Source organism: Peromyscus maniculatus, chromosome 14, assembly GCF_049852395.1.
Source record: "Peromyscus maniculatus bairdii isolate BWxNUB_F1_BW_parent chromosome 14, HU_Pman_BW_mat_3.1, whole genome shotgun sequence".
NCBI classification, from domain to species: domain Eukaryota; kingdom Metazoa; phylum Chordata; class Mammalia; order Rodentia; family Cricetidae; genus Peromyscus; species Peromyscus maniculatus.
The window spans coordinates 68,633,126-68,705,214 of NC_134865.1; the positions used below are offsets into that span (position 1 = coordinate 68,633,126).

Consider the following 72,089-nt stretch of genomic DNA (forward strand, 5'->3'; position numbering starts at 1 on the left):
AAGAGGTTTCATTAATCTCTAGCCCAGTTTCAAGACAGAGTTGTGTTATGAAAAACTTTGAAATATAACTAAGTGAACTGATATTATTGTAATCATAGTAAGAAGTCTGGTATTTTATATTCATTCCTTCTAAACAATATAATATATTTTAAGAGCATATCACTCAATGTTATTCTTATCTGTTTTATTTTATTTTATTTTATTTTTTTATTTTATTTTATTTTATTTTATTTTATTTTATTTTATTTTATTTTATTTTATTTTATTGGTACTGGGAGGTGCCCATATGTGTTGTGGATGAAGATAAGAATAAGGAAGTTGACGGCTTTCTTCCTTATCTTTTTTCTGGAATTTAGTCTTGTGGGTTATGCCTAAAACCACAGCCCCATCAGTCCTCATCTGGCTACTAAGAAAATCTAGTTTGCAGATTTCTGTTTTCTGATGTAAGAAGTCAATGAGTTTTCTTTATTCACTTACTGGTGCCCTTGTATATATCTTGGGAAGAAGTCCAAAATATAGTTGAAAATAGGTTTTGGTAAAATTCTTTTCCAAATTTTGTGACTGTTAATGTTAAATGTCAACTTCACTGGGTCATGGATACCCAAAGGTATAGTTAATATTATTTCTGGATGTGTATATATGATTTTTTTTTCCAGAGGTTAGCATTTGAATGCTGGACTCATTAAGGAAATTGCCCTTTCCCAATGCCTCTAAGCACCATCCAATCCACTGAGAAACAGTGACCTGGATAAAACAGAGAGGCAGTAAAAAGTAGAATGCTTTCTCTTGAGCTCAGACCTCAGTCTCTCCTGCCCTTAGACTGAGACTCACATAGTGTGCAACCCTTCAAACTAAGTTTGAATTAGACCATGACTTTCCTGGGTCTCCAGATTGCAGACTTACAACTTCCTACCTGCCAAAGTCCCATAATCATGAGACCAATTATCAAGAATCAATTCATATGTATAAACACACACACACTCACGCACGCACGCACACATACACACACACACACACACACACACACACACATACACACAGACACACATACGCACGCATGCACGCTCGCATGCACGCGTGCGCATATGTGTGTATGTATGTATTTCTGTTCCTCTGGATATCCCTGACATACACCCTTGATATGTTATAATAAAAACACTGAAAGTAGAAACAGACACTTATCCCTCCTACTGAATATTTTGATGAATGTTTCTCAAACATTCTTGGTTTTGTTAAAAGAATAGGTGATATATCTACCTAGTAATAACCAGCTTGAGTGAAATTTGAAATGACTAATGAGGAATTCCTCAGAAAACCTTAAAGAAATACACAGTATATCCCAAGTTAATGGTGTTTCTTTTATATTGCATGGGCTATGTTATGCAATATAACTTGAGCAATGGCCAGGTTTGTTGAAAGTAGTCAAACAGTGCATGGTAGACAGGCTTGGGGCAAACACCTTTTTAACTTTACATTACCCATACATTGTTTGATTGTTCAATTCTCATTAGTCTCATTTTCAATAAGAATATTCTTAAGATGAAGCTTCATGTTAGCTTGATAGCAGTAAACACATCTCAAAGCATTCAAAATTAGAATAAGGTTAAATATGCAAGTCACAAACTGCATAAAATTACAACTTACTTTTTAAAAGCAGTAGCTTCCGTTTCCAAATATCTTAGTCAACAGAGGTCAATGACCAAAATTTAGAATCTCAGAGAAAAGCAGATCCATAATCACAGTGATGATTTTAATGAGGAAAATTACCAGCTAGAGAATGACACAAGGCAAAGTTAACAAGACCAGACTTGCCTTGACATTTTGCAACCTTTGCTAAATAAAATTATCATGCCATGTCCAATTCATCCCTCGGTGCTCAGAGTTTTTAAATACTTGAGACAAGATCATGCTGTTTTCTTCCTGACAAATCAACTTTTGCGTGGACTAGTTCCAATTTGAATTCATAAACAATCACCTTATTTTAAATGAAATGGTAACTTCATATCCTCATCCCTATCTCAGCTCTAAATTTTGCCCTAATTAGAAAATCATTCTATATATTCTGTTCTTCAAATACAAAAGTCTTCTCATCTCAAAATTTTCTCAAGTAATCTTACCACTGGATGTGAACCCTCTAGTTGTATCTCTGTGAGTACAGAAAATAGTATTCAAAGGTACAGTTGGGATAAACTCTGTTTCTGGGCATAAATTAAGAGTGAGAATTCAAATGTGATGCTTGTGGATAGGAGTACAATTTTCTGGAGAATGGGTTCCTGAGTTGGTGCATGTCTGGCTTTCAGAGTGTATGAGCACTTCTCTAGACTAGTGCAGGGTCCAGATGTACAGTGGGCACTTTTTGAGGATGCTGGGAAATGTTTTTGTCCATTTAGAAAGCTAAAAATATGAAAATAAATCAATTAATTTTAAAAAGATTTAAGTATGGTACATCATTGGAAACAAGTGTTATTTCTGAGTGCACTCAGGAATAATAATTTTGTCAATTTTTTTGTCTGGAATTCTAACTTTTCTGCAAAAAATTCTCATCCCCCCCCACTGTGTGCGTGCGCGTGTGTGTGCATGTGCATGCGTGCGTGCGCGCGCGTGTGTGATGGTGTGTGTGTGTGTGTGTGTGTGTGTGTGTGATGGTGTGTGTGTGATGGTGTGTGTGTGATGGTGTGTGTGTGTGTGTGTGTGTGTCTGTGTGTGTGTCTGTGTGTGTGTCTGTGTGTGTGTCTGTGTCTGTGTGTGCATGTGTGTGTTTCCTGTACTGGCTTCCTAGTAGATCTATACTTTTTGTCCATAGCATATTTAGAGTCCTAGAAGACACTCAAAAGACAAGTTAGGAGCAAGCAGACATTCCTTTGGAATTGCAACTATTTAATATTACATTATATGTAAATGTTAATTCTATCTTCACTCTTGTTTACTTCCTTTCCTCTTTCTGTCTTTCTCTTCCTTTTAATCTATTCATGTTTTTAATCTTTCTAGTGCTATAGTAGCACAGGATGTAGTATTTTGGGAAAGGAGAAGTAGACGACACTTGGGCTGATTGCTGTCACACCTTCAGGTACAGCATTTATGTTCTATCCTGTTCTGACTACCATTGCTTTCTTATTCCTCTAAGAGAGAAGAGGAAAATATATAAAACAGTATTTTGGATTTGAATATACTTTCTCTATGAACTACATGGTGTAAAGAGAAACAGAGAAAAAAGGCAAGCAAATAAAACACTAAAACTAGCTTAAGCCATCAGATAAGTTTGTAAATATCATCACTGTCATGTTTAGGACAAATCACCAACCTTGCAGAGGTTTACAGTACTAAATAAACCCCATCCATTTTAATTATTTCAATCATCATAAATGCTTATTGTTTTCACCCATTAGTACAAAATGTTAGCCTGACATATATATTTAGAGAACCAAAAACTAATACCATATTCTTTAATTCTTAATTTTAGTTCCATGAATTAAATTTATATCTCTGCTTTGAAAAGAAAAAGACTATTATATATTTCAAACCCAAAAATTTCCTGTCCTTAGCTCTAAGCAAAACTTCAGAGCTATCCATTTAGTGATAATAGGAATATGTGTGATGGGGTATATTTTGATCACTAAAATGTCTAATTGTCTTCTATAACATCTCCTTGATTTATTCTATTTCTCCAATTTGTGGCAAAGACTGCACCTGCTTCTGTAAAAAGTGAATCACTCTTCAAGAGTTAATACAGAAGCATACACTCAAATCATTCATTTGTTAGCTCTTCTAAAAAGAAAAAAACAAGTTATATTCTGGTAACAAGTGCAATGAATGAATTGATCAATATTTAATAAAGACAAGCAGTGACATTTTGCTTCCAGTGGTGAAGACTACATCAAAAAAATAGAACATTATAACAATGCTAGTCCAAAGGTCCATTTCAACGTTGTTACTTTAGCTATATATTTGAACTTTTTGTACGGAATCATATGATTTTGCATCTCAAAACAAGATGACAATACATAGTAAGCATCTTGTAGTCACACTCCGCTGCTGTCAAAGCTGTGTTCCATGTCACCACCAGAAAATATTTGAGCTAAAATAATTAATTTATTTCCTTGATCTTATTTAAAATTATCAGCAGGTTACTGCCAAACACTTCTATACGAAAGGAAATGGCCCATCTGATAGCAAAGGTGACTTAACATTAATTTGCATTCAATATAAGCAGAGTGCTGATTATTCTCCTAAAATTCCTCAAATACTTAATACATGTCAAATAAAAGACAGATATAAAAGCCTGGAATGTGTTCAGTACTGCATTCATTAATAATTGTCAGTACATACTGGATACTAGAAATATTTTTAAATTCTGATAATCCAAAAATAGGGACAGCTCAGTCTCTGCTTTCCAAAGTATTATGGAGCATGTAGTTAGACTCTCTATATAATTGCAGGGCAGGTATAATTCCACACACACAGCCAGGCGGTGGTGGCACATGCCTTTAATCCTAGCACTCGGGAGGCAGAGGCTGGCGGATCTCTGTGAGTTCAAGGCCTGCCTGGGACACAGAGTGAGTTCCAGGGAAGGTGCAAAGCTACACAGAGAAACCCTGTCTCAAAAAAAAAAACAAAAGAAAAAAATTCCAGACACACACACAAATACCTACACTGTGCACATCAGTCTATTGATATTCATGTGGTAATACCACACGTATACATAAGTCACAAAATTTTACTACTTGGACAGCAATATTTACTATTGCTTAAGGGCAAAGTCTAAAATGATTATATTTTCATGATTTTTAAGAAAAATAATTCTCATTTTGTGATGATAGCTATTGGTATTTTGTGGTAGTACTCTAGTTAATATATTTTGTGTGTTTATCTACTGCATCTAATACAAGTTTCTCCATGTATTTCAATCAATTATCATTAACAATAGCTGCTGTCTAGTGTTTGTTTTGTGGAAGTCAGTGCTAGCTTGTTTCCATAGTCATTTTACTTTTTTTTTTTTTTTTTTTTTTTTTTTTGGTTTTTCGAGACAGGGTTTCTCTGTGTAGCTTTGCGCCTTTCCTGGAGCTCACTTGGTAGCCCAGGCTGGCCTCGAACTCACAAAGATCCACCTGCCTCTGCCTCCTGAGTGCTGGGATTAAAGGTGTGCGCCACCACCGCCCGGCCTGTCATTTTACTTTTAATTCACTAACAATCTATAAAATAATGACCATGATTCTGATTCATAAGTCTATATTAGTTTTTTTTTATCTTGCTAATAAACAATATCACTGACTGGGCAAATTGCAAAAAGCATTTCAGCTCACAGTTTCTAAGGGACTAAGTTGAGTTACCCTGGCTGGTGATAGAGTTCTTGCCTACAAATTCTTCAGTATATATAGAATATTGCATAGTAAGAGACACACAAGGAACATGTTATGCATGAGTTTCATCACATTTGCATGATCATGTGTGCATGTATACAGATATGTTCCAGTCTTAATCCATCATTTTAACAGGTCATCAGAATTCAGTCATGAGAACTCTGTCCTAATGGCCTTTCTAATCCAGATCATCTGTCAAATGCTCTACTTCTATGTGAGACAGTAGTATTAAACTTCTACCTTCTTCTTATCTCACAATGAGGGTTAAGTTTCAACACAGTAAGACATAAGACACACGGGTTAAAGAGACTAAGTGTCACTTCTAGGTTACCAGCTAGGGATGGGGAAACCAGAATTCAAGGTCATCCAAGTTTAACTTCACATAGAATTTCCTCATAAAAGTTAGGTAGCCTCCAAGAGTACTGCTATGGCTCATGCACAATTCTCAATCTGTAACTACATAAACAACTTCTTCCGTGAACTTAATTTCATTTTTTTCTATTAACCTGTAGATACCTATTAAGAGACTTGGTACAACAATAATGGATTCTGAGATGTGGTGATGTATTGTGTCCCCTAATATACTGTGTCTCCCGATAAAATTTACCTGAGCATCAGAGGAAAAAGCCAGCCACTATATTAATGTAGAAGTCAGGCAATGGTAGCACATGCCTTTAGTCCTATCACCTGGGAGGCAGGGATCTGTCTGGATCTCTGTGAGTTCAAGGCCACCCTGGAGAACAGAGTCAAACATGGTGACATACACCTTTAATCCCAGCACCATCATAGAGGTTTGGAGGTCTGTACAGATAGACAGGAAGTGACAGAGCTGGGCAGAAAGAGGAAATAATGTAGCTGGGCTGAGAGAACAAATGAGAGACCAGAACAGAAAGGCATATAGGTGTGGATAGACAGAAAATAGCTCACATTGGAAGTTGTGGAGTTGGTGAGGTGAGGTTAGCTCTGGCTTTTCCTATTCCTCTGATCTTTCTCAGGATTTAACCTCAGTTTCTGGCTCTGAGTTTTTTTATTAATAAGACTGTTTAGCGATCCGTCTACACTGAGGCTTTTGTTGTTATCCGCAATGGTTGATCTTAATTATCACCCTTAATGATAATGAATATTACCCAAGAGACACACCATTGTGTGCATGTGTGAGGGTTTTTCGAGGGAAGACTGTGACACTAAGATGCACGCATCAAATGGGTGGCAACTTGGTGCAGGTGGTGTGATTCATATATAAGGAGGTCTGAGGTTAAAGTAGAAGTTATCTGTTTTGCTTACTCCTGATCAAACACACCTATTGCGACTGCTTCCTTTCTCCACTGAATTCAGACTTCACCCTTCCAATATGGGCAGAGTTGCAGCCACCCTCATGGGAGCTTTCTGCCCTTCAGCACTAGCGTGGATTCCTGAAGTATCCAGATTCATGTACAGAGTACTATCAGGTTCCCTGCTTCATTAGCATGCAGACATACATTATTGTACTTTCTAGCTCTTACTATGTAAGGAAATTTAATATATCCACTTGTATAATATAGAAGTGGATGCTATTGGTTCTGTAAGTCTAGAGAAACTTTCCCACTACATAGCCTTTGTAAAGCCTGTCTGTACAACTTTGCTCACTGTGAGTTGATGTTTGCCGTTCTAGTAGAGAATGTCCAACATGGCACACATGTTTTTTTATAATCAAAAAGGGAATGTTATGGTCATGAGGAGCATCTGCTGCTCTTCCAGCAGACACAAGTTCGGTTTCTCCCACCCAGACCAGGCAGCTCATAGCTACCTCTAATTCTCAGGAATCCACCACCTACTTGTGGCCTCAATGTTCACCTACACACACATGGCATAGACATGCACACATGTGTGCATGCACTGTACACACACACACACACACACACACACACACACACACTGACATACACACAAATAAAAATAATTTTTAAGTGAGATATTAGAATTACTTCAGAGGCAGTCCTCATCTCTAATTTGTACCATAATTCTGGTGGAAAAATATATACAAATGAAGTCTAATTCCCTAATAAAGTGGACCCCAGGGTGTTCCCAAATTGTAATATAGGAAAAGTTGCACATAACAATACATTATTAAATCAACAGTCTAAATTTTACTTGCACTCACAGGCTTAATTTTGTTCATTATAGAGAGGCATGTAAATACAATAAGACAAAAACAAATGACCTGAATATAGGGCAAAAATATTAGAATATTTATGATACAATGTTATTTATATAGCATAATTATAAAACATTATAACAATAATATATAATTATCCACAAATACAAGTGAAAAAGAACTGAGAGAATAAATGCTAATATTAACAATGGTTATGCTGGCAAGCGGCTAGTTTTATTCCATATTCCTTCACACACAGCCCTGTAAGTATCTGCATTTTCTATGTTATTTGTCTTGGTAATAAGAGAAGACAGCCAAGACATAGTTTCAAATTTCTAAATAAGTCAAGCTCAGGAGTAGGGCACTGGGGACATGAAGTCTGAATTTTAGCCAGAAAGAATATAGATTGATGTATCTAGGCCTCCAGGTAAAAAGCATGATGCATTACGGGAAGGTGAGTAGAGGCGGCTGGAACTTGACATGAGTTTCAGGCACATGTGATAACTGAGATTATAGGGTAGGAACACCAGTGGCCCCTGCTCTGAAATTTAGGAGAACTAACACAGGAGCTTTCAAACAGTCCTATGCTTTCTCTGTGTTCTCCTTCCCAGGAGGAGTGAGGTAGATACCTTCTACAGGGGACTGGTCTCAAATGACTACACCTCTATCTCTTTAATCACAAGCACCGCCCTCTGCTAATGGCAGTCAGGTATGGTCTTAATTAGGGCTTTCTATTGCTGTGAAGAGACACCATGACCACAACACTTATAAAGAAAACATTTAAGTGGGGTGCCTTGCTTATAGTTTCAGAGGTTCAGTCCATTACCATCATGGCAGGAAGCATGGTGGAGTGCAGGTAGACATGGTGCTGAAGCTCCTCAGAGTCCTACAACATGCAGGCAACAGGAAGTCACTCCTGCTGCCTTTAGAGGTAAGGATAGAAGGAATGAGTTGTAGAATTTGCCTCTGCTCCTGAAGAAAGCCGCTGAGGCCAAGCAAATGTCAGGGGTGTCTCTGAATGAAGGCCTAGTAGAGAGGACATTGTGTAAAGCTGTGAAAGGTGAAACCTGGATTACCTTGGAGACTCCAAGATGTTAGAGATGCCAGCGTCATGGGATATCTGCTGAGGAGAGCTGCTAACAGGGAGTGGAATCAGCTCAAGAGAAAGAATTGTGTTGCAGTCAACAAAGCTGAATGGAATTGGGGACCTGAAGAACATCTGACATTGGACATGAAGATGCAGAATTTGGAGTTTGTTCAGCTGGTTTGGTCCAGTATTTCCTCTCTCTGCTCCCTTACCTGAATTTTGGATGGTAATGTATATCCTGTGCCATTCTATGTTGGAAGTATGTGGTCTTTTTTACTTTAATTTTATAGGTGATTGTAGTTAAGAGATTCCATGAGTCTCAGAAGAGACTTTGGACTTTGGTCTTTGTAGTAAGTTTTGGTCTGTTCTAGAATATAGGGACTTTTGAAGTTGGACTGAATGTGCATTTGCATGGTGATATTCCTATAAGTGCGTGGGGCCAGGGACCAGAATGTGGTGATTTGAAAAAGAAAAAAAAAATGGCCCCCAAAGGGAGTGGCACTATTAGGAGGTGTGGCCTTGTTGGAATAGGTATGGCCTTGTTGGGGGAAGTGTGTCACTATAGGGGTGGGCTTTGAGGTCTCCTTTACTCAAACTTCACTTAGTGTGACAGTCAGTCAATTTCCTGCTGCCTTCTGGTCAAGATGTAGCCAGCACCAAGTCTAACTGCATGCCGCCATGCTCCCTGTCATGATGATAATGGACTGAACCTCTGAAACTGTAAGTCATCAAATCAATTACATATTTTCTTTGTAAAAGTTGCCTTGGGCCGGGCGGTGGTGGTGCATGCCTTTAATCCCAGCACTTGGGAGGAAGAGGCAGGCAGATCTTTGTGAGTTTGAGGCCAACCTGCGCTACAGAGTGAGTTCCAAGAAAGGCACAAAGCTACACAGAGAAACCCTGTCTCGAAAAAACAAACAAACAAACAAACAAACAAACAAAAAAGAGTTGCATTGATCATGGTGTGTAGTGGGATTTGCTCCACCCATGACTTTGGACTATATGGCCCAAAGAAGGTGATGCTTCTTGCTGTTGTATGTAACCTCTGAAAAGGAAACGGAGAAGGCCTCACAAGGACCCTGCTTCCTGCTTCCAGCTTGCTGGTGTGATGGGACTGCCAGGTGGATTTGCTCCAGGTCAGAACAGAGGACAATTCCCTGACAATTCAGCTGTTTACTGGGTTCTGTATTCTTGTGCATATTTCCTTAATTTATATCTTAATAAATTCCTATTACCCATTAAATAGACTCATGTGGTTGATCTTAACAATGGTGTCTCTTCATCACAATAAAAATCTCTAACTAAAATGTGTGTAATGCAATACTCTCTGTTTCACCCACACTCCCACCTCCCTGAAGCCAGGTATGGTATTTGCCAGGTTCAAATGAAACTTAGGACGAAAGGCTAACTGAGGAGCCTGTTGGCATACCAACCTGTATTCTGGCCTCTCCAACTACCTGTCACACAGTAATTCTGGCTGGCATTTTCTGCTCCATATCCTGAACCTCTCCAGCCCAGGGGCTCCACTTTCCTCCTTCTCCCAGATTCTGACTCCCATTAAAAAAAAAAAAAAAAAAAAAAAAAAAAAAAAAAAAAAAAAAAAAAAAAAAAAAACCTTCCCATTTTCTGCCCTGAATTCTCTTGGTTCTCTCTCTTGGTTCTCTTGATCCTTGGCTTCTCTCTTCTTCTTGCCTCTCTCCTCTCCTCTTCCCCCCTCTTTTCCCTTTCTCTCTCACCACTACAAATGTCATGGTTCAACATGGTTCAATCTGGAATTTTCCAGATGCCACTGACTGTACTCTCCCGCATATCTACAATAAAATTCTTCTCCCACACCAAAAAAAAAAAATTATGATCTTCTGCAATGTTTGAGAATTTCTCAAATGTAAAATGTGATATATTCCTTTTATACTTATGAAAGGAGAAAATGTTATGAAAGTGGTGTATACATTTAAAGCAATTAATAACAGAAGTACCAACATGAATCTCTTCCCAATTTGGGAATGGGCCAAAACCCCTCAGAACAATTTGCCTATATGCACACTAAACATAGCCCCTTTTCCAATATTGGTCCCACACAACTGCTGTAAGAATTAAATGGTCTATTTCATTTTACAGTGTTTGGAAACAACACAAAGACACACAAATGCAAGTTATCTGTATGTTTCATTGTTTCACTAACTCCACGGTTCCTCATCTTAAAAAAGAATCTCATTTTTTTAAATTCAAATCTTACTTTAAATCACCTAGACCAACAGCCTGGTGACAAACACAGGCTAGAGGCAGCCTCCCTCCCCTTCCACATCAAGCGTTCTCGCCTTCTATCCCCAATGTCCACAGCATTCCACAGTACCTGCTTTCATGCCTATTTCCCAGAATTCAATTTCTTATGCATCTAACTCTTATTCTTGCTTTTAACTTTTCATTATACTGTTGTTAATGTTACGTGTGCCTGTATGTGTATGTGCAGACATGCACATATGGGGACCGGAGAGAAGCTTTCTATTGCTGACTCTCTTCTCCCACTGTCAAGAGGCAGTAAGGTGGTTCAGCAGGCAAAGGCCTGGTACCAAGTCTGTCAGCCTAGTTCTATCCCTGGATTCCACATGGTGGAAGGACACTGACTCCCTCATGTTATTCTCTTATGTTTTGGTTGTGAGCCTAGTCATTAAGGGCTAAGCTGCCCCACCAGCCATCTCAGGTTGTGTTCTTAGGCCACACACATACACATCACAAACAAGCACAGAGAAACACATGTACATACACATCACATACAGGCATAGGCGTAGATACACAAGCACATGCACACACAGACACAGTCTCTCTCTCTCTCTCTCTCTCTCTCTCTCTCTCTCTCTCTTATGTTTGTATACTTTCACAAACTTTGTTTTTTAAAAATAAATTAATGACACACACAGGCCCACCCAGGGACAGGTTGCTCTGGGTAGGTGAGAAGAAACCATGGGTCTGGCCCTCCCCCGACCCCCACCCCCAGTGGTCAAGCACCACTATAGTGAGAAAATATATAGTGGGGTATGGGAGGAAGAGAGAGAGAGGCAGAGAGAGGTTCATGTCCTATAGAGAGAGATGGATCTGAAGAGGTAAAGGGCATGAAGAACAGGCTGATATGGGAAGCCTACTTGCCACCAGGGGATATGGTGTCATACAGTCCTGGGCTGCTGCCATGGGCCATGTCTGGGTCACTAGCCCTACTGGAGCCACAGTCCATGTCAATGTCCACGGCCCCTATTACCAATGAGGGCCATAGGATGCCTGGGTTGGGTTGCCAATATGGCCATGTAGGTGTTCAGGGGCCACGCCATGGCAGAGACCATCCTGATCTGCATGGCTCTGGTTGTTACCTGGGGCCATGGAGCCATCTGGCTTGAGCTGTGGGCAGGGTCCATGTCTGGGTCCATGGTCCTACTGCAGCCAGGGTCTGTGTTGGTGTCCATGGCTCCCGTTACCATTGGGGCTCATGTGAAAAGTTGGGGTTTGGGCCCCACTTGAGGTCCTCTTGGGGCCCAAGGGCCACCTTGCAGCTGGAGTGATATAAATTTCAGTGGCCTGTGCTTCTAGAGGGGCCATGGTGGCATCTAGGCCCAGGCTGCTTCCAAGGACCATGGTTGGGTCTGTGGTCCTACAGCAGCTGGGATCTATGATGATGTCTATGGCCCATGTCACCATCAAGAGCCATACAGATGCCCAGGGTCTGGGTCACTACTTGCAGCTGTGGTGGGGACCTAGGGACATGCCTTGGCTGGGCCATGACTATCTGGGTAGCCTGCACTGCCACTAGTAACCATTGTGTCTCCTGGACCCAAGCTGCTGCCAGGGGCCAGGTCTGGGTCCATGGCTCTCCTGCAGCCAGGGTCTGTGTTGATGCCAGGGGCTTCTATTACTACTGAAGGCTGTGTAGATGCCTGGTGTATGGGCCAACACCCGAGGCCATGTTGGTGCCCCAGGGTCCTGCTGCCATCAGGACCATACAGATTGGGGTTGACTGAACTGCCACTCAGGACCATGGAGACATCCAGGCCAAGGCTGCAGCCAGGGGCCTATTGGGGTCCATGGCCCTACTGTAGCTAGCGACTGTGTTGATGTCTGTGGCTCCTGTTACCATTAAAGGCAGTATGTGAGCTATGAAATGAATCTCTCTCTCTCTCTCTCTCTCTCTCTCTCTCTCTCTCTCTCTCTCTCTCTCTCTCTCTCTCCCTCTCTCTCTCTCTCTCTCTCTCTCTCCAAACCTGAACTCTTACTTTCCACATGAACATGTTTTCTTTTACTTTCCAAACCTCCATCCCTATTCTTTCTCTTTTCCTTGTTTATTTCTGCTTTCTCAATCCTCATCCCTACTTTTTTCTTTCTCCCTCTTAACATACATAAAATTCCTCGTCTGTTATTTCCATTAGCATCTACTGCAAATTAACTATTCTATAAAATGCCAATAAAATAATAAAATATTAATACAATAGCACAGTAGGAAAAAGAGAAGACAATCTAGATTTGGGAATGTTATTTTTTACTAGCTGTCAATTAGCAAAACTTGATCCATTTCTTCTAGGTTTTAGGCATGCTTTTCATGATACTACTACCTCAGGACTTGTTTTAGTCTATTGCATGTGTGTTGGCAGAATATATCTTTAATCAATAAACTCACTTTGATTTCTGAAAATAGAATATCATATTCTTAAAATATATGGTGATGCATTTGATTCACCCACTCCCTTTAACATTCTTCTTTTGTATATTGAAGTCAGCAAGCATCCACTATGTACTAATGCACTGTAGTTATCAGTTCATTTCTTCCATGTGGCAATCCCAACAGTTAGATGTGAATTTACCTATGGTTAACAATGACACATGCACAAAAAATGAAATCTGAGGAGCTTCAAAGTTGCGTGGATCATGGCTCAGAACGAAATGTTGGAATCAGTATGCAAATTCAGCATTTTCTACCAAGCTCACGTCCTTTCTTCCACACCAGCTCTCTCTTGACAGACTCTCTAGACAAAAAGCAATCTGGCTTCCTTGACTGAACTTTTCTCAGAGACTCTTGCTTTGGCATAATTATGGCCTGAGTTTTTCAAACACCTGGACAGAAAAGTGTTGCCAAGTAATGCAAAAAGAAAAAAAAGAAAAGAAAAGAAAAAAATGTTCCCCGTAATTTTCATAATACAGCAATGTTGATGCAGTCAGCAGCTGCTGCTTTACATGGGGTATGCAGAGGAAAGCCAAAGGCAAGGAAGCTGAGCCAAGAATCGGCAGCTCTCTGAGAGTTTAAGTCCTTCACAAGTCCATGATCAAAGAGGGCCCTTAGCTCCAGCTCCTCTTAATGCATTGTAGGCTGTCATGTGTGTCTAGTTGAGAAGCGTTTCCACTGGAGAAACGCTCTTTGCTTTCAAAAACTGTGGCCCATTTTCTTTTATTCCAATTCTTCCTTTTTATTGCATTTTTGGTGCTTCTGGTTTCCTCATATTTCCCATCTATTTTTTTTTCCATTCCATTCCCACTGCCACTGCTAACTTCAGGTCAATTGTACTTCAAGTTTTTCTTTTCTTTTTTTCTTTTCTTTTTTTGTCTTTAACTAAAGCAACCTCTAACTCATTTTTCCACTTCCAGTATATCTGCTTTTTTTGTCCCTGTTCCATCTGTAAGTAATCACCACCAACTCAGTGGCTTAAAACAACAGAAATTTATTGTCTTCACAGTTGTAGGGGTCTGAAATCAGCAGTGGGTTTCACTGAGGAAAATATAAGATGTTGATGGGGCTGTGTTCCTCTTGAGGTTCCTGGGGGTGGGGGGCAAATCACCCTTTCCCACTCTTTCAAACTTCTGAAGGCCACTCAAAATTCCTCATTAGAAAAGCCAATGACAGAGAGGATTCACCCACATGTGGCCATCTCTCTGGTTATTGTATGTCTTCTACTACTTCTGTGAAGACTTGGGATACTGTTGTAAGTACCTGGGCAATCTGGGAAACTCATCATCTATGTTTTAATCAAGTCTATAAAATTTCTTTTGCCAAATGAGGTAATATGCTCAGGCCCTGACATTTAGAACATGGACACATTTGTTTACTGCTTTGCTTCTAATCAATGACCCCTGCTGACCTTTAGATCTATATGTCTTGCTCAGCCATATACAGTGTTCCTTTAGTCAATTTGCAAGGAAATAGAAACAAACTACATGTCCTTCTGATGGTGACTAGATAACGAATATGCTACCTACATACAGTGGAATGCTAATCAGCAGTAAAAAATAAATAAAATAAAAATCATGAAATTTTCTGCTAAATGGATAGAATTAGAAAATATACTGAGTGAAGTAGCATAGACCCAGAAAAACACTGCATGTTCTCTTTTATGTGTGAATCTTAGCTACAAATCTTTAGAGGTGAGTATGTAACCTAGAGTACAAGAAACCGGGAAAGTAAAAAGCTAACACCCTATTGCTGAGGACACTACACACTTTGGACAGAAGACTTGGAGGAATTAAGTTGGGAGTAACCTGGAAGACTCCTCCCTGAGGACTAGCTCTCAGTACCTTCAAAAAGCTATGTAAGCTTCCAAGAGAGATAATGAATCACTAGGGCTATCCAACCATGGCCCCTGTGAATTACAGCAAAAACCTTAATAGCAAGATATCCCAAAAAGATGCAATAGTGGCACTTATAATCTTATAGCCATTTAATTGGACTTAAGGCCCATTCAATAGGAGAGAATTCCATGCCAGGTACTCTAATCCTATCTCACCCCTGATGGTTGGTGAAGCCATGACCCTGGATGACAAACTGGTACTGTCATTCACCTTTTCTAACTGCTCTGAATACCTATCCTTATACACACAGATAAGTGTAGCTCTCAAGCCCCATCGAAGAAGCTTCTTTATGCAGTAGATGGAGATCATTGTAGAAATCCATAGCTGCTCAAACACAGAGAACAACTGACTACTGGGTGCCTAGCACCAGTTGATACATTTACAACCCAAGGCTCAGAGACCATTGACAAAGACAAGGTAGAAAGATTGTAAAGGTCAGGAGTCCAGGATGTCTCCTGTGAAAGTGTCTTCTGTTTATGGCAGAGAAGCTACTCCCAGGTATCTCAATAACATGGCTGTCTAAAAATCAGATTTTCAAAATGACAATACCAATAGACAAGCTGGCGTGGCCACAAGAATTCTCACAAGTCTCCACTCCTAGATGAAGAGCTATTGGCAAATCATAGTTACTGAGAGAGGGAGAACCAGTCTTCTCCAGTGATGAGCCCCCTGGTAGGTTATATAATCCCAAGAGGTCAGCTCTAAACATATAGGAGCAACACTCAATGAATTCAGCATTTGGCATTTGTAAATGGGTATATATACATATATCTAACAGTAATAAAGAATAAGAGGACATAAAATTGGGAAAGAAAGAATTGGAGGCACAGGAAAAGATGGAGGAAGGAAAAGTTGAAGGAAAGAAGGGGATATGTTGTAAATATAGTATTCATGGACCAAACTTGCAAAAATTTTAAAAACTATTTATCATTCTTTCATCTACAAAACAAAGAATAAATTATTCTACATCAGTGGTTCTCAACCTTCCTAACACTACAACACTTTAATGCAGTTTTTTTATGTTGTGGTGACCCCACCCCCAACCATAAAATTATTTTCAGTGCTACTTCATAACTGTAATTTTGCTACTGTTATGAATCATTATGCAAATATCTGTGTTTTCTGATGACCTTAGGCAACCCCTGTGAAAGGGTCATTCAATCCCTGAAGGGGTCATGACCCACAGGTTGAGAACCACTGCTCTACATGAAACTAAAATTCAATAATTAAGACCAATGTTACTGAACTTTAACAAACTGTTTGAAAAAAGCAAATCCAATTACAGAGTTGGTAAAAAAAAATATTCTCTAAAACTAAGCCTTCCTCAATTAGGTTCTTTAATATTTACATTGTGACTATGATTGCAACTTTCCCCCTCCTTTTATATCTAGACATAACTCTATTTGGTTATTAACAAGACAAGGACAGTTTCCACTGTATTTTGGACAACTCACTAAAATCTTCATCATGTCCCAATTAATTATCTTCTATAATACATAATGACATTTTAACATCATGAATATTGCCTTCCAGTTTTTTTTCCCAGTGCTTAGGACTCTTTTATCCTTAGCTTAAAATTAAGCCTTAGAAGAAAAAGATGCTGTCACACATGTGTGTTCTAGAGAAACAAGTACTTTTGCTCTTTAGAATTAGAAAAGAGAAAAATCAGGAAAATAAAGGCCACTTTGTAGTGGGTAGCCATTCCAGCTTGGATCTGGAAGTTCCAACCCCCATTGAGACTCTGGCAACTGTCACACCTATGAGGCGGGGCCAGGGGAGGCACCTGGAGACCAGAGAGCCAGTACTCTCTCTGTGCACTCTCTCTGTGCCGGGACCTTGAGCCATGGAGGTGAACCAAGCAGAGCTCCAGAGAACACCGCTGGACTGCAATACATCTTCCCAAGACCCTTCGACCTACCTATCACTTAATTTGTGAGTTACACCATTAAATAAATATCCTTTTAACTATGTGGAGTGGCCATAATAATTTCACCAATACCACTTTTGCAACTATATTGCAACCTTGCTTTCTTAGGTTTATAAAAGTACCAAGATTACTCAGCACTCTGCTTTCTAACATGTTGTAGCACATACTGACATATACATCATGATATGAATAAATAAAAATCTGTTTTGCATAGTTGATAGATTCAGGCACTTACTATCAAAACATCATTTCCTAAAGAACAACTTCAAATTATTAACCAATATGCCTTTGTCCTCCATATGTCTGTCAAGCCTCCAAGATTGCTCTTTTGATTTTGGCTAGGTTCACTTTCATGTAAGTAACAATTAGGCTGTTTGCTGATCAAGTTTGTTCTTGTCTGAGATGACAGTGGGAAGTCACCCCACTCCCTGTTTTGTTCATTGTCCAGGTTATCTGTGTCTTGTTTTCATACCACAAAAAAGGGAAAGCTGGCATGTCCAATCACATGCCAGAAAGTTATTAGAAACTTTGGATATAACTGTTCGGCGATAACAGTCTATAGGACTGAACATTGTGCACACAGGGAAAGTTTTTGGCCCAAAGTAGGCAACAACTACAAGATGGGCTGATCAAAGAAGGGTTGAACCATTGAGAATCCCTCTGGAATAAACAACACCAACCATCCAAAAATCAAATGAAAACCACAGAAAAGTGTAATTACTCATGAAACTTAGGTCAGATACTAACTTTATATACAAGTTGAGTAAGATCAGTATAATAAAAACATTAGTAATGGGTTCTGGTTTTGAGCCATGTTTAAACTCTTAACATCTAATAGCATCTTGAAAATATTTGATACAAAACTGTAAATAAGGATGAAAAGAACAATACCCATAAATAGAGAGAGCACAGGTGCTTGCCACCACACCCAATAACCTGAGTTTGATCCCCAGAATATACATGGTAGAAGGAGAAAACCAACTCCTGGGTTCTCCTCTGAGTGTGGGCACAGACACAAACCAAACAAATAAATGTAAAAACAGCATATTTTGCTTTAAAAATTTTTAACACTAAAAGCATTTGGCTGCAGAATAACAAAGTAAAAACTAAAAAGGACAGGTGGGAAGGGAGGAGGAAGTATGTGTGGAGGAATTGCGAATAGGGATGATGTCATCAAAATACATTGTATGCTATTATCAAATAATTATTAATACATATTAAATTACATGCATTAATTATTACCTATAATTAATTGACTAATTAATTTGTATCTTTTAAATGCCTGCTGTTCAAGTCCTCTAGAAGTTGCCACCTTGTATCCAGAGTAGTTGCTATTTTCCTCAGTGTGGTGATTACTTCTGACTGGCCACTAGATTGAATTAAGAAATGACTAAGACAACACTGGGTCTCACCTTTGATATACCTAAAAGGCATTTCCAGAGAGGATTAACTGAGTGGGGAGGACCCACCTGGGAAGGGGGAGGACCATCCCACAACAGGATTCCCAAACTGAATAAAAGGAGGGAAGGAACAAAGCCAGCTGGGTACCAGCATTCATTTCTCTCCTCTAGTCTCAAGCTCTCACACCACAGGTAGAGGCCTAGCCATCATCCTTCCTAAACCGAGCTAAAATAAATCCTTCTTGCCTAAGTCACCTCTTGCTTGGTATTTGTTCGTATTAAAGGGAAAAGTAGCCCATGTATCGAGCTTACATACACTTCACTGCCCCATACCTGCACACACTCTTAAAAACAAAGCATCATCAAAACTCTGACAGAATACTATCTCCCCAGGGAGAATGTCTCTAGAAGAACACTTTCCCATCTTGTAAGGCTCAATCCCCTAACTTTCCTCACAGCTCTGGATGAGGTACCGTGCTGTCTATCTCATGCCTCTCCCCACTGTCTCATTTCATCCTGTACAATGAGAGGTCTTGGAAAACAGAAATGGAATACAGTCAATCAGTGCTGCAAACCAAAGCATAGAGTAACCCAGGAATGTTGCAGAAGAGAGCTGACTGATGAGTTGAATGAAGAGTAAGTCTAAAAACAGCCTCCCCACCCTGAAGTATCTGCCATGGTTGTGCTATTGGTGTGGGGAAGATTTACACAACTTCTTTCTTTGAAAATCATGTACCTTTTCTGTTTTTCTTCAGGTATCAAGACTTCTTCAGATTCATCTGCTTCTGCCTCTCTTCCTTGCACATATCTGAAGAGTTCTCTGGAGATGCCATAAATTAGGCTTCAGATCCCACTAGTTCTCTGTGTGGGTACCAAGCATACCATCAAGTGAGTGGCATAGTCCTAACAAAATGTGGCTACACCAAATTATGACTGACAAATCTTTGTCTAAAAAGAGCTGTTTGACAAACAAATTGTCACACTGACCCAGAGTAAAAGGATAAGCTATATTTTATGTGATAAGCTTTATTTTACAGGACTCATAAATAGAAAATTCAGGAGAATATTCTTTGGTTCTAAACATGTAAAATCTGTTTTTTATGAAAGTGTACATTTGTGTGGAAATATGTCTTTTAAAGCTTCAAGATGAACTACGCTTGAAGAGCTAAGTCCACCTAACATGAAGATTAGCATATTTACAGCCTCTAAAACTCCATCACTATCAGAGTCACTTTGTTGAGTATAGAAGCTTTCTAACTAACTTTGTCTTATCTCTGCTTGTTTTCTTTTATGTATGTGTATGATGTGTTGTGTATTTGTGTGTTTGTGCACGAACACCATGGTACCACGTTCAAGTCAAAGGACAACTTAGGTATCTGTCCTCACTTTTGACCATGGTAGGAACAGAGTCTCTTGTTTTTATCATTGTGTAATGCCAGGAGACCTGACCCATAAGTTTCTGGAAATGCTCCTATCTCTACCCTCCCATTTCAAAAAAGGAACAGTCAGGTTAGAGATGAACACAAATAAACCTGGCTTTAGCTTTCTAGAGGTTTGAACTCAGAATCGTATTCTTGCAACGCAAGTGATTCAACCATGGAATCATCTTGAACTATTTCTATAGACTTCCATTAAGCATTTAAATGATTCATTTTAATTGCTTGTATGTTTTTGTTGCTTGCAAGCTCATTTTCATTTTATACAGTAATTTATATATTCAATGAAATATACATTAGAATAATCTCTCCTGGTAGATTTATTGCAGTTTTTCTTTGCATCGTAAAAATTTAAATTGGATGTTTAAATTCTTTCTTAAATTTGGTATAATTTTCTCAAAAGCTTAAGGGCCTTGGGATGTATTAAGCTTTAGGAGACACAAAATATTAACTACTGAAGGGCCTACACAAATCCCACAAAAGTTTAGTATTAGGGTCAGCCTTGGCTATAGTCTTAGTTAGGGTTTCTATTGGTGTGAAGAGACACTATGACCATGGCAACTTTTATAAAGGAAAACATTTAATTGGGGTGGCTTACTTACAGTTCAGAGGTTTAATCCATTATTGTCAATGGAAGGAAGCAAGGCAGCTGGGAATATGGCGGCCTGAGGCAGACATGGTACTAGGGCTGAAATTCCTATAGCTTGATCCAAGGGCAACAGGAAGTGGTCTGAGACACTGGGTGTGGCTTGAGCAGAAATGAGACCTCCACAGTGACACCCTTCCTCCAACAAGGGCATACCTACTCCAACAAAGACACACCTCCTAATAGTCCTAATAGTGCAACTCCCTAAGAGCTTAAAAAGGCCAATTACATTCCAAGTATCACAGGTGTGTAGAGACGAAGGCAAGAAAGATTTAAAGGTTGAAGTGCTGCTAAGATTCAGAGGGAAACCCAACTGGCTGGAGAGTCTCTTGGCCTATGTTCTCATAAAACAACCCTCTCTTCTCTGTCCCTTTGCCCTGGGAGGAAGATGTGTGGTGTCCTCAAAGAGTCTCGTTGTCGTTTGGTTTCTGCCAGGGCTCCCAAGTCTGATACTGGAGACAGATAGGAAACTGGAACAGGCGTTTTCAGTGTAAGGAGAATGAAGACCCAATACCCAATACAGGGGTGGTGATCCCTTCGTAAATAACATATTCAAGTATCACCCTCTCCCTCCCTCTCTTTCTCCCACTCCCTCACATTCAGTCACTGCTATGTACCTTTCACTATTAGGAACAACAGACTACAGTTTCATCTTGCTCATTAGGAAGGTTAGACCACTTGAGAAAAAATGTTATACAGGATGAGTTAGAGCACAAGGATACATGTATTTATGTTAATTTTAAATTTAATAAAAAAATGCAGTGTACTGAATTTCATCCTTCATCTTAGATAGAGATGTCAAAAGGATCATTACCAAGTGACATTTATGCACTTGAATATTTTTGCTACTTGTCATCCCATTTCCTTTCACCTGTACAAATGGCATTTATCTCTGTTGACATCCTGATAATAATGTTATCGCTGCTTTTCAGCAATTCCTACTAACTCATGACAGGTTTCTTTATTTGCATGCCTTTCATTTGACATTTATTTTTTTATTTCCTTAATTTGTTTAAATATGAATCCCCAAATTCTGCTTTGATATTATGTTGCCAATTAGATGCCATCATTCATCACCTTTAATATTCTCAGTAGACAGTAGCTAATGATACTCATTTGCCACTCTAAGTGAATGAGTGTGTGGACACCAGGTGATGTCCTGGGCGATGTTTTCAGATATGAAGCTTAAAGGTATCAGAATCAGTGGCTAACCCTCCACCTCAGACATACTATGTCTTTGGGCATTATGACATTTAGGAAAAGCATGACATCTATCTTATATTGTAACAAAAACATTCTGTGCTATCTAAAGGTCCATAGTATATCAAATTGACTATGCTGAAGAAAACCCAGCCACCTGGTTTTGTATTGTTTCTGGATGTGTCTATAAGAGGGTCTCTGAATGGGCTTAGTATTCAATCAGTAGACTGAATAAATCAGACTGCTTTTCCCAAGTGGATATCTTCCATCCCTTTGAAAGCTGAAATAACATAGGAGTAGAAAAGGTTGAATTTTCCCTCTGTCTGGCTGCAGACCTAAGAATATGGACATTAGAGCCTTTGGTTCTCTGGCCTCCAAACCCAGACAGAAATGCACACCAATGGTTTTCTGCTTCTCAGGCTTTTAGACTACAGTATTTAATTCATTTTGTCTCTGGTTTGCTGGTGGCATACCATGGGAATTCTTAGTCTCTACAACTCCATGAAGCAATACCATGCAATAAATCTCATCTGCATATTTAAATACATTAATTATTCTATTATACTTCTGTTACAGTTTCCATGGAGAATATTTACATGGTGCAAATTCGGATTAACTTTTAAAAAATTACTTCATGCAGAGTGCACGGGATGGCAGTAGAACAATGTGTCAGAAGGAAAGAGGGAAAGGGAGACAAAGTAACACACAGAACAGAACTGAACCTGAAAGTGAAAGACCCAATAGAAAAGGATGTCAGGTTGGGACCTGAATGGAAACTGATTGCTGTGGAATAAATCTTTTGTACATTGTAAAGATTTGTCACTCAGACTGGTTGAATAAACAAGCTGGTCAGCCAATAACTGAGCAGAATAAGGTTAGGCAGGAGAGAAAGACTAGGAGAATGCTGGAAGGAAGAAGGACAGAGTCTGGGGTCCCAATTAGATGCAGAGGAAGAAAAGATTTGTCACTTGGATTCATTTAATAAAAAGTTAATTGCCCAGTAGCCAGGCAGGATTTATAGGCAGGGTAACTAAAGTAGAAAAATGATAGAAGAAGGGCACAGTCTGAGAGGACCCCAGCTTGCCACCAAGGAGGCAGGACTTGTAGAAAATGAGCTAATAAGCCATGAGTCACATGGCAAAGCATAGATAAGAAGTATGGGTTAATTTAAATGTATGAGTTGGCTAGTAACAAGCCTGAGCTATCAGCTGAGCATTTGTAATTTATATTAAGTCTCCAAATCAGTTATTTGGGAAGCAGATGCCAGGTATCTAGGAGCAGGTGATCACACAGGAAATGCTTACAAATGGTGCCTAATGCCCAGGACCACATACATCCACATAAAGCCTGAGAAAGCTTAAAAGGATTCTAGCACTTTGCTTCTTCCTATTCTCATGTGGTCTTCATTTACTATGGCCTCCTATTCCTTATTCTCCCTCTCTGTTCTTGATCCAGGTGGGATCTCTCATTCCCCCAAGCTCTCTTTCCCTCGACCCTCGCCCTTCATTACCCCCACTCATGTCCAGGCTGTTCATGTAGATCCCATACATTTCTCCGTCATTGGGCGATCCCTGTGTCTTTCTTGGGGTCCTGTTTTCCAGGTAGCCTCCCTGGTGATGTGAGTAGCAGTTCAGTCATCCTTGTTCCACATCTAGTATCCTCCAGAGAGGCCCACAGAAATCCACAAAGATACCCCCACAATAGACTGCTGGCAATGGTCAAGAGACAGCCCGAACTGACCTACTCTGGTGATGGGATGGCTAAACACCCTAATTGTCATGCTAGAAACCCCATCCAACAACTGAGGGATCTGGATGCAGAGATCCACAGCTAGGCCCCGGGTGGAGCTCCTAGAGTCTAATTAGCAAGAAAGAGGAGGGTTTATATGAGTGAGAATTGTTGAAACCAAGGTTGGATAAAGCACAGGGACAAATAGCCAAACGAATGGAAACACATGAACTATGATCCAATGGCTGAGGGGCCCCCAACTGGATCAGGCCCTCTGAATAGGTGAGACAGTTGATTGGCTTGATCTGTTTGGGAGGCATCTAGGCAGTGGGACCAACCTGGTCCTGTGCTCATTGTATGAGTTGGCTGTTTGAAACCTGGGACTTATGCAGGGACACTTGGCTCAGTCTGGGAGGAGGGGACTGGACCTGCCTGGACTGAGTCTACCAGGTTGATCTCAGTCCTGGGGGAAGCTTTGCCCTGGAGGAGGTGGGAATGGGGGGTAGGCTAGGGGGAAGAGGAGGGGGGCGGGAGGGGGAGAACAAGGGAATCCGTGGCTGATATGTAGAATTGAATTGTATTGTAAAATAAAATTTAAAAAAAAAAAAAAGGATTCTAAATGCACAAAAACAGTCAAGTCTGGCTTCTTGGTAACCATCTTTTCTCATTTAGGCCATTTGCTAGTGGCAGGCAGAGGTGTGGCTCCTTTAAGAGATGGCTTCCTGGCTCAGTGCAAGGGGGAAAAAAACTGTGTAACTCTTTTAATGAGCCTAACACTTGTATGGATTTAAGAAGCAGCAGGTGGTGCACTACTGGGTGGCAGTGTGGACCCAAAAACTACCCAGAGTTGAGGTGGTAAGTGTGTCTCCCACAGGGATCTCTGCCATGAAGCTAGGCTCTCAGGGAACCAAGCGGGGTGGAGAGAGCTGCCAAAGCAGAGGTCCTGCAGCTCAGCAGTTTAAAGGCTCATGTGGTCACGAAAAGATTACAAATACGCAGGAAAGACAGATTCAGAAAGAAAAAAAAAAGCTCTAAATGGGTTACAGTGTATTTAAAAATGTACAAAGGCTGGGGAGAGAAAAGAAAAAGGAATAGACAGTCATAAAAAAAGAAAAATATAGCTTTAAAATAATAAAATAAAGCCCTTAAAAGGGGAGTGAAATAATATAAAAGAAAAAAAGCCACATAAGGATGGTAAATAACCGGATTACAATCCACAACCCCAGAGAAGCTAGGTAAAGAGGACACTAAGAGGGACACACATCAATTGCCCCAGGAAGCAGAAAGGGTAAAGATCTCCTGGGCAAACTGAGAGGGGAGGGCATCGGAGGAGATGGGAGGTGGGAACATGGGGAAGAGATAGGGAGGAAGAGCAATGGTACACTTGACTGAGTATACCATTAAGGGGATGGGGAGAAATCTGCAGCTAGGGAAAACCCCAGGAACTCACAAGATTGTCCCCAGCTAAGACTCATAGCAGTGGTGGAGAAGGTGCTTGAACTAGCCTTCCCCTGCACTCAGATTGGTGTCTACCCTAATTGTCATCATAGAACCTACATCCAATGGCAGATTGAAGCAGATACAAAGACACAGCCAAGCACATGGCCAAGATCCTGGAGTTCAGTTGAAGAGAGGGAGGAAGGATTATAAGAGCAAGGAGGGGTGGAGTCAGAAGCATGATGGGAACAACCACAGAAATAGCTGACCCAAGCTAATGGGAGCTCATGAACTCTGGACTGACAGCTGGGGAGCCTGCATGGGACCAGACTAGGCCCTCTGAATGTGGGTGAAAGTTCCTTGGGTTGATGTGTTTTTGGGTCCCCTGGCAATGGGACCAGAACTTACCCTGAGTACATACACTGGCTTTTTAGATCCCATTCCCTATGGTGCAATGCCTTACTCAGCCTTGATGCAGGAGGAAGCAGCTAGGTCTAACCCCAACATGGTATAGTAGCCTGTGTTGACTATCCAAAGGAGGCCTTACTCTCTATGAGGAGGGGATTAGGGTAGGATGGGGGTAGGTAGGGAGAGTGGGAAAAGAGGAGGGAGGGGGAATGGGTTGGTGTGTAAAAAGAAAGAAAATCTTTGTTTTTAATAAAAAAAATAAAAAATATTTTATTTTTTAAACTTAAAAAAAATGGGAAGTGCTGGGTGGTGGTGGCACATGCCTTTAATTCCAGCACTCAGGAGACAGAGCCAGGCAGCTCTCTGTGAGTTCAAGGCCAGACTGGTCTACAGAGTGAGATCTAGGACAAACACCAAAACTACACGGAGAAAGAAACCCTGTCTCGAAAAACCAGAAAAAAGGGGGAAGGGGGAATAATATAAAAGATAAACGCCACACAAAGATGATAAATTCACAGAGTCTGGATCTTATTTGTTATTGTGTTGTCTTTGAATTTTTTGGCTACTAAGAGACACTGGATTATGAAAACTTCTAGAGTCAAACAACCTATATATTTTAAAAATGTCTTGACTTCAAATTTTAAGTAAAAAGATGTGTTACTTTTGGGGAGAGATTATGCTTTTAATTACACAGTAAATGAGAGGCTGTGGATTCATTCTGAGTTAAAGAAAATCAGGTGTGTTAGAGGAAAACTCCCCCCAAAATCTTGGCTACAAACATAAGAAATAAACCAAAAAAAATCTATAAGATATGTGATGTCTAGCACGAATCTTAAAAGGTCTTATTAATAAAAACAAACCCAGAGCCAGGTTTTGGGGTGAATGCTGAAAGATCAGAGAAGTAGAACAAGCCACATCTAACCTCACCTTGCCAACTTCTCATCTGATCTTGTTTCCTCAAACTGGAAGCCTCTGAGTCCTCACCCAAATGGATCTCAGCTGAACTGTTGCTCAAAAGCCTAAAAACTTAAAAAAGCTCTAGCTCCTGGTTTTCATGCCTTATATACTTTCCTGCTTCCTACCGTTGCTTCCTGGGATTAAAGGCATGTGTCACCATGCCTGGCTGTTTCCAGTGTGGCTTTGAACTCACAGAGATACAGATGGATCCCTGCCTCCAGAAGGCTAGGATTAAAGGTGTGCATGCCACCATTTTCTGGCCTCTATGTCTGTCTAGTGGCTGTTCTGTTCTCTGATCCCAGATAAGTTAATTAGGGTACAAAATATATTGGGGGATACAATATTACCACAGTGATGTATATTTTGCCTGCTCACACACATCACAAAAATTATTTTTGACTGACGTATACACAATGCATAGCCCATACTTATATTAATACAAATATGTACATTACTTTTAAAAGTTTATGTGTTTTCAGAGTAAGAGGATGCGACACCAATAAAAACAACTTCAAGGCTGCTGACTGAGATGATCCAGCCTCACAGAATACTCCATCCAAGACTTAACAATTATCCTGATTTTCTCAAGTTTCCCCCAAAGATGTCAGCACCCTCAAATAACAGGAAATAGTCTAGAGAACTATACCCACATTCCCAAAAAATGGGTTATGGATGTTTATTATCATTGAAGGGGTGTTGGTTAAAAGTTGCTATTGGTCATAGGAAAAAAAAGCTAAACAAAAGAGCTAAATTCCAAGATTTCTAAAGAAAAAAAGGGGGTTAAAATATAGAAATGATAGGATAGAAGGGTAGGCCCACAGAAATCCACAAAGATGCCCCCACAATAGACTGCTGGCAATGGTCAAGAGACAGCCCGAACTGACCTACTCTGGTGATGGGATGGCCAAACACCCTAATAGTCATCCTAGAAACCCCATCTAACGACGACTGAGGGATCTGAATGCAGAGATCCACAGCTAGGCCCCAGGTGGAGCGCTGGGAGTCTAATTAGCAAGAAAGAGGAGGGTTTATATGAGTGAGAATTGTTGAAACCAAGGTTGGATAAAGCACAGGGACAAATAGCCAAATGAATGGAAACACATGAACTATGAACCAATGGCTGAGGGGCCCCCAACTGGATCAGGCCCTCTGAATAGGTGAGACAGTTGATTGGCTTGATCTGTTTGGGAGGCATCTAGGCCGTGGTACTGGGTCCTGTGCTCATTGCATGAGTTGTCTGTTAGAAACCTGGGGATTATGCAGGGACACTTGGCTCAGTCTGGGAGGAGGGGACTGGACCTGCCTGGACTGAGTCTATCAGGTTGATCTCAGTCCTCAGGGGAGGCTTTGCCCTGGAGGAGGTGGGAATGGGGGGGGCTGGGGGGGAGGGGAGGGGGCAGGAGGGGGGAGAACAAGGGAATCCGTGGCTGATATGTAGAACTGAATGGTATTGTAAAATAAAATAAAAGGAAAAAAAAAAAGAAGGGTAGATTATTGAATGTACTTTTAAATGAAAAAAGCAGCTGAAAGTCTTAAATATTTTATGTAGGTGTGGGTTTTTGTACATTGATACAAATTTGAGGTTATTTTTGCTACACTTTATATATGTTTCTACTCTTGTTTAAGATATTTATGTATATTGATACAACTTTAAGGTTATTTTGTTAGAGCCTACTGTACCTACATTTCTACTCTGTTTGGAGTATTGTGCTTATACATATCATTTAAAATATAATACATAGTTAAGAAAACAGGTTAGTAGTAATCTAAAGTAGCCAAACTTAAAGTGATGTTAGGTATATTTTCAAGGTCATACACAGATATATTTAGATAGATAGATAGGTTTTTCTTCAAAACCTACAGAATATGGCATTTAATATGTTTAATAACCTAAGGCTTTTCATGACAGTGAGACATGTCTGCTCCAGGCAGCACCAATCTACTTCAGAGAATATGATGGGCATCTAAGAAACTCCATAAGGAGTTTGTTTCCTCTATGGCAAAAGCTAGCCATGTGGGGAAAGAAACTGCCCTTGCCTCAATTGCTGGCAGATACTGTCCAAACTGGACTAGCAAGATACAAAAGAAAAGTGATTGCCAAACTTTGCCAAAACAAGGTAAGGCAGTCCTTCAAAATATCCTTCTTCTCAAGAATATCTGTCAGATAAACTAGGCCTATAAGCCAAAGTTGGATGCCCTAATGTTACAGAAGAACTTTGGGTGACTGTCCAGGTAGCCTGATGTCCCTGTCATTAGGTAATATTTCATCCTTCTAGGTCTGTGATGGAGTTGAAGACTACATAGTTAAAGTTTCCTTAGTTATGATAAAAGATAAATTAGGTATAAATCTTTAGACTCACAAAGATAGATAATTAAAAATATTTCTGTAATTTTGTCAAATATAAATGGACCACTGTGGTCACTGTAATTCTTACTTAATAACTGTTTTGGTTGTGTATAGTCTTACTTTATTAAAGTTAAAACCTTCCTTTTTAATAAGACAAAAAGGGGAAAATGCTGTTGTCACTCAGATTGATTTAATAAAAAGCTGATTTTTATTAGTAGCCAGGTAGGAATTATAGATGGGACAACCAAACTAAGAGAATGATGGGAGAAGATGGGCAGAGTCAGAGAGGACTCTAGCCAGCCACAAAGGAAGAAGAACCTGTAGAAAATAAGGTAATAAGCAATGAACCATGTGTCAATGTATAGATAAGAAGTATGGGTTAATTTAAATGTAAGAGTTAGCTAGTAACAAGCCTGAGCTCTTGGCCAAGCATTTATAATTTATATTAAGTCTTCAATCAGTTATTTGGGAAGCAGCTGCCAGTTATTTGGGAGCAGGCAGTTTAGACAGGAAAACTGCCTACAGCCGACATCAGGCCCTTGCCCATAAAGATGGCTAGTGAGCTATTGTAAATTATACATGAGAAAGTTCATTGAGTAGTATGTCTGGCATAGAGTATAAGCTGAATCCTCATATTGATAGTCATTATTAAATTACCCTAAATAGCAGTACACTGAAAGAGAAGGCATTGTAAAGACTGAGTAAAAAGTTATAATGTGTGTTATGATCTCAGTTTATTAATTATGTAAAAGTAGATGAATTTATTTACAAAGATGTGTTTTAAGTTGTATAGTTGATCTGATTCACTGATTGATTTCCATATTCACTAAATATTGTACCAGATTTCCTTTCTCTGGATTTAATACTTATAATAATTAGAACTGAAGAGTAGCTGCCCATAAAAACTAAAGTATTTCTTATTTTACTAAACCACCGTAAAGGGCATTGAAAGGTGTCTAGACACTGATCCTCCCACCGTTTCAAGTTTTTCAAAATTAGTAGAAGCTATCACCAACTCTGAAGGCATTTTCCCAATTGACTTTACTCTTTCAAGTCAGCTTTCCAAACAGTGTTGGTGTCTGTCCTGTTCCAGATGCTCTCAAGTTCATGTGGATGCTTAAGTTACTTTCCCCTAAAATAACTAGTCAAAACATCAGTCAAAGCTATGCATCATCTCTGATGAACTGAAATCAGCCAAGTTCTATGACTCACTACTAAAAGCTAATTCCATTTCTCTAGTGTTGAATTATTATTCATTCTGAAGTGCCACTAGACAAAAGTTGTCTGCAAAAATAATTTCTATTCACTCATAGTCATCTTTGTCTAAATAAGTCATCCATGTTTAAATTTGAGGAGTAAACAGTTTTTTCCCAAGTAGCATCTGAATTCTTTACTGAATTTTGGAGTGAATAAATTTACCTGCAAAGGATTACACTAACTACCATTATTCACACCCAAAGTTTCCCATAATTTTGGTTTTCAATAGTAGATTCCATTCCATTCAAAAATTCAGATTTATTCTAATGTTTCATGCATACATTATGCAACTGGGTGCCATACTTATTTGACTCTTTCAGCCTCTAGGAAGATAAATGGTGACATTTATCAAAAACTAATTGCATGAGGTCTTGTTGCTAAGCAATGGAAAAATCATACTTTGGCAAATGCACTATATGTTTAAAGAAAAATACTACTTAGAATAGCTAGGAGTAGAATGGAATCTTCTGGTATAAATTTGGCTGAAAGTTTCTTTCCTTTGCAAGATTTTAACATAATCATGAAACCCTCACCTCAGCCACCCCAGAGTAAATGGTACCACAACAGATAAGGGAACCCTCAGTTGCTTCATCTAGATAGGAAATTCGTTGCTCAGAAATCTATCAGATATTTTTCTCAAGTAAATATTGGAAAATAGGTAAATCCCATCTAGAACAAACTCCTTAATTAATTTTTTGGGTGTCGATAGATATGTTCTTTTAATATATCTAGTTCTTTATGTTATACTCATCTGAGTGAAAAAAAATAATGTAACTAATGGCTTTTCCTATAAATTTTCCACCTCTCTAAAAAAATGCATGAATGGCCCTCAACTTGCTAACTAATATATCAAGGATCCACTTACCTTACATATTTCTAATTAATTTCTTTGTAGGAATATATCTTAATGTGCTGTAAAATAGATGTGCATTAATTTATCCATGCAATACCTCAGTGATGGCATGTGTATTGTTTACAAATATTTATTATGCTATGATCATCTTAATTGTACTTAGTACTTTCATATTAATACTTTTCATTCTATGAATATATTGCTAGGCTTTTTTTAATCTATCTACATATATATTTAGACTGGAAAATATTGCTCAATTTTTATCACAATGATAAAAACAACTGTTTTCCCTCATTTATTAATATCATGATTAGTAGATGTCATATTCCTGAATGTCTTCTTAAATAAGGCAGCAATATGATGTTTTAGTGATGACAGAAACACAGTTCTCCTCAGGAGCAAGGGACAAGTACACTCAGTGCAGCATAAGGAGTGCAAGATGTCTTCCTCCAAAACTCTGTCAGGTAAGCTGTCTGCTCATTATAAAAGACTGTGGTTCCCTGAACTCAGGATCCTTTTCCTAAAACCCAGCTCTGTAGCTGGAGTTTTGACTCGGGCCCGTGCCCCTCAGACCCAAGTAAACACACAGAGACTTATATTGCTTATAAACTGTATGGCTGTGGCGGGATTCTTGTTATCTAGTTCCTTTATCTTAAATTAACCCATTTCTATTAATCTATAAGTTGCCACTTGGTTTGTGGCTTATCGGTACTTTAAATCATACTTCTTATGGCATTGGCGGCTGGCAGTGTCTCCTGACTCAGCCTTCCACTCCCCAGAATTCTCCTCTCTCCTTATCCCACCTACACTATACTTCCTGCCTGGCTACTGGCCAATGAGCATTTTACTTGTCAATCAATCAGAACAACACATTCGCAGCATCACCTGCAGCACAGCTCACTGCATGTGCAGACATCGTCTAGTCTTCTTCACACACTACAGTAAGCAGAGATGTCAGGAGAATTAACACAAATGTGCAATATTACTGTTGTTCCTATTGAGTCTTAAGCTATCCTTACATGACCATGAATCTGAGTCTTAGACACCTCTGCATTTTTCATATTGATGGTGTTCTTTCCAACTACAAACAAACACACACAAAGTTACATAGAGTGTCTATGCTCTCTTCTGCAGAGTTTACCGTTATGTCATTGCAGCTCTCTTTCCATCACTCTCAAATACAGAAGTTCCCCAATTTCAGATATTGATTCACAAGGAATAATTAATATTTGATAATCACAAAGATTAAAACTAGTATTTACTTTTAAATGGAATCTGTGATTTATTTCGCTTATAATTTATTTACCTTAAGGTAATTTATGTCTAGAAACATCAATTAGTGTTTTTAAAAGACAGTGTCAGCATAAATAGTAGTTACGAAAAGAAATGAAATTGCATCATAGAACTAAAATGCACTATCTAAAGTGATTTGAATTATCCTTTATGAAAAGCATTGCTAGTATCTTTAGAGAACTCACCTATGTCCATCTGTCTATATTCTTCCAGGTAAAGTATTCCTGACACCAAACTCCTAGTGAATGATGGCATCTCTTTCCTAATTGAGATGGCTCGTTTTATGTAAACTTTACACTCATGCATCATTTTCGGAACAGGGACTAGGAACAGCCTGTAGCCAAAGCCTGTGGTATATTTTCTTGATTAATGGCTGTGTGGGAGGGTCCAGCTCACTGTGAGAAGTGCCAGACCTGGCCAGGCAGGTGGTCCTGGGTTCTATAAGAAAGCAGACAGAGAAAAGCTATGAGGAGCAAGCAAGTGAGCACTATACTTCCATGACTTCTGCTTCTGTTTCTGCTTGCCTCCAGGTTCCCGCCTTGCCTTTCTTAGATGATGGGCTGTGATGTAGAAGTAAAACTGAGATAAACTCCTTCCTCCCCAAGTTGCTTATGGTCTTAATGCTTTATCACAGAAGAAGAGCCCTAAGTAAGATACTAAACATCTTTCTACAGAACTCCTGATATCATAATAACTTCACACCTACAGTTGAACTTTTCTCCAGTCCCTAAACCCTTAAAATTGCTCATATTTCTACAGAATGACAATTTTATTTTCAAGGTACCATATTCAACATGGTATTAAATTTATCATTCCCTTTTCAGTTTTGGAGAAAGAGTCTCACATGTATTCATGTCTGTACTAGAACTTGTTCTATAGACCAATATGGAATGGAAGCTACAGAGCTCCCCATTCCTTGGCTTCCTAAGTGTTACCACTCAAGATGTGTGCCACAACCACAACTAGCCCCTATCTCATTTTTCTAAACAAGTACCAAAAATTAATGAATCAATATTTTTCTTTCTGTATTTATCCAGCTTTCCCTCAAAGCCGCTATGTCTGCAGACCTGCACTGCCCAATAGCACAAAAAGATGTGAGTCTGAGTACTTCAAATATGGAAAACAGACTGAAGTAACTTCATTATTGTGCTTCATATTTATTGATGTATATGAACATATAAATGCAAGACATTTTATTTAGTTTATATCAATTCCTTATTAAATATGTATATGTTGTAGGTTCAATAAAATATAAGAGCCAAATTTACCTCTTATTTTTTGGTTTTAATTATGTGACTATGAGAATTTTTTCATTTTTCCCATTTGTATAAGGGTGTGGTATGCAAGCATTTCTGTGTGATTGCATGTGTGTGGGTACACATATGTAAGCAGATGTGCACAAGCATGTGGAGGCTGATGTATAGACTCATCCTCTACTGCTTTTCTGTCTTGTTGAGGCAGGAGAGGTAAATAAAACCCACAGCCTGCCAATATAGGTAATCTCACTGCAACCCAGCTTGCTCTAATGGTCCCTGTCTCCATTCCCTAAGGCTAGAATTACAGGGAGGCCACCACATCCAACCAACATTTACTTGGGTTCTGGGGATCCAAACTCCTATCCATATCCTTATACAGCAATCACTTTAACCACTCCATGCCATAAAAACAAATATTTAATTAACTTGAATATTTCCATAAGCAGAATTAGTTTCAACCAAAGCAAGAGAAAAGAGAATTGGACTGATTCATTTAGAATGCTTAATATATACCAAATGGCACATTATAGATATTATAACTCAGATTACATAAACTTCAAAATATTTTTAATAAATATGTAATAATTTCTTCTGATTTTTTCCAAAGGAAAGCCTGAAGAGAACAAGAAGGGAAAGCATATTACATAGGGTAGAAAGGCAAATAAGTATCAAGCAAGCATACAAGTGCAGGTATTTAGAATTGGATCCATAGCATTTCCACTTGGCCTAGCTGTAATTACTCTAAGAACTGTATAATAATAAAAATAAAGGAGGATGCAGGCTCTAAAGGAGAGGTCATTGCTAACTATATCTCATAAAGCTTTGGGCTATGCCATGTGGTTTGGCTGGTCAGTGTACAGCAGCTGTTTTGGCATCTGTGCTCATGATACATGCCATAACACCCCACTCACATGATACTCTAATGCAGCATAGTCTGACCCAGCTGTACCAATCCAGAGCTGCCTACCACCTGGGATGGGAAGTTACTCAATACTACATCACAGCTGAGTGCCCAACGTTCTGGCTAAGACAGCCCTGGCTGACTTCTCCATATAGTGAGGCATCCCGGCTTTCAGACTTTGTCCATCTTCTACCTTGATGGAAACAAATCACAAGGGTAGTGGTGTTCTCTTGAAATTGGACCCACTGTCTTTGCACCTGTAGAGGAGACAGTCATTTGAAAACACTCACAATACAGACCCAAGAGAATGCTATGTGTTTGTAACTTGGGTCAAGATATTAAAATTTCTTCCCAAAATTTATTTTCAGCCTGAAAAATAAGATTCATCTGACAAATAAGATTTTTGTGGCATTTCACAGAACTATCTCTGGAGACTCCTCCTTATAGGGTTTTTTTTTTTTTTGTAGAAGTAAAATTCTTCTATCTTAGATGTATTATTTTTTCCATGTAATGGTGTAAATTAAAATTTAAGAAGCCCTAATGATCACTTTTAGCTAATGTTTAATAGGATTACTATAAAATTACTATGATTAGAAATGTGGCATTTGCTGACTCACATGCTCACAAAGAACACAAATAAATAAATCTGTAAGAATCAGCAATTGCATTTCACATAGCTGTGTATGAATGCTCATTACTTTCAGGACAAAAATCCAACACACTATGTGCATTGTTTTTAATCTCAGTTTTAAAGATGTAAAATTATCAGCTTTAGTCAGTTTTCCCAAAATGCCAAATCGTGATCACATCACAAGTCTCACTGGGCATTATATATTGAAGTTAATTAGAGTACATTTTCTCCTTCTAAATAATCTGTAAGCATTGATAACTATTGACATACTTCTTCATATTTATTGCTTGTTTATCAGTTAATTATTTGGCTTTTAGAATCTCTGCTTTTCCTAATTAAAAGTAATACCACAAAACCCTGGTTTTTTGTTTTTGTTTTGTTTTGTTTTGTTTTTTTTTACTTTTTCATTTCTAATCAGTACACTGAATACGCATTTATGGTATCAGAAAATACCACAAAACCTTCCAAAGGAGAGTAGCAATGAACAGTCCTACCCACCTATGACATCTGTGAACCAGGTCAATGACCAACATGAGAAAATAGTCATAAAGGGACAACAAATAGCGCTCACATGTTGGTCGTCACCGTCACCAACAACTATCTAATTAGATTTAAGATCCACTCAACAGGAGGGAAATTACATCTAATACTAGTTACAACCCATCTTCCAAGAGCTAGTGGTCATCACCTTAGGAAACAATCTACTCATTGACACAATTCTAGCAGCATAATTCCCAACTACATTCTAAATCTTACCCTTATACCCATATATAGGTGTAGCTAGCACTTCTCATCAAAGAAGCATCTTTTTACGGCAAATAGAGACCACAACAGAAATCCACAATTGTACACAATGCAGAGATCACCCAATCATGGGGAGCTAAGAACCAATGGATACATTTACACCACAGTTCCTGTATCTATGGCCTCCAGAAACATCACAGAAGAGGGGCACATAAACTGTGTGCCAAAGTACCAGGAAGTGTGCTGTGAAACAGTTTCTCCTAGAAATGGCTGCATAAACCAGACTGGAACAATAGCAATATCGTTAGACATGCTAATATAAAGGGAAGGGGGAGTTTCACAGGGTCTCACCCCTAGACAGAGAACTATAGGACACCAATGATTTCTAGGAGAGGGAAACTTAATCTCTCCCAGGGATGAGCCCATTATTAGTTCTCCTTTGCCACTCTAGAGGTGGTAGGGCCTTGGCGAATGGAGCTGATAAATAAGGAGGTCTAAAGAAGCAGTTCTCAACACGTGGGTCTCAGTCCTTTTGGGGTAAAATGACACTTTCACAGAGGTCACCGAAGACTACCAGAAAATGCCAGGTGGCAGTGGTGCTCGCCTTTGATCCCAACACTCAAGAGGCAGAGCCAAGTGGATCTCTGTGAGTTCAAGGCCAGCCTGGTCTACAGAGCAAGATCCAGGACAGGTACCAGAACCACACAGAGAAACCTTGCCTCTAAAATCCAAAATAAAAAGACCATCAGAAAACACAGATATTTACATTAAATAATATGGTGATGTATTGTGTACCCTAATAAAATTTGCCAGAAGATCAGGGAACAGAACAAAGCACTAGATTAAATATAGAGGCTAGGCAGTGGTGGCACACACCTTTAATCCCAATACTTGAGAGCCACATGCCTTTTAATCCCAGCACTTGAGATCTCACACCTTTAATCCCAGTATTTAGAAAACACCTATGACATTAATCCCTGCACTAGGAAGAAAGTGATGGCTGGGCAGAGAAAGTTATATAAGGCATAAGGAAACAGAAACCTAAGGCCATTTTCAGGCTGAGGAGTCTTAGAGGTAAGCCGTGCCGAGGCTTGTTCCTTTTTCTCTCTAATCTTTCAGCATTTACCCCAATATCTGGCTCTGGGTTAATTATTATAAGACCATTTCAGAATTCATATTACAATATAACAGTAGCAAAATCACAATTATGAAGCAACAATTGAAGATAATTTTATGGTTGGGGTTCAGTACTACATGAGTAACTGTATTAAAGGGTCACAGCATTAGGAAGGATGAGAGTCACTGGTCTAAAGTCTCATGAAATAACCACTTTTATTCAGGTCATCAGACAATTTATACTCTGAGGGTTAAGAAAAATCTCATGAGTAAAGTTCTCATGGGTTCAAACTGTATACAATCACGAGGACAAGCTGCATTTGACAAAAATATGTTTTTTTTCATAGAAGCATATAAAGGATAGCTTAAACATTTAACTGAATAATATCAGCAAGCAAAAATGAATAACCTTAATTAAACTCACTCACATCTGCTATACATTGGAGGAGTACAAAAACACATTCCAAAAATAATTCCATGTTTTAAAGAAACCAAGGTCACAAGACTCCTGTATTGTTTTCTTGGCATGTTCTCACAGGCGCTCAGAATTCACCTCACATGCCTCCATTCCTGGACCGTGATCTAACAGTTATCCAATACCAAATGGGTAGCCCTGAAACTTTCTGAAAAGCAAAAAATGGACTCAGCAAGTTGTATTTATATATTTGTGCATATATGTACATACATATGTCTTTGTGCATGTGTGGATGTGTGTGTGTGTGTGTGTGTGTGTGTGTGTTTGTGTGTGTAACATTGTTAATCTAAGAAAAAGAGGCTTTCAATTTGAGAAGGTGTGGAGTATGCATGGGGATGAAGGAAGGTACCTAGGGGTTGGAAAGAGGAAAAGGGGTGGGTGTCTAAACTTAATTTAAATTTAACTAAAATGTATTTTTTAATCTTCATCTTAAATATCAGAAGAAGAATGAATGCACCATTTCTAGATTCAGAGAAGTTTAATCTAGTCATAGAGAAGGAAAAGAAACTCATACCTCTACTATGCAATGTACAGTTGCTGAGTTTCTTTTTGAAGTTCAGTGGCGTTACTAATAACACCAAATGAAAATACCAAGCACTGGACTCTACACAGAATACTAGAGTAAACCAGGCAAGAGCTTTCTTGTTATCTCTGATTGTACCAGAATTACAAAAGGCTTTGGAAACATCAGAGGAGCAAACAGAGCTCTGGTCCATCACACCCACCCACTCTGCATTACTGCCTTCAGAGTCTCTGAGTGAGTAATGCCACTTGCCTTCTCACCCTTCCCTAAATCACGAAATGTCCTTGAATCCATTTTATCTCTTACCTCTGGAGCCAAGCCCATCTACAGTTCCTGCCAGGTTCACCTCCAAACTATATTCCCTGAATCTAGCTAGCTGCCATCCAGCTCTGCTTATAACATCCAACATCGAATTACCATGACCTCTTGCCAGGACTATTAAAATGATCTCCAAATTGTTACAGCTTTCCAATTTACTCATAAACTACTAAAACTGAAGTCAAATTTGTACTTAATAGTCATATGCTAATTTCAAGTATATCATTTAAAAATTATCAGTAAATACAACCATACTAATCAAGATTCTAATAATAGCATCCTATCTTCTATAATCACTTTGAGTCTAACCTCAGCTTTATACAAACAAGGAAGAGAATTTTGAGTGTGCCCGATGTGTCCTTTTTGACAATCCTCAAGTCAATTGACTAATTCTTCTTTTCAGTATTAGAGATCAAACCTAGGGTCTCACATGTGCTTTATCTATGACTCACAGCCTCAGACGAAATTTGCTATTTTTTTATGTTTTGATTTGTTCTTTGAACATTCATATACTTTATTTTGGTCAGATTTTCACCTCTCTCAACTCCTAGATCCTTCCCATCTCCCTAACTTCCCTAACCCACCTAACTTCATGATCTTTCTCTTAAAATAGCAAAACAAAAAAAAAACAAAATCAAAATACCCAGATACACACACACATACAGAGAGAGAGAGAGAGAGAGAGAGAGAGAGAGAGAGAGAGAGAGAGAGAGAGAGAGAGAGAATCTGACTTGCATTGTTCAACTACTCCTGAGTATAGGGCCTGCCTTAGAGTTTTAAAGAATCTCTTTGTGCACATTCAAAGATGTTGTCTATATTTTCTATTATCTTATTATCTTATAATGTCCTTCAAAGTTTTTTTTTCATCCAGGTTATTCTACTTTCATGAAACATGCTAGAAAGTTTTCTTTTCTCTAAGAACTAATTTTTGTATGACCATGTGATGGCTAATCTTGGCTGTTGACTATATGTGGAATCAACTAAAACCAAAGCCGCCCTGCAAGGGACACTCTTCATCAGCTTAGTTGAAGCAGGAAGACCCACCATAAATACAGAGTGCCACATTCTGGTGACAGCCCAGATAAAAAGACATGACATCAGAAAACATTGTTCTTTTGCTTACTTTGTCTCACTCTTGCTGGAAAGTTTATCTGTACCAGTATTGCAACATTCCTTCAACAATACTAGAAGAAAAAAATCTTTGGAATCCAATGTAGACTGAAGACCAGTAGCTCTCGAAGGATCTCCCAAGCCCCTCACATAAGATTGAGACTACTGAAATATTACCTCTGTGTACTAAATGATTGCTGGATTTCTGGCCTCTTCCATGTGAGACAGCCATTGTTAATGACTCAGATTGAGTCCTCTTTCTTCTAAGCCAATCTAACAATGTCCTGTTCACTGTGTGATGGTTTGATTAAGAATGGCTCCCATAGGCTCATATATTATAAAGCTTAGTCATCAGGGAGTGGCACTGTTTGTGAAGGATTATGGCCTCATTGGAGTAGGTATGGCCTTGATGGAGGAATTGTGTTACTGGGGGTGGACTTTGAGGTTTCAAAAGTTCACACCAGGGTGAGTGTGTTTCTCTCTCACTCTCTTTGCCTATGGATCATGATGTAGAACTTTCAACTCCTTCTCCAGCATCATGTCTGCCTGTATGCTGCCATGCTCCATTCCATGATGACAATGGATTAGCCTCTGAAACTGTAAGGAAGCCCACAATTAAATGCTTTCTTTGATGATTTTCTTTGATGATAACACCTTTGTTATGGTGTCTCTTCACAACTAAGAACAGTGACTAAGATTCAATACATACATACACACACACACACACACACACACACACACACACACACACACACACATATATATATATATATATATATATATATATATATATATATATATATATATATATATATATACTTTCAATTCTTTCAGTTCTATTCCTTTAGAGAACCGCATCTAATACAAATGGACATTATTTCCTTCTTAAATGCTTGATAGTATTCAACAATGAAATCTGGGTCTAAAAAATTGTTTACTAAGGGTTTTTTTCTCATGTTGTTGTTTTGCTTCGTTTTTGTTTTGTTTTGTTTTTCGAGACAGGGTTTCTCTGTGTAGCTTTGTGCCTTTCCTGGAACTCACTCTGTAGACCAGACTAGCCTGGAACTCACAGAGATCCACCTAACTCTGTGCTGGGATTAAAGGTGTGTGCCACCACCACCACCGGCTGTTTACTACAGTTTTAAAAGGCATTTTTTTTCAGCAGACTGCCCCAGGCTCCAAGGAGGAAGCATGGTCCCACATAGCACTATGATGGACTGAGCAGGACAAGGAGATACACATGTAGGCCTAGGGCTGACTGAGGAGAAAACACAGGACCACCTGAAGCCTTGCAGAACTGGTCAGATGTGTGCTATAATGGTGAGCAAATGTATGATATGGGAAAGAGAGACAGACAGACAGAATGGTTCATTTCCTGTGGGCAGAGGTGTATCTGAAGAGGTGAAAGAGGTAAGGAATGGGTTGACGGAAGAGGTAGCTTGATAGCCAACCAGGGCCTTAGTAATGTCTGAGCCTGGGCTGCTGCTGGGCCAGTGTCGGGGTTCATAGCCCTGATGCAGCCACCACAGTCTGTGTTGATGTCCTTGGCTTCTGATACCACCACAGACTGAGAGAACTGGGCTGTACAGAGTTGGCCCCGCCCCTCATTGGCTGCAACACTAGGTAGAACTGGTCCTGCCCCTCACAGGGTGAAGCACTCAGAAGACAGGGTCCTACACTTCATCTGGGCAGCCCAATAGAGCTGACCTTGTTTGCAGGGACGTGGGTGAGCTGGACCTGAGGGCGTGAGAATGATAGGGCAGGTCGTGCCCCTCTCATCTGACACCTGGTGGTGTCACGTGGAAAGATGCACTCTTCCCCTTGCCATTCGACACTTGCAGCAGGTGGGGGACCCAACCCCTCAAACCCTGCACCTTGCATGAGCAACCCAATAGAGTTGACCCTATAGATAGGGAGGAATGCGGTGAGCCAGCCCGGAAGGCATGAGAGGGGCGTAGCTGCTCCTGCCTCCCTCATCTGTGGTGTGGTGGTGGGGGTGAGGAAAAGATCCCTTCCCCCTTCTCCCTACTGCCTCCAGCTGGCGAGGGAGCTGACCCTCTCCTTTACCAGCTGTAACACTCAGGAAAGTGGGCCCTGCACCCCGTGTGGGAAGCACAGGGGCACTGACCCTGTTGATGGAGACACAGGTGAACCAGCCTGATAAAGTGAGCGTGGGAGATCTGGCTCTGCCCCTCATCTGCCATACAGCAGCATGGGTGGGGGAGAGATGCCACCCCCTCTACCCTGGGGATGATGGGAGAACTGACCCTGAGGTCATAAGAGCAGGTGAACTGCCCCTGCCCCTCACCAGCTGCAGTGCTAGGAAGAGGTCCTGCACGTTGCCTGGGCAGCACAATAGAGCCTACTCTGCTGGAGGAGATGTGTATGATCAGACCTGAAGTTGTGAGCCTGGGAGAGCTGTCTTCACTACTAGTCTGTCACGCGCGGCTGTGTGGGCGGTAAAGAGATACCCCGTTACCCCTCACCCCCTGAGACAGACTAGCAGCCGACCCTCCCTTTTTACAAGCTGCAGCATTCAGTAAAGCCAGCCCTGCTCTTTACCTGGGCAAGATAGTAAAGCTGACCCTGTGAGTAGAGGCACTGGTGAGCCGGCCTTGAGGGTGTGATAGTATGATGGCTGACCACACTCCCCTTGTCTGCCATTTGGTGGCGAGGGCAAGGAAAAGATGCCCTCTTTGCTTGCTCCTGCCACCTGTGGTGAGTGAGGGAGCTCGCTCTCCCCCTAGCCAGCTGCAGCATTCAGGAAAGTGGACCCTGCACGTTTCCTGCGCAGTACAGTACATCTGACTGCCTGGATGTGTTGGGGGAGGGGGAGGAGGTTATGCCACTGAACTGACCTAAGAATGTGAGCATGGGAGATCTGGCCCCGCCCCTCATCTGCGATGCCCTCCCACTCTGCCCATTGCCACGTGGCCCGTGGGAGAGCTGGCCCTGAGGTCATAAGAACCGCAGAGCTGTCTCTGCCCCTCACCAGCTGCAACACTCAGGAGCGTGGCCCACACACCTTGCCTGGGCAACAATGTAGAGCTGGCTGGACCTAAAGGTTTAGGTGTGGGAGAGCAGCTCCTGAAGGTGTAAACGCGGGAGAACTGGCCCCACCCATTGCTCATTGCTGCAAGGGGTGAACTAGCAGGAGCCATGCTGGCGAGCTCACCCTGGTGGTGAAGAAGAGAGAGAGCTGGTGGGCTGACCAACCCTACAAATACCCAGGCCCAAAAGCAGGGCTATGAGTTGGCCAACCCCAACATCCACCCCAACTATGATATGCTGGTGCATATGAAGGGGCCAGTTCTGCAGAGCCACAACTGCGGGATCCCCACAACACAGGACAACAAACAAAATATCCATGAGGAATCCCAGTGAAGGCCCAGCATCAACAATGTAGGAGAAATTAGAGACTTTGAACTAGACCAATGACGCTGCAATGAACACTTGCAAGTAAAGATATATGGACAGAAGGGTTTACTGTGTGATTCACTGTGTCACACTACAGCTTCCATGATGAGATTTTTTTTTCCTTTTTTTTTGTTCTCTTAAATTTTATTTTATTTTATTTGGGGGAGGAGGTTGTAAGGGCAAAGGGCAAATACAAAGGGATGAGAAAAGAATAGGATCAAGATACATGATGTGAAAGATACAAAGAATAAATAAAAGAAAGTTAAAATTTATATATATATTAATAAATTAATTTTTAAATTAAAAAACAAATAAGGCATATTGTCTAAGCTGAGCTTTTAAATTTCTTATCCTAGTATTCTTGATAATCATTTTTATTATATCTCAATATAAATGTAATCATTTGTAATATCATGTTTTTCATATTCAAAAATCTCCCTGTTTCTGATTGTAATTATTTGTTATTGAATTTTGAAATGTTTATCCTTTATCATATTAAATAGTCTCTATATCTAATGTTTATCTCTTTTGATTTAGGGACTCCAATTGTATATAGTTTAGTCTACTGAAAGGTCATTAATTTGCCTGTTCTTCAAGCAGCTAATTTTTTTGTAGATCTGCCTATAAAGTCACTTTCTGTTAAATGTGTAAAATATATTTTCATTGTAAAGATCGTAATTATGCTTTAAAATTTACATTTGTTTCTCTTAATAGTTCCCATTTCTTTATAAATTTCCCATTTTTCCATCCATTATAGACATTTTTTCTTTTATGTCCTGATCATTTTGATACAAGCTGCTTTAAAATTTCCATCTGCTATTTCTGAATGCTGATCCTTCAGATTTCTGGTAGCAATGATTGCTTTTTGTTTGTTTATTTTTGCATTAACAATATTGGTTAGAATTCTCTGTTTCTTTAGAGATCTATAATTTGAATTTTATAGTAGACATTAAAGGTGATATATTTATCAAAATTTAATTTTATGTTTCTTTGAAGAGCATCTATTTTTATTATAGCCAAAAGTGAAATTACTGGTTACTCAATGAATTTGCTTTGTGCCTTCCTAGGACACATGTGTTCTATTTTTGCTCTTAGTTGAAGGGATTCCTTGTGATTCTAAGACTTCCTTCATTAAGGATTCCTGTGTGATAAGGTGCTTTAAAGGAAGTTCAGAAGTCCTCTCCTTAGTCTGTGTTCATACTCTTAACAAAGCATCTTACAGAAGCCTAGTTTGTAAGTCCAGTTTAGCAGTGAGACAAAACTGAGGGATGGTTCCCAATGAAGTCTCCCTTTCTACAGTTGTTATCTGAGATTGCCTTTTCCTCAATTCCGAGCTCTCCTGGAACCCTCAAGTTTCCACTCTCTTTTACATCCAAACAATAAAATTCTAGCTTTCCACTTGAGATCTTGCCAACCTGCACTCTGTGCACTGAAAAGAGCTCCCTTGGGGATTTCATTTCTATGAGTATGTGCTTTCCTTTTCAAGCAGTCAAATACCACTTTTTCCAGTGGCTTCTGATATGCTTTCCTACCTCTTGTTTTCCAGTATCTTGTCTAGACTTGGGATCTCTATCAAAGAGAATGCTCTGTCATTACTGGGACCAGAATTCACCTCTAATGATTATTACTCAACATGGAACATATCCTGCAACTTCACTTCCAAGTTATATATAACTCAAGTTTTTTTTTTCCCTTTGTAACAATAACACTAGACATCAGGGTTAAAGCTACCATCTTACATAAGCTGTACCTACCTAGTTCTTCTGTCCTTCTCAATCACTTTCCCTACTCACTCACCTTCATGTTTTAACTTGGAAAGAGTTAATTTTATGTGGCAATTTGTGACTATTTTAGAATGCTACAGCACCCAGATATTTATTAGTCCAAACTCTATTAAGAATATTTTTCTAAGTGTACTTTTGGGATGCAATTAACCTTTAAATTCATGTCATGGCCACTGAGTAAAGAACATTTCCCTATATATTAAGCTTGACCATCACACATTCCTTTGAAGACTTAAGATTGACTTTCTTCCACAAAGAAGAAATTATGCAATAGACAGCACTTGGAATTGAACTGTGGTATCTTTAATTTCTAGTCTCTAGACTGTCTAGGCTCAGACTTGAGCCTCAACATCAAATTTTCATTGGCTGACCTAGCAGCCTGATGCCATCGAGATTTGAACTGTGATATCTTCCCAGGATCTCCAGCCTTGGAATTTTGAATTTAGACATGTCAATGCCCATTATTATATAAAATGTTAATTTAAACACACTTTCTGTTATGTCTTTACCACTTAGCATATACATGCAAATACTTGTTCAATAAATGACATAGGGTATAAAATAATGGAAAGAAAATGGTTGGCAATATGAACTATGAAAGAAATACCAGAACACCACAATGAGTGATTTTATCCCTGAAACAGATGCCCAGATATTAATAAAACATCATTTTTTTCAACAATTCTCTTCTAGAAACCCTGTTCTGTTTTTGCTCTTGGGTGTCTGAATAAAGCAACTGAAATTCTCAAATTAATTGAAATTGATATCTGCATCACATAATTTCCTTCTAGTTGGACCTGGAATAAGTCAAAATTATAGTATCATCTTTGATAAAAAATTAATATTGAATCATTATGACATCAGAGATTGCATTGGATCTCTGAGAGTGGATATCTGTGTCCTTCCTCCTTCCTCCTTTCACCCCCAAGGCCTCTTTGAAGCAAACAGATGTGGAGATCTCATTGAACTATTCCCCACCCCACAGTGCTCCCACACAAGTGGGATGGACATACATGGGTTCCCATATAAGTGGAACAAATCAGACGTCAAAACTCAAAGATGAAAAAGCATTTTTTTAAATTTTTTGAATTTGAAAGTTATCAAACCTGTGAAACATCTTTTTTGAGTTTCATAAGTAAATTGAAGAGCAATGGTTCATATCCTCATCAACAAGGTTAACTTTAGGCTACAAGGAAATTTTTAATTATGCTGATGTGAAAATCACTTATCTCTGATGTTCAGGCAGTGGTTCTAGGTCCCCTATTTGGGGCAGTACAGATGATACCTCTTCATCTTCATGATTATCTTCCTCAGCTAAGTAAAGGCAACAAACCTGTCTACTCTCCATCATTTGTCTTCATCAACTATGAATGACTTCATTAAGAACGGTCAACAGATCTTGATCATAATACTGAATAGATTTTGTTTCAGTCACTAAGAGACACATCCCTGTTAGATATTTTTAAAGTGACAGTGATAATTGGCTTTTAATAGTGTGATGGTTCATACTGACTGTACTTGACAAGATGGAGAACCACCTAGTGGGCAAACTTCTGAACATCTTCAAGGAAGTTTCTAGATTGTGTTGAATGTGAACACTACCATTCTGTTGGATGAATTCCTGAACTGAATAAGAAAGAAAAAAATGGGCTGAGCATATTCATCTCCCCCTCTTCCTGACTACAAAAACAATATGATCAGCTATCTCATGGTCACCACGCCTTTGAGGACTGACTCTGCCTTCACACTCTAAGCCAAATTAAACTTTTTCTTCCTTAAGTTGATTTTGTTGGATATATTTTCCTAGCTACTAGGAATATAGCTAATATAATAGATGATCCCTGTGGTCTGTTCTCAAATCAAAGCTCATATGTACTTCAAGTGATCATTAAAATAAGCTATAGCCTTATTCACTGTGAAAGGTAAATTTTCTTTATATTACACTCATGTATTCTTGGCACCAGAGCTATCTTGTTGAAAATATTCGATGCCTTAGAGTCTACCTTGTTCTTCATTGTATAATCCTTCAGAAAGAGCATAGCCCAAGACAGACAGAAATCACTCTGGAGAAAAAGCTTTCAGGTTGATTCTGATGAGCTACTGACATACTGATGTCTAAGAATGCAGATTTAATGTTGAGGATAAAAGTAAAGACTTCAAAGTTTTGAAATTGACTAACTGCATATGTAGAGAAAACATAATGTTCCCTTAAAGGTTTTTTAATGTATATTTATTTTACTAGTTTTAATGGGGACATGGGGACAAATCAATGTTTCCATCAGAGAGAAAGTGCCTTTTAAGCGGAAAACATTTTTCAGAAACTCCTTCCAACAGCAGTACCGATGACATCACCAGAAGAAGAATTGTTTAACCAAAGGGGATCATTATCTGTCATTGGGATTTCTCTTCACTGAACAAGCAATTAGTCTGTCAGAGGTGGACTGAGTTCTTAAAAATGAATGCATGAAAGATGCTTCCCACTCTGCCCAGTGTTTCTGACAAATAGAAAGATTGGTTTTCATGTGGAAGTGAGGATTGACTGTCTGTATTCATGAGGAAAAATAACTAGCCTTTAGAAAACCTTGCACACCTATCTATTTGGTTTCCTCCTGTCTTCACTTTTACATTTAAATTTGAAATGTGCTTTTTGCTACCTTCTTCCTCAGTACCTAGCTTTGAGGCACAACTGAGACAGCTTGACTAATTTCTATTTTGCTCAGATTCATGACCAACTAGTAACACCATGAATTAAAAAAAAATTCAAAATAAATGTTATACAAGGAGAAGTGAGATAGTCTTCAATATAAGTTCTGGCCATTTGAGCTCAACCGCATTAACCTGATTACATTTGCAACTGAACTTGTAAAAGAATGACTGAACAAAGGATAAAGTAGAGAAACAATTCTGACTTCTCAGTGAGAAACAAATATTGTCTCTGTTAAAACTGAATTTAACTCTGGATAGAACTAATTAGATTTCTTTCAGATGATCAGTTTATTGGGTAAACAGACAAAAGGTTTCATTTTAAGATAAATGTTCTTAATATCAAGTCCATAACATGGTAAACTTGATCTACTGCATTTATCTTCACTAAAACCATCTCAAATTGCCAATGGACTTTTTTAAGCAAGAAAAATGAGGTCTTTGTAAGTGTATTGCATCTGTACTATAACTTCAAAAAATTTTAAACATTTTCTATTTTTTACTTTATCTATTGAAGATGGTGCTGTAACAATATATATAGAAATAGCACATATTTATTTACTTGGCTCACTACAAAATTTTTTAAAAATTATGAAGCACTGTTTTAGCTTGTTAGAACACACAATATCAAATTATAAATTCATAGCTTGTCTTTCCTTTGAAAAAATTTTAAGATAAAAGTATTTTTACAGGTAAGTTTAAATTTTGCATTTCTTCATTCACATATGCCTCTCAAACACGTTAAACACAAACCTGTATGTATCATTTAGTATCTGTCCTTTCTGTGTGCTACATCAAACTTACACTTGTAATACAGATATACATGCACATGCAAACATATATATATATATATATATATATATATATATATATATATAGAGAGAGAGAGAGAGAGAGAGAGAGAGATGCATAGTTTATGCAGTATTTTTTGCTATGCTTTAAAACTTTTATATGAATGATAAGTTATTGTGGATTCTCTTAAGAATTTTAGTTTTACTTTGGTTTTGAGACAGAATTTAACATGTAACTAAAACTGTCGTTAAACTTCAGATTCTCCTAACTTGATTTCCAAGGACGGATTACAGGGTGTGCAGCCAAGCCCAGCTCTTAGTTTGTTCTCTTTTATATAACTTTGAAACTTCTAAATTCTTTATATTACAGTGTAGAGTTATCGTGTGTGTGTGTGTGTGTGTGTGTGTGTGTGTGTGTGTGTGTGTTCACAAGAATGTGTTTAGGTTCCAATTTGAAAGAAACCAAAATTTATCCATTCCTATATTGATGAACATTATTTTTTCAAATTTCTCTTTCCTCAAATAATTTTCCAATAACATCCAGTTTCATACACACTCTTACTTTCTGTATATGTTGCTGGATAGAAAAATGTGAATAAACCTTGGGCCCCAAGGTCCTTTCAGGAGAGCTACAAGATCAGTCTTTCCACACTCATGCAGAGCCTGTGTCTTTTGACCTGCATGCCCTTCAGTCTGCACAGTGGGGGGTATGTAAGATGTATTAACGTGTGGTAATGTCTGCAGGCTAGTGCAAGTGTGGTTTTTATACTCATGCATTTTCCTGAATGCTCCATTTTAATTTCTAACATGGCAGTTATAGATAGGTAGAGACCACACTTTTTAAAAATGTATTTAGTTCACTCAGTAGTCTTTAAGAGTTCAGAGTGATCTTGAGAAAAATTAATTATTGTGAGAAGAACATAATTAGAAATACCTAGAAATAAAGGTTGTATAACATTGACAAAATATTCCCTAGAGAAGGTGTTCGTGCTGTTGCACATTTCCCTAAGAAATTCTCCTCATTGACTTCATGCCTTACTCAGCTTTATAAGACTGATTAACTTTTGTAGAAATAATCAAAGAAAATAACAACAGATTGTCTCTCCCCGCCCTTTTTTTCCTGATTCTTACACATTAAGGAATGATAGAAAGTAATAGAATAGCTGCATGTCCATGCCCATATTTTTCCACATTTATTTTATTTTCTAAAGAAATTTTAAGATGCTTAAAGGAGATAAAAGTACTATTTGAAAAAGATCTGCTATCTTCCTAATCCATGTTTTTCATACTTAAGAATTGAAAATAAAATGTCCCCTAATATCTGAAATGTTGCAGAATTCTTTGAGCAGAACAATTTGAATTTCCATGCATGTCTCTTTTTATATAAAAATTTTAATAGATAAATGTGAGAAATTGAATTCTTATGCTGCTTCTTCAAATAATTTCTCTGAAATGACTTCCAAATGTGAGCAGAGATTGTATTATGATTTGCATGTAAAATGTTCCCCATGGGATAATGTGTTTGAAATGTTGGACCCAAATGGCAGCACTGTTTGGGGAGGTGGTGAACATTTTACCTGTCTGAGGAAGGTGATGACTGGGGAACTGTGAGAGGTATATGCCTGCTCTGCTTCTACTCCCAGAGGTATGCTTCCTGACTGTCACCCAGGTACGGCCAGCTACAGTGTCCTACCACCATGAACAGAAGCCATTCTGTTACCATGCCCACCATACTGTAATAAGTACAAATCCATGAACCAAAATAATTCCTTCCACCCTTAAATAACCTCTGCCAGGTATTTGATAGCAATGATGAGAAAAGCAGCATAAATTGTAGCCATTGGGGGTTGGGAGGGGATTATAGCCATCGGCTATAGAGATTGCTCAGTAGTGAAGAGCACTGGCTGCTCTGCTCTTCTAGAGGTCCTGAGCTCAATTCCCAGTAACTGCATGGTGGCTCACAGCCATCTATAATGAGATCAGATTCCTTCTTCTAGTGGGCATGGAGACAGAACACTTGTGTGTGTGTGTGTGTGTGTGTGTGTGTGTGTACATATATATGTGTGTGTGTATATATATATATATATATATATATATATATATATATATATATATATACATATGAATAAATATATCTTGCCTGATGGTGGTGGTGCACACCTTTAAACCCAACACCCAGGAGGCAGAAGCAGGCAGGTCTCTGAGACTTTGAGGCCAGCCTGATCTACAAAGTGAGTTCCAGGACAGGTTCCAAAGCTACAAAGAGAAACTCTGTCTTGAAAAACAAACAAACAAACAAACAAAAAACTGTAGCCATCAATAGAAAGATGAAAATCAGAAGCATCAAGCTCAAGGCTATCACGAATAACAGTTTTTCCTTAAGGAAATTTGTAAGCTGTAAAATGTGCATTTTGAAAAAAAAAATCTGTCTGAGATTGTTCTATGTTTTAAATTAAAGCATAAGAAAATTTGATGCCTGGAATTTATTAAATCTACACTCAAATGTTAACAGCATAGATAAATTAATGTTTATCTACTTCCCAGGGTAGTGGTAGGCAGGTTGTAAACACAAGTGAATAGAACATAGTCCAACCTATTATTTTCTAAGCCTTATGAAATGTCATTTTTCCAGTTAAACAGAAAATACTATTTTTCTTATTTGTTATCTTTACCTGCTGTATAATACTTATCCCTCTTATTTTGCTACTAACCCACTTTTAAAAAGTTTCTCAATATTGTTCAAAAACATTATGTTAATATCATATTCTGCCAAACTTTACCTTTTATTTGTCAACTTAGCCCTGCTTTTCTGCACATTCACCATTCTCTAAGTATTTTTGTTGTCTGGATTATATCACTCTGTTCTCTTTGAAAGCAGACATTTCCAGAAATTCTTAGATACCACTAGAATTGCATCATACCAACCCCATCTCTAATTTTTTTGTCAAGATCATTAGTTTATAGAGCGGAAAAATTAAATTCACAAAGGCAGACTTCAAAAAGAAATGTCTCCCACTTAAATGCAAAATAAAATGTCTGGCCACATTCATATAAACAACGGGAGTAGTTCCTCACCACCCATCCCATAACACTCACTTCCTTCCAAGAGAAAATATACATCTCAATAATTTAATGGAAGGCCAGATCCCTTTCCTGTGTAAAAGAGAGAGGAGGCATTAAAAATAACACAGCAGGGTAATATATAGAAGTACTTATTTCTTTCTGTTCACATTGCAATGGGAACTGTAATGAGATATAAAAACTAAGTGTTGCCCTCTATTTCTTTGTTAGTAAAGCATCCCAGAATTTGTGTTTGAGGATTAAGATTCTTCTTTTAAGGAATTAGGTAGCAGCCCACATGCAAGCTCATGAATGAAGTTTCTGCCCATTTGGCTGGAATGAATGACCACAGAGCAAGGTGACTCCCCAAAGACAAAACATTCTAATACACTCAGAGGATAAGAACCTTGAAGTGATGTTGATGAGTGGACTACATAAGAAGAGGGTCCTGAGAAGCTGGGATGTCAGTGTTTCAACTTTGTTTCTAAAATGAGAAGAGAAAAGAATTAAAATTTAATGGCCAAAGATCACTATAGATCAAGATCAATAAGCAGAGTAGCCAAAGGGTTGGAAAAGAAAACATCCTTTCCAAGACAATGGTACTTGTCTAAACTAGTGATGTCATCCCAATCAAAAATTAATTTGATTTAGTTTGCTAGTTATTTTAACAGGCCATATATTTTATGTGTGCACTAAAGTCCAAATATCCACCATTCATACCTGGCCTTGGAGTAAGACACCGCCCATGGCAGAATTTAAAAGGAAGGAACTATAATATTCAATAATGTAGTGGGACATCATTATCACAGCCTTCTTCCTTGAGAAACAATTTTTGCTTCAGTATAGGTTTAGTCTGTGGAAATGATTAGTGACTGGTTATATCATCAATGTCATTCTTTTACACCCTCATTTTGGGATTGCCTCTGACTGAAGCAGCCTTTGGATTGCCTTATGTGTAGATGAGTTTGCTTCCTCACTAGAAATCACTGAGTTCTCTTTAGTCAGAGTACTGATTTTGAGAAACTGTCAATTTTATGTTATTTTTCTTTGTTTCTGTGAACCTTTAAGAACAGAAGTGTTCAACCACACTCTTGCCATCCTTTCAAAAATTCAAGAAAGAAAATACCTCTGTGTTCCAGCCCTCTGGGAGGATAAGATCTTACTTTTTTAAAATGCTTATTAGCATCATAGATGGTCTAATCTCATTGACCAGGCTTTCTACTAATGTTCTCTGTTTCTTTCTTCTTGATTGCCTCAGCACTTAAAAAAAATTTCCCTGCCTTTTATTTTAGAAGAGTCAACTGAAATCTCTCTGCCCTGTTAAGATAATCTTGAATGAATTCTTTGTTGCCTGCTTAATTCCTTCTGCTACAACTTTTCCTTGAAATCTCCTTCCCAATTTCAGCTCACACAGACAGCGCTGAGCTATGTCCAAGAAGACTGCAAAAAAGGAGGAGTAAGTGCAAGTACTGGTGACATTATACAGGCCTTTCTACCAAGTCATGACCCAGGGAAAGTCAACTGATTCTGGGTTAAACTAAATCTAACTGTACTTAAGATTCTTTGTGTTTAGGTTAATTTTGTTTTGTTATTTTCCTTTCATATCTACAACTCAAAGGCTTCCAAATTAGGATAAATGATCGATAAGAAAATGACCCAGGAGAAAAATTCTCATTTAGAGGAATAGCAAATAATTCTTCTGGGAGAATCCACTTAGATCCTGCTTGAGGTCTATCACATGTCCTCTGCAGCATCCCCCAGCATCCTCTATAGTATCCTATAAGGATGAACCAGAAACCATTCACTCTGGGCTGAAGATGCTTAAGATCTTTTATAAATTGCTTAACTTATTTATTATTGGTATGTTTATGTAGATGTAACCAACCGTCTTATTAAAATAAGAAACACAGAACCAATGTAAAAGAGAAAGCCAAGAGGTCAGAGCTCAGAGCTAAAACCTTACCCTTCCTCCTGAGGTGGTCCTACCTCTCTGAAAGAGACCTACTTCCTGTGTGTTTGTCTTTATATAGTCTTTCTGTTCTGCCTTCTCTTTGGTTGTAAACCCAAACACGTGTCTGTCTTGTCACTGCCTGTAAGTACAGCCCTCCAGGTTTTAAAGGTGTGTGTCTCCAATGCTGGCTGTATCCTTGAACACACAGAGATCTACTAAGCTCTGTCTACCAAGTGCTGGGATTAAAGGCAGGCGCTGCCGCTGCCGCCACCACCACCACCACCACCACTGCCACACTCTGTCTATGGCTCTAATAGCTCTGACCCCCGGGCAACTTTATTTATTGACATACAATTAAAATCACATTTCAGTACAAATAGAATACCACCATAGTGAGGGGCATGTGCAGGAGGTCAGAAGACAACTTTGTACAGTTGAGTCTTCCTTTCCACCTCTATATAGATTCCCTGATTGAACTCAAATTGCTAGACTTACACAGCAGGTACCTTGACCTGTTGAGGCATCTGCAGGTTATTAAGACATTTCTCAATTCTGGGTGACCTTGAAGAAACTAAGAGTTTTCAAAAACACTTCCAGAGTAAGAGAAGGAATGTTCCACAAAGGACAACTGAGTCTCAGGCCTTGAGACTTCAAAGAACTTGGGAGACAGGCATAATAATCAGAAGGAAGGGGGAGATTCCAGAATGTTCTTCTAACAGAATCCTCAGAATTTAGATGGTATTAATGAGAAAGGTCATGCCTTCTTTGTTCATAATTCCCTCATGTGATTGCTCAGAATCACTCATAGGAAATTTGCAAAACTTTTATAACATGCACAATCTGACATTGAAAGAGGTAGGAAAAAGATGATAGAGAAGATGTTTTCTCCTCACAGAGATCAAAGTTTAGATCAGTGTTGTTTATAGTATACAGTCCATAAGAATTTAAAAACTATCAAAGGATCCCTGGAAGAAGCCAAAGAAAAACCAGGGAATAAAACCAAGAAACCTGGGTTTCCTATAGGTTACCAAGTGAGAAACATGAAAAGGGGCTCCAGCTTTTTGGGGTGATAACTATATGGGAATGTAAAGGAGACTGGAAAAAATCAAAACAGCAATAAATAAACTATGAAGTTATTTTAACAGTGCAATTCTGGCATAAGTGCACACTGCAAATACTTCAGGAGAAAAAAGTGAAACTTCATTGTTCTTAATCCTTATGAAATGATAATTTTGCTTTATATTGTCATATCCACTTTACATGTCTTCAGAACACAGGTGCATTTTTTACCTGAGGTTTCCACGCACCCCAGTTTGAGTTACAATTTATAAGGTAAGCAGTATTGCAGTTTCTTACATCACACATAAACAAACTTAGCATATTCAAATTTAATTGTCCAATTTCTGTTGATTATCTCCAAGCCTTTAACTGCAGTGTAGGACTCTTTTGTATTGTTTTTCCATACCTGGATTAAAAATATTAACGTGAGGAAGAAGACAGACCTTCTGCCATTCTGCTCCTTCACAAAACCTCCTCTTTTAAAGATATCTTTAATTTAGCAAACAGCAAAACATGTCACTGAAGTTAAAACTACAATTTTAAAAAGCCAGCCTAAGAACGCTCATATTTAATTATGGCTCCACGTAATTAAGTGTGGCAATCTGGTGATAAAACCTTTAAGTAATGACTCATAAAGAGATAAAAATGGAGCATGTGTTTAATCAGTTCACAGCCTTCCTGAGAAGCTGGCACCGCTTAGGTGCTAATGAGACACCTGTTGCTGGGGACACCAGAGAGAGCATGCAAATCAGTCAGGGAACAGGGAAGAGGAGATCCAGCTTTAGCTGCTGCTGAGGGCAGGTGGCTTCCCCAGGATGACTGACTGTCAGGAGGCTGGAGCTTGGGGAAGATACTTAGACAAACACACATAAACTAGTCTATATATTTGTTGTTACATACAGGGAAAAAAGAAGAAAAACGTAGCTTCATCAGTCTCACTGAAAAACAATCTTTTAATTTGTAGGTTATAATATATCAGGTCATCAATTGTTAGCACGTATAATATTTATTTTCTTCCAAATTTTCCAGTTGTGTGTGTTCAAAAATAGAACTTGTACTTTGAATTGTGTTTTGATTCTTTCTGCAATGTTAAGGATTTGTTTTCTCCATCATTCAAAGATCATTGGTAAATTATTTGCACGGAGTATGTTGCTAAAAAAAGAAATTCGCTTTCATGTAGAACTGGTGCTTTGTTTCAGATGAGGTCATCTGTCATCTCAAATGTTAAGAGATGTGACAATGTGCATTCCTCCCATTCCAGCAAGGAGAAATGGTACATTAAGATTAGGTTTCCTATTGAATCCCAACAATGTATTCTAATTTGACAAGTTGAATGGCCTGATGATGAGAAATGATGACAGGACCCTTATTCCTGAAAGATGAAGGCTGTGTTTGCTAGCACTCTTTTCCTGAGAGGGCTTTAGACTTGGCACAGGCCAACTTCCTTCACTCTTAGAATTATTCTCCGTGGCCTATTCAACCTTTGGCTCTAAGCAGAAACCACCACCAAGGAGCTATTTGGCAGAGAGTTTAAATAAACACATGCTATATTAAAATGGGCTATAACAGCATCTCAGAAGGATGCCTTGCTATTTCTGGAAATGTGAATTTGCTCAAGAGCTTCATAAGGTATCAAAATTTTTGAAAGTATGAAGTGAAGGGAAAACATATAAACTTTTGTAAAACATGCAGAAGGGAAAATAAAGAGCAATGAATAATCGTTTTTGAGGCAAGACAAGTAATATCCTTGGAAGGAAGAAGAGTGAGCAAAAGGTTACACTGCCTCCATTCAAGCTGGGCTGCAACACTGACAATGATACCATACTGATCATGCTCGATGCAAATTTTCCTAATACAAACAGGCATGTGTGCAAAGCCCACATGAGGAATTCCAGAAGCTTCAACAAAGAATGCTTGTTCTAAATGCAGTGCTTTTGTGACAAAAATAAATGGGCAGCTTTTAAATGCCACATCTAATATTCCCTAGCCCAACTCCTCAGAAATCAAGGAGAAAGAATTCAGAAAAGTGGGTGAATTATCTCAGCAAAGATCCATGAATAATGAACCTGACACATAATTATTCAACCAGCTCTTCAATTTGGACTTTCTAGGGGTTTGTTATTTTATTAAAATAATTCAAATGTGTACATTATAGAAAAACAAGTGAGTTTCTTTACATGGCTTGAGCATGACTTCATGGCATGCTTGCAGACATGGTGCTGGAGAAGGAGCTGAGAGTTCTACATCATGATCTGCAGGCAGCAGAAGTGGAATACCACACTGGCCATCGTCATTTGAGCATCTGAGATCTCAAAGCCCACCTCCAGTGACCACTTCCTCCAACAAGACCACACCTACTCCTACAAAGCCACACCTCTTAATAGTGTCACTCCCTTTGGGCCTATGAGGCCATTTTCTTTCTATCTGCCACAGCAAGGGAATTCTATGTCAGTTCTACTCATTGCAAATAGCGTTAGGCCCATCTCAACCCAGTAGGAAGGGGATCTGTAGAAGAGATTTTCCTAAAGTTGAATGTTCTCTGGGGTGTGTTGGGTGAAATGTGGGCAGGTGTTAAAAGGCTTGCTTTTACTAGCTTTCTATTTTCCATTGCATGTCAGATTTTCATGTTAGGATTTGTACTTTTTCAAAGTCTAGTTACATAAGCTGTCATTTATTGCTTCATTTGGAGATCCTTGTACTTTGTCTTGTTAGAGTTTATCATGTTACTGGAAACAACGAAACAGAAATTTGTATGTACTCAAGTTTCACAGTAATATAGTCCTATATTAGTGTGTTTTGGACTCATAATAGTTGACATAATTTAATGTGTTTCTAAACATAACATAAAGTATTAACAAAAACTATAACTTTCTAAGTATAACATTATTGATCCATTTGGAGATATTTATGAAAGTTTTTTTCATTTCATCTCTTTTCATGCAGATCATTTTTCCCTCTTTTATTATTGATGATGTAGGCAGTTAAAACTACTTTCCTTGTGGTTTTGAAATTAAGGAATTTAAAGAACACTATAACCTCATTTACCAGATGAAATTATTCTGAAAACAACATGACTAAAGTCTGTTGTTAAAGTTTCAGAAAATATTCAGGAGCTAACCTGTGATATATTGCTATGTGTTGATATCACTATCATCATCTATTATAGTCTATTTCAATTGTATAAATAATAAGTATGTAAACTCTTCTTGCCAATTAATTCTCAATTGTTTAATCTACTATATTTAAACCAAATGGAAAAATTCTTACAGTTTTTTTCAAGACTTATATGTGATTATGTGTCCACATGAAGATATGTGTATGTATGTGTGCAGGAGCATGAGTCTGTGCACTCATGGAAACCAGAAGACAGTGCTTGTTTCCTCAGAGCTGAAGTTATGGGTACTTGTCCCACCTGTTACATGGGTAGCAGGATCTGAACTCCAGAACTCATGACTTCACAGCAGGTACTATTTCTGCTGGGCAATCTCTCAAATACCATACTTCTTATTTCATCTGTTTCAATAGGTACTTAAAGTAGAATACTATTTAAAGTAGCCCCTTTTACTGGAATCCTTAGTTGTCAAAACAGTTAGGTGGTACCTACTCAGACATTAGAATTACTCATGCATTCTTATGGAAATAGTCATGGAAATGAACACACCGTTATCTTTTTGTTACTTTTTGAGTCCCTTTCATTCTTTTGACTTTTATTGAAATCAAAGGTGTAAATACTGTCATTGACCTAAGATGTGACTAAGAATATGTTTCCTATGCTTTGTGGAATTCCTTTTATTTTTAGTTTTAGAATTTTTCACTCATGCTTACTCTGCGAATAGCTTCTGCTGCTTTTGGGGAGTAGACTATGAATTAAAATCATTGTTTAGTATTGTAGTTCTGATATAATTAAGTTCCTTTCCTTCAAGGATTCTGCTTCACAAAATTAAGTGCTTAATCAAAGAATGTTTTGACTATTTAACACTTGAGTGGCAAACTGAAGAACTGATTTAGAATGTCATTTGGCACATGAATGGGTTTCGTTTTTGTGAATACTGAAAACAGATGAACACTGAAAAACAATCACCCCTTGGCCATTACCACTCCAAGTTTGGAGACCAGTCTTCTACCCTGTCAGTCAACCATGTAGTAAGATTGGTTTGTTTTGGCTTTTGATTCAATATATAATAGACTGACTATTTAGTAGTGATTTTCATTATATAATCCAATCTGTTCTTTAATGTGCTATACATCCAGTCTGAACTCAATTCACAATCCTCCAGGCTTCACCTCTTAATTCCTGAAATTACAAAGGCATGCCACCTGACCAGACCTGGTGAATGAAAGTTTTTCAGTCATTTGAAACTTCATTGCATCATTGTAACAATAGTTAGTGGGCTAACATCTGTCTTCTACCTTCATTCATAGCTATAGCAGTACAGTCTCAGTCTTCAATCCCTCTAATATTTAAGGAGCATCGTCAGGAAAGTAACATGGGAGACTGCTCCCCTGTGCTTGTGTGAGCCTACATAGATGCTTACAATTCCTGTATAGATTTCCTGCAATTCAAAAACCGCAAGTAAATGGATCCATCTTTACTACTGAGGTAGTAGCATTTTGAGTTTTCTATTGACAGCTACTCACTAAATAGGGACAGAACCCTTTATGTGTATGATGGGGTGCTGATTTTCAACCACTAACATTAATACTTGTGGTAGGTAGAGGGATATGACATGCACATTTTGGGTTTTTTAGGGTGTGCTCTGAATTTGCCTCAGTATGTGATACAAAGACAGAAATATTAGGACAATCTCCACAGGACTGAGCTTATGAATATTACCTGACATGTATTATAAGCAATTTTTTTAACTTATTTTTTCCTATACTTTCTAAAGCAATTTACAGAAACATCAGAATCTGTTTGCTGTGAGCATGGCTGTGCTGTATCTAGAATAATCAACACATAGTCTGGGCAAAATACCTACTCGGTAAGTTAATGAGAAAAAGAAAAGAAAAGTATCTCTGGTTCAGAAAACAGGGGTTTATGTATCAAGAAATAGAGAACAACTCCAGATGATCAGCATGAAACCATGGTAAAGACTGAGAAGGGAGACAGTAAGGTGGAGTGAACTTACATATTTTTCTTACAATTGCTGATATGATATATGTTGTTTCTGGACTCAAAGAATGCTTCATATCATTGGGAAAGAAAATAACTCCCAAGTTTTAGGGAAAGTGCATTATTTGCACAGTAAAAGAGAGTTTAAAAGTGAGACCCATGCTTGAAAACCAAGCACCTGGAATGCTGAGACAGGAGGATAATGATTTTCAGCACAGCCTAAGCTGTACAGTGGAGTGGGGGGAGAAAGGAAAAGATAAAATACTTGACTGTTCACATGACTACCTTCCTTCAGAATGTTGATTTTATTTTCTTTTACCTTCCTTATTTCCAATGATATAAAAGGAAAATTATCAGAACTTGTACTTTGAAGGATCACTCATACGAACTTCCGAGTATCTGCATAAAATGATGTCTGAAGAAATCTTAGCGAAAGCAAACAGAAAAGGAGGGGTGGTGACGCTCTGATAAGTTCCTCTTTTCTAGCACACTTCCCCAAAACCTTTACCCTTCTCGCCTTCCCAAACATCTCACTCTATATTCCTCCAAATTCTCTGATTTTTCAGCACATTCTCCCTACTCTCTTCCCCAGCAGGGTCAGCTTGAACCCTGCCCTCCTCCCTGTCTGCTCTTTTCTACTTAGGCTGATAAAAACCGTGTCTCACTAAGATCTTCAGCAGCTCTCTGGGTGACTGTATTCCTTCTTCATCATTAGCCATTTCTCCATCATAAAAGTCTAGAAATGGAACAGGCAAACAAAAAGCAAGGATACCTAAACCACTCCTGGATGATCAAAGAACTGTTGGAGGCATCACCATCTCCAATTGCACTATAGAAAAGCAGCAGTGTATTGGCACAAAAACCAGAAAGATTGGTCAATGAAATAGAATAGAAGACCCAGAGCTAAATCTACACATTTATGGACACCTGATTTTAGCCAAAAATTCACACTGGCAAAAAGACTGTGTCAACAACAAATAGTACTAATTCAAACTGGATGGTTGAATATGGAAGGATATAAATAAATCAGTAATTATCACTGTGGACAAAACTGAATTACAAATGGATCAAAAATGATCAGTATCAACGTGAGTCCAGATACACTGATTCTTACAGATTCTTACAGAAGAGAAAGTAAGGAATTGCCTTGAACTCATTGGCATAGGAAAAGACTTTCTGCATAGAACACTGTTAGCACAGGCATTAAAATGAACAACTAATAAATGGGACCTCATGAAACTGAAAAGCTTCTGCTGCATGGCAAAGGACACCATTGTTCAGACAAAGCAGCAGGCTACAGAATTGAAGGTTTTTACCAACTACACGTCCAAAAGAGGGCTAATATCCAAAATACATAAAGAACTCAAAAACCTGGACATCAAGAAAACAAATAACTCAATTTTTAGAAGGTAGTAAGCCTCTGAACAGAGAATTCTCAAAAGAGGAAAGTCAAAGGGCTGAGAAGCACTTCTCAAAAAATGTTCAATATACGTAGTTATCACAGAAATGCAAACTGAAACTACTTTGAGATTTCATCTTAAACCATTCAGAATGGCCAGGATCAATAAAACAAATGACAGCTCAGACTGGCAAAGATGTGGAATAAGGAGAGCACTCATACATTGCGGGTGGGAGTGCAAACTTGTACTTCCACTGTGGAAGTCATAAAGATGAGACTCAACATACCTCAAGATCCAGCCATACCACTCTAGGGCATATACTCAAAGGATAAACCACAGAGACACTTGTTCAACCATATTCCTTGCTGCTCCATTCATAACAGCCAGAAATTGGAAACAACCTAGATACCGGTCAATAAATGAATGGATAAAGAAATAGAGAAATTGATTAAAAATTGTGTAAAGTCCATCTATATGGTGGCATATTATTACTCAAGCATTAAAAATGAAATTCACAGATAAATTAACTAGAAAAAGAAAATCATCTTGAATGAGGTAGTTCAGACCCAGAAAGACAAATGTAGTATGTATTCACTTAAGTCTGGATGTTAGCCGTTATATCATCGATAAGCAGGCCATAACCATAGAGGTTAAGAAGAGAATATGAGAATGTGAAGAAGGAATGGATCTCACTAGAAAGATGAAATACAATAGAGTTAAGGATGAACAAGGAAGTGAATGGGAGGATCAAATGGGAAGAAAGAAGGAAGAGAAGGTAAAGAAGAGAATATGGGGCAGGGCAGCTAAAACTAAGGGCCATTTGGGGATAGAATGAAAACCTAATACAGTAGAAACTTCCTAAAATATGTACATAAATGAAGGCAATCTAAATAAAATCACCAAATAATGGAGGAAACCCATCTGGATATCTCTTGTCACCAACTGAAGCTTCTAGTACCAAGACTGTGTTATATCTAATCAAGTTCTTGGCCAAAGTGATCCCAGAATGAAACAACCCAGGCTATTGCCAAGGCTCTTGGTAGCTCTCCACAAATTGACAGTGAGGCCGTCTTGCTGAAGACAACACTTATGCAACTCATGGAACACAGAGGAGTCAAGCTGGTGTCTACCTAGAGCCTTCGTGCCCATGAACTAGTGTTTACTGTTCTGGAAGATATAATGCAAACTACCAAAGAAGAAAGGTAAATTTGTTCAGGAAATCATCGACTAATCCAACCTCAGAAGATGTGAAGTTGTTTCATTCTAGTAGTTTTATGGTTCTTTTGTTCTTATGGTTGGAAATTTGCTATTTTATATTTCTGGTGTGTGGTGTGGTGTGGTGTGGTGTGTGTGTGTGTGTGTGTGTGTGTGTGTGTGTGTGTGTTGCTGTGTATTGTGTCCAGGGCTTTATGCATTCTATCTAGACAAGTGACCTACCACTGAATGACCTGCTCAGCTTTCAATCCATTTTGAGTTAAATTTTACATATTATATGACATGGGGATCTAAACTCTTTCTTCTGCATGTACATATCCAGTTGTCCCAGTTTCGTCTGTTAAAACAATTATTATTTCCTCATTAAGTAACATGGAGACCTGGCCAAAGAAACAGAAGTACAAAACCTTCTCTGGCAAACATCAGGTGATCTTTAATTGTGTGGAAAATTAAGGAAAAGGAATGTTCTCCAACTATGATCCTTGGAGGAGCAGAGCTGAGAACATTTCTACATGAATTAGATTTGGTATTGTGGTGGTTTAGGTTTTTTTTTTAAAAAAAATACATCCCTAAATTCCTCTGAGGTTTACTTCCACATTTATGGTTCTCCTTTTTCTGCTTGAAATAACACCAGTCTGGAAAAACAGTAATATTTGCCTTTTGCCAAGACATGTAAGGGTTATAATACAATTAAGGAAAGATGGAAAAGCAATCCAGTAAGCCATAGAACCATGTGTATTTTTATTCAGTTTGTTGTCTTTAAAGTCCAAAGGGATTTTTGAGTGATGGTTTATGAAAAGAGAGTTACCCAAAATGATTTTAATATGAATATCCACATCTATGAGTTTGATGGTCTTCGTGACTGAGAAAAGTCATACTCGTAGAATAAGCCTCTTGGGACGGATATAGATGATGGCTTCATAAAGTGGCTTGGATGATGGCTCAGGTGGAAGGCTGCTTCCAATTCTATGTCCATTATGGCTCAGGGGCAATGATAATGTGCACATAAAAGCTGCAGATTGGCCCAGAATGGATACTATAAAGGCAGCCTTTTCCTAATCGTGTCACCATTTTGTGTCCGTTGGCTTGGATTACAGCCTGGATGTTCAAAGGCAAACCTATAAATGGATAATGTTGAAAAGCATGTCATCATGAGCCAGAGCAATCTTTGTAACACAGGTTAATCCTATCCCCTCAGTCATTCCCCCAATATAAAAACCTCCAATGGCTTCCTAAGTGTTTAAGAAATTGTCCTTCTTAAAAGATCCTTGCACATATTGATTTGCTTTTCATGCATCTTTACAGGCCTCATTCTCCAATTCTCAGACCTCGTAGTCTTTCCCTGGGATTGCCCAGCCCATTCCTAGGTTATGGCCTTGTGATCCTTTCCTCTGCCTGAAATGCTCTTGCAAATGGGATTTCCATGGAGAGTTGGTTTTATCACTAGTGTTTCTGCTGCTTTCATTATCTACTTAGCACTGTCAAATTTTCTTAGTTGTGGATCTCTGTCTCTGTCTGTGTCTGTCTCCTCTTGTCCCATACTGTTTTATTCATTCACTTATCTCTTCATCCAGCCCTTCATATATCTCATTATCAAAAACTATCCAAATAAAGTAGCAGTACTCCAGGAACACACACTCTTCCATCATTTTTCAACGAGTCTGAGTGTGTGGAAGCTGATCAAACGAGACATTTTAGCGTTCTCTGAAATGCTGTATGTAGGACTTCTGAGCCATGTATAGTTTCATCTTGTTCTCCCTGGAGCAGTGCAACAAAGCTCTGCCAACAAGTCAATTCCCTGGCCTGACCCTGACATTTCTTTCTAAACCTCTGTTTTCTCAGAGCACGGAATGTACACTGCACAGACACCCCACCCACGATAGCTGGAGCAAGGGCTGAGTTCAGTCCCAGGGGCTCGGTTCAGGAGCAGCTTCATCCTCCTGTGCTCTTGCAGGTGTTTTGTTAGGTGTGTCTTCAAATCTCTGTGATGACTATGACAGCTTGTTTCTCCCAAGGAGGGAGCATCTGGCTATTTGTCTAAGAGGAGATGCAGTGGAAATTAGTGCCGGCCTCATTTTCAACCTTCCTTCATCTGAACTTGCAGGGGAGGCACACTGATGAGTGGAGTAACTTGCTGGGAATGAAACACGGACACAATGCATGCATGTGTGAGGATAAGGGCTAATGTAATAACATGCCTGCTTTCTGGTTTGTACTTAACATGTTCTATATCATGCAATCAATTTGATAGATGATGCAATCTACACACAAAAAAACATACATTAATCAATAGTGGGATAATACAGAAATTAAGATAGAAAAAAAAAACAATTTTTGTTTTGAATTAACCTATCCATTATTAACAGGTTTTTAAATAAGTCTCTTTTATTTATTGAGATTATAATATAATCACATCATATCCCTTCCTTTTCCTCCTCATTAACACTCTCATGTGATCCCCCTGGCTCTTTTTCAAACTCACGATCTCTTTTTTAATTGACAAAAGTGAATGTAGTCCTCACCTCTCATCGAGGAAACTTCTCTTTGCAACAGACAAAGGCCATTATGGAAAACTGCAAGTAATAAAGTGCAGAGTGGTGGAGTCCTGTCTCAGCTGATGTATTTATAACACAGCTCCTGCACCTAAGGCTCCAGGGGTGGTTGCAGAAGAAAGGGTAGAAAGATTGTAAGCGCCAGAGGAGTAGGAAGTTTGCTGTGAGGTGGTGTCTCCCAGAAATGTCAGAAGCTACATCTGAGAAGTCTCACCCACATGGCTGTCTAAACATGACAACAGTGAAGACACCAACAGACATGATAATATGGGAGGAGAAAAGCTCGTGGGGCCTTAATCCTAGATAAAGAACTACAGGTAGCAAAGGAAAGCTGAGAGCAGAAGAAACAGTCTCTCCCAGCAAAAGCACATCAATTGGTTCTCCAATACCAAATGATCAGCCCTGAAAATATATACATACAGGTTAACATTATACATAGTGAGCAACTTGTCTTAATACATTTTTGTGTGTCTGGTCAGTAGGCATATTTTATTTTTGGCATTGCTGGGAATAAAACTCACTGCCTTATGCATGCTAGGTAAGTGTTCCACCTCTGAGCTGTGTACCTCAGCCTTCTTATTACTATACTTAATTCAGCAATAATGTGTGTACATGCATGCTTTGAAGCAAATTTAATGTTTAAAAAAAGTCCAGGCATGGTGACACAAATCTAGAAATAAAACAGAAATTGAAATAAGTAATGAAGAGATTGTTGAAGGAAAACACACACACACACTGTTCTTAGGGAAAAGGAAGCTTTTCAATAGTTTAAGGAAATTTTAAAACAATAAGTTGACATTGCATAAGTAGAGACAGAGATACATTAATCCAGTGATAGAAAGCATCTTGAGCATGGAGAAAGTAAGGCAAACACATGAATGGAGAAGGAGCTAAGCGATGCTCAAGTGACCTGGAGATCTCAGTACCAAAGTCCACCATGATCCTCACTTAGCCTGCTCCTGTCCAAAGACCCAAGTATCCGTCACATTCAGTTTTAATTTTCCTTCTTAGCCCATCTCTTATATATTCTTACTAGCAAACAGTGATTCTCAGATAAAAACATGTTCCCAATCAAAACAGCACTTACTAAAGTAGAGATTTCAGGATCATACACAGAGGATAGGGGTGGGAAGGAAGCTTGGAAGTTCCCCAGTGGTTAATGACTACATGTTTAGAGGCCACATGTTGAGAACCCCTGGCTAGAAAAATATTCTCTCCTCTTCCTACATCATTTAGATTTACTGTCAATTATTGTTTTAATTTTGGTATTATTTATTTTTTATTTTATTTATTTATTTATTTATTTGTTTGTTTGTTTGTTTTTTTATTAAGACAGGTTCTCAGTTTGTACCACTGGCTGGCCAGATCTTGCTATGTAGACCAAATTGACCTTGAACTCACAAATATCCTCCTAGCTCTGTCCATTTGCAAGCATTGAAGTTGAAGGTGTGTACCATTGCACCTGACCTTGCGCTGTAATTTAAATAATACAATTAATTACTATATTTAAGTATGAGCCAATATAGTCCTTACCGTGTTTTGATCGTATGGTTCACAGTAAAATCGTTTCTCTTCTTTTATGCTCAGATCATTAAAAATCAGTTAAGCCTATTATAGATTGCATAAGGCTTTTATCAGTTAGGAAGCCTTCCCAATCCTTTCCTTTCTCTCAAGAATCTAGAGAAGTTATGACAAATGGAGAAGTAACATTTATCATCTGCTTTCATTGATTATCTGATCTTTGCATTGTGTGCCTCCATATCTTTCTCCTCACCAACTATATTGTTTGCAAGTAGTCCACAGACTCACCATAAAAAGTACCCACAAGTACACAGAAACGTTGTTAATCTCTTCATGCCTGTCTACTAGGTGGCTGTCACACAGCCATGTAGTTTGTGTCATTTTAAACTTTCACAACCATCATGATTCCATTTTAACATCACATCACCCCTGTACTAAGTAAAGAAACTTATTCAGTTAGTGTTGCATAACAGAGGACAGAGACAGGAGTGTTCATAATGAATCACCACATCTCTTTATAATATCTGGCTCACAATTACTATTTTTAAGTGAAATGTATAGATGTCCTTGAAGCACTAATCGATGATATTAGAGAGTAGTCAAAATGTCAGTAAAAATTTAGTTAAAATGGTTTTCTATTCAAATTGAACCACTTAATGCCATTGAGCGTATACCCACAGCTCAGTCCAGCATCCTCACTAAAACTTCTCAAAGTTTGGCTACCACATTCACATTAAGGGACAGATTTAATTCTTATGTAAGTTTCTGTTTGCATCACATACTTCTCCCACCTATCCTTCCCCAACACTTTATCTTTTAGAATTAAAATTTTGAGTGTTTTAAAAGACAGAAAAGAAAAAAGCAAAAGTAATTATTTTTTTATTTTGTTATTCATTTTATTTACTTTCTCTTTTTTACTCATACGTCTTCTTTTTATTTATTTTTGAGTCAACCAACAAGATGATTTAACTTTATCAGGATCTATGGGTGGTATGTAGAGTGAGTAGAAAATTTCTTAATAAAAAATGAAAAAAATAAATTAAAAGAAAAAAAAGTGGACATAAGTATCATAAATGTCAGTCAGATAAACAAAAGTAACTCTTTTACCTTATTGCATAAATGTTTGACATCCGATGGATGTGACAGCATCTTGTCAGCAATATGAAAACAGAATCAAGAGGAGAGCTTCCAGATGCCGAATGTGAAGAAATAACATATGGAGTATTCCATACATCTAATTTCAATGTGCCTCATTATTCTTCACGCATTTTCTATTTATTATTCGCATCACCTAATCTGTGACTAAACCCCAATATAAAACTCAGTATCTTGTCTATTTAGATACTCCAGGGTGTGAGAATTAATCCATTTGATTAACAAGATGTTTCTTGAATATCTTATAAATACCAAGCATAATTATCCTTCAGCTTCTGGTCAAGAGAAGGGATAGACAGACAATTAATAAACATACACATAAAAACATGTAAGGATATGTAAAATATGGGGTTTATTACTTCAGTAATGACATGCATAGTGAATAAAGAGAAAAAGGGGGGAATAAAAGGATCAGCAACACACAATCTAACAAGCAGTCATCTTACATTGTGTGAACAAGATGACCGCCAATCAAAATAACTTTTGATCTGCAAACCAAATACCAAGAAAATATCCACCATGAAGAAAGCAAGGATGACCATTCCAGGGGAAGCAAAAAGAACAAATGTAGAATCGCCCAAGAAATCATGAGACATTACAGTGAGCTATAATGTAACAATTGGATTTTTAAGAAACTGCATTTTTACCAATAAAGATTAAAATTATTACTTTCAGAGAAAAACAGAAGTGAGGGACTGAACACTGAAGAACTCTAGCAACAGCATTATTATTTTTTTTATAAAGAATTCCAATAATGAAGGTGTTTCTTAATCTCTAGCAAGCAAAGCATTCAAAATATTTAAGATCCAAACAAAATGGACAGTGGCAGGGATGGTGTTTGCAGTCAGCTAGAGGGGTATTGCTGTAAACAGAACATCAATAAGTAATACATCACTGGCGGGAAATGGTGCTGCAACCAGATAATAGCCTTTTCTACCTTATCAGCATCAGAGAGCTACTGCAATCAGCACCACGGTTTTCAGAGTTCTTTGTCACTTGTATTGGCCATTACTATACAGCCAAATGTCATCCGAGAGAGAACCCAAAACAGTGATGTCCATTTTACCACCATAGTATGTAGCAGGAATCTTAAAAGTTCTTATTAATAAAAATCAAACCTGAGCCAGGTATTGGGGTGAATACTGGAAGATCAGAGAGACAGAACAAACCACAGATAACCTCACCTGGCCAACTTCTCAACTGGTCTTGTTTCCTCAGACTGGAGGCCTCTGTGTCTTCATATCCGAATGGCTCTCAGCTGAACTGCTGCTCAAAACCTAAAAGCTTAACCAGCCAAATGCTTCTAGTTTCTGGTCCTCACACCTTATAAACCTGTCTGCTTTCTACCACCACTCCCTGGGATTAAAGGCGTGTGTCACCATGCCTGGCCATTTCCAATGTGGCCTTGACCTCACAGAGATCCAGAGGCATTTCTACCTCTGGAATGGTAGGATTAAAGGTATGAGTGCCACCATTTTCTAGCCTTTGTATCTAGTGGCTATTCTGTTCTCTGACCCCAGATAAGTTTATTAGGGTGCACAATATTTTGGGGAACACAATACCACCACAATAGTGTAAGGCCCCCAACTCAATGTTACTTCTAGATATGACTTCTAATAGCCATCAGAATATTTAACATTACATTCTCTAATCAATTACTTTATTATCAATTTTTATTACTCAATTTCATTACCTAGTCATGTGATAGTTTACTGCCTATTATGAAAGAAACATTTTTTTCCCCCAGGAAACTAAGGATAAAGGAAAATATCCTAAAATCATGCCTTTATAAAGTTTACATTGTAATGAAAGGCCAGCAATTAAAAAGACACATGAAGGAAATGTGAGGTTTTTATGTAGTGATAAGTAAAATAAGTAAACCATGGACTAAGGGTAAGGAATGCAGACTAGAGATGAAAATTGTAGTCAGTGTAGCCTCTCCAGAAGGGTGATGCTGTAGCCCTGACTCACAAGGAGACACAGGTACTAACTGTGTACTTGTTTGTATGGGGAATGATCCAAGCCAATCAAATGTCCAGTGGTCTAGCACTGAGACAAGAGTAACCATACCACAAAAGCTTGCCATACCACAAAAAAAAAGAAAAAAGAAAAGAAAAGTAAAGCAGAGTGAGAGGTCAGAGAGAGACATAAAGCATGGCAAGAATGGAACACACCATCTGTGTCTTGGATGGTATAACAAAGCTCAGAGCTTGAACTCTGAGTACACCAGGAAGCCAGTGGAGGTTCAGAGCAGAGTATCAGCATGGTAAGGTTACAGTGTGGTGAGAAGACTGCTGGTGTCTTTTAGTGCACTTTGGACCCATTAGTGGATCTTCATCATACCTTTCTGCTTAGAAAAGAAATGTGTAGCATCATGGAAAAACCGATACTACATCTCTTCAGTAATGTCTTCTCTACTCTTTTAGTGCAGTATTTGGGTTGGTTATTATTTGCAGAAGGGTTATCTAAACTATGCGTTTTGAATAACCTCTTACATGCATTCTCAGTTCCTTGGTGATATGGGTATTTCTGATTCAGTAGACTTTATATTATATGCCTAAGGAAACTCTTATTACAAGCAAGAATTCTGAGCAATTACAGCTGGAGAGATGACTCAGTATTTAAGAGCACTGGGTTCTTCCAGAGGCCTCAACTTAGATTCTGCATACCCACATGGCTACTCAAAACTATTTGCAATTCCAGTGCCATGGGATCTGATGGCCTTCTTGTGAGTCAGGCAAGCAGGTGACACATAGATACACATGCAAACATCTATACACATAAAATTTTAAAAGTGGAAAAAATTGAAGAAAACTAAAATTCTATTTCTGAAAACCAATGATTAGACTTTCTACATCTCCTTCAAGAATACAATTTAGAAAAATATAAAGATTAAAAACTGAAAATGTGGTTCTCTGTATACTATGTATATCAATATATTTCTTCTACAATTGATGCACATGACAAAGATCATATGGATTTTCTAGGCCCAGCCTATAGAGAACTGAGCTCCTTGGAAGTACCTTGAAGTGGCTTGGCCAAGCAGCAACCAACTTAGAGAAGCAGAAAACAATACAACATGCAGATGAACGCTCAATCCAACCAAGTGGGAAAAATAACAACAGATATAACAATACTTCAGCGAAGAAAAAAAACAGGACTTTCTAATTTACCAAGGAGGTTAACTAGACATGTCCTGAAATTTCACAGACGAAGATAAGTCAATTTAAAAGGATATTTAGGGGACCTGGCTTAGTGGTTTAGAGCACTTGGTGCTTAAGCCCTATGCAGTGTTAGCATCACAGGTACACTGCACTCTTTCTCACATTGGTGTTGAGAGCTTGAATTCTAGGCCTTATACCAATATCTGTGTCTTGACAGCCCATCTCCAGATTCAGTGAGAAACTCTGTGTTAAGGGAAATAAAACAGAAAGTGATAGAGAAGGACACTCAATATGTGTCCTGTAGCTGTCAGATGACACATGGCCATGAACAACTCTACTTCCATGTGCACATTCAAAGTGCATACATAAACACACACACACACACACACACATACGAAGATAAGATAATAAAAGTAAAATCATAATGTGCTTCTGAACTGATGAAATCATAGACTCACAAAATAATGTATTATAGATCTCAGCTTCTACTTTTGAACCTCACATTAACCCAGGTGCTGACACCTAACAAGTAGGAAACACTCATACACACACACACACACACACACACACACACAGAGAGAGAGAGAGAGAGAGAGAGAGAGAGAGAGAGAGAGAGAGAGAGAGAGAGAACTCTCACTTTTGAGTTTTGATGTGAAATCTAAATAAAATCCTAGCAAATCAAGTTCAGCATGATATTAAAAATAATACATTACAAATAAATAGCACTTGCTCTAAGAATGCAAGAGTTGTGTGACATTAGCAATTCTAATAATATAGGGCTTACATCATCAGATCAAAAATAAAAACTTTGTTGCTTCAAGTGATGCTATAATATGTAATAAAACTAAAATCCTAGTTCTAGGGAAAACTTTTAAAAATGGAAGTATCAAACGAGAGATGGAAATTATAACTAATTGCCTAGTTATAATAATTGTTAAATTCTATTAAAATTTGTAGAAATGTTTAGGTAGGTAAATAGAATGTCAAAAATAAAAACCACAACAATAACACCAAACAACCATTTTTATGTATGAATGTGCAGGAGCAAGCATGTGGATGTCAGAAGACAACCTTGAGTGTCAGCCCTTACTTTCCACCTTGTTTGAAATAGAGTCTGCGTAGGTCAGGTAAGCTAGCCTATTATGAACTTCCAGGGATTCTTTTCCCCTCCTTTCCCATCACACTTTAGGAACACTGTGATTACAGATGCACACCACATCTGGATTTGTGTGGGTTCTGGGGACTTGAACTCAGGTTCGCAGGTTGTTACATTTGCACAACAAATACTTTACCCACTGAGCCATCTCCCCAGTTCCACAAAATTTTAAAAGTCAATATTTTGTGTATGCCAGCCATTCTTCCACTGTGAAGCATTAAGGTGTAAGAGAAAATTAATTCCACTATGGGTACTAAACAAATTACAGCACACACATACATGCGAATAAACTTAAAAAGAAAACTACTCTGAGGAGCCATATAACATTACCAAAGAACGTAGGAAAAAAATTTAACAAAGGAAGATATAATGAAGACTTAAGGAAAGACTCAAGTTGTAAATTTAATTCAGATATCAAAGGAACCAGAATAAAATTGTCAATGGTATTTTGGAAGTGGGATATGATGATTTCTAAGCTTAACTAAAAGGATAAATTAAGGCCATTTCTCTCAGAGAATCTGGAAAACCAGAGTTGGAGGAATTTTGAGTACCAGATAATAGCCTATAATAGAATTGGATGGTACTGAATCACAATGAAAGACAGAAAAACAGTCAAAAACTTGCCTGGTCTTACCAAGCTTTACAGATGGAGACAAGATATCTTACAGGCAGGATTCAGATGTTACAAAAAGGGGTGGAAGAACTCTCTAAAAAGATGTATAACATTTACAAAAATTAAAAATTGATTTAGTTTTTAAAGAGGATAATATACCTTGGAAGCATGAGGAGACAATTTTCAAAGCACTGAAATCACTCCCATTTTAAGACAATAAAAGAAAACAAGTCCATTAATTCTCATTGCAAGCATCCCTGTGATAATAGTCTTTACTTGGTATGGTGGTAGCCA

General features: G+C 38.5%; 2 long non-coding RNA genes across 3 annotated transcripts in view; both read right to left on the bottom strand.

The window, feature by feature from the left end:
• Positions 1-19,240: 19,240 nt before the first annotated feature.
• On the bottom strand, positions 19,241-53,476 carry LOC143268551 (uncharacterized). Its single transcript, XR_013044612.1, has 4 exons — positions 53,343-53,476; positions 51,303-51,380; positions 32,253-32,505; positions 19,241-19,366 (listed from the first exon to the last, which is right to left on the bottom strand). It is a non-coding gene; the product is annotated as an uncharacterized LOC143268551 (long non-coding RNA).
• Positions 53,477-62,375: 8,899 nt separating this feature from the next.
• The window catches only part of LOC121822438 (uncharacterized), a 219,106-nt gene continuing 209,392 nt past the window's right edge, over positions 62,376-72,089 (bottom strand). For both annotated transcript variants that reach the window (XR_013044453.1, XR_013044445.1), the window contains one exon: positions 62,376-62,752. This is a non-coding gene — a long non-coding RNA (uncharacterized LOC121822438). The remainder of the gene's footprint in view (positions 62,753-72,089) is intronic.